The following is a 72,089-nucleotide window of genomic DNA, read 5'->3' on the forward strand; positions in this document are numbered from 1 at the left end:
TTTGCTACAACAGTTCCTGAGCCTTTCCAGGAAGTAAGATCCATTATTAGATAGCTCTAAATGTTATAGAGTCCTTTCTTTTCTTGAGATAAAACCTAGGATAATTCATCTAAGACAAGGTTATGGTCAAGATAACCTCTGAATATTAGGGCCATTATTTTGAACACAAGACAGGAATTATTTTTATCTGCTTCTCCCTGCACAGAGGGAAAATGTCCAGTAATGAGGTTATCAATAGATTGCTGTGAGGCCATTCAGCATAAGGCATATGGAAGGCCTACGAGATATCTTTGTGATGGTCATTCTGTAGTCTATAGCTGGTGTTTCTTTCTTGGCCAGAATGGGAGGGAAGAGAAAACTAAGTATGGTAAGAGTGACTATCTTTCCTTTGGGTACACTAACTTATCACTATGCTTTTACATAGTGTCAGGTTCATCGCGAGGATATCCAAGTCTGTGCACCTAGGATTTAAAAAGATTAATGCACATTTATTAGAATGTGAAATCCCAAGAAAAGAACTATCAGTATTTTGTATTCGTTTTCTAGGCCTGATGTAAGAAAATACCCAAAATTGGGTAACTTAAACAATAGATATTTATTGCCTCATAATTCTGGAGGCTAGAAATCTAAAATTGGCTCCTATTGAGGCAATAGGAAGATTGGTTCCTATTGAGGGCTGTGATGGAGAATCTGTTCCAAGCCTGGCTTCTAGCTTCTGGTGGTTTGCTGGTATTTTTGGCATTCTTTGGGTTATAGATGAGTCACCAAAATCTCTGTGTTCAAATTCATGTAGTGTTTTCCCTTTCTGTCATATTGGATTAAGAATTTATCCTACTCCAGTATGAACTCAGTAACTAATTTACATTTGCATCAAAACTATTTTTAAAAATTTCACATTCTGACATAGTGCAGGGATTAAGACTACCATGTGACTTTTTGGAGGACACAATTCATCTATAACAAGTATGTAAGTAACATGTTGAATATTAAAAAAAAAAAAACTAATCCATGAACCATGGGAATCCCTAAAAACCTAAGTGGATGGTAAAGAATTCCAAATAAAATCACAATTATAAGCAAAATCCCAAATAAATATAGTTGCATAACCATACAGTTAATTGGATGAGTGCTGGGATTAAGCTTTCCTTTATAATGACTTTGCATTCTCAGATGTAAGAGAGCCCTCCTTGCTGCTTTAACTTTAATCTGTGCAGGATCTAAGCAAAAGAACGACTTTTTTTGTTGTTCTTTTGTTTTGTTTTATTTTGTTTTTACAGAGCTCAGCTTCAATGATATAAATAAAGGAAAAAGAGGTGCAGATAATCAGAACAACAAATAATAAAAAAAAACAAAATGTCATTTTTAATAAAATGGCAACAGATTTATCTTCCAGGATATGACTTGCTTAGCTTGTTTTTGTGTTACAGGAATTTTCCATAGACGGTATATGGAGGTGGGAAATGTAGAGTTATGCCTTTTACTCTCTATGTAATTTGGATCTTGCTATTTTACCTTTGAATTTATAATCTACAGATGGAACATTTACATATGGAAAGTGAAAAGAATAAACTCACTCATAATGTAGTGTGGTATCCATAGATTTTGCTCCTGGAATATTAGTATTATTTTTGTTTTCTCTCCTCCAGGTTTTACTCCCACTCTCCTCACTAAGAATATGATTGATCATGGCCCCACCATACATTGGTTTTGGGCAAAGGGTGAAAATTATTTGTAGAGGTACATTTGTTGAAGAAAATGTGCAAATGGGGAAGCCTGGGTGGCTCAGGGGTTTAGCACCTGCCTTTGGCCCAAGGCATGATCCTGGAGTCCCTGGATCAAGCCCCACATTGGGCTCCCTGCAAGGAGCCTGCTTCTCCCTCTGCCTGTTTCTCTGCCTCTCTCTCTCTCTTTCTCTGTGTCTCTCATGAATAAATAAAATCTTAAAAAAAAAAAGTCTTGTCTGCAAATGCAGTTACAAGCACTACATTCAGGGATATGAGAACATTTATTTTCACTTGGTATTCAGACTTAACTACTAAGCATAGCAAGTGTAGGTCCACAGACACATACCTCCAGTTTTTAAATTCCACAGCTGGGAAAACAGAGGTTTTTTGTTTTTTGTTTTTGTTTTTTCCTTGTTTTTTTTTTTTCCCCATAAACTCTGATAGCAAAATCTAACCTCACATGAATCAATCTGGTTGTAAAACCTGAGGTCATTCCCACTCCGTATGAATGTTACCATAGAAATGCTAACATTCTGCTTATTGGCCTCTCGGAGAGGTTTAAGGTAGATGTACTGTATTACTTTTCCAAACTCCAAAATTATGAATTCCTAAGCAAATCTGGCCCCAAAGATTTCCATTTAGGAATCGTGGATGTACGTTTCCTCTCTTATTTTCTAGAGAAAATTCTATAACTTGGTAAATGTCACAGAGGTATTCAGTACTGTGTGATTTTCTTTGTGTATTTTTGTTCTTATTCTGTAGGTATGAAGCCAACATCATCATTCATCCATTTTGTGAGACACATTCTGAAAGACTGGAACTGTATTTCCTATAAGAGGATTTACAGGATGGTAATTAACTGGGAAGTGACTCTCCACCCATATGCTCACATGGTAAGTCAGAAGGTCTACCAGTAATGTTGGTAATGATTTCAGTAGGGTTGCTCCTCATTGTTGTTGGTGATGGCTACGGGTATTGTTATCATGTGGGTTGCTGGAGTAATTCATTCGTGACAGACAAAATAATTTATGAAACACTAGTGTCTTAGAGCTTGGAGACATAATTCATTCTGCCATGGTGATGCATAGGTACGGGAGGCTGGGATGCACAGGGTCAGATGAGATTTTGGCTTTTAAGATTGAAAAGTTCTATATTAGATAAAGCAGGTCTCCCGGGAGACAGTTTCATTATATCTCCAATGTTAGCAACATTTCTCTGATAGACAAAATTTTCATTTTCCTTGTTTCATTCCATTGGTCCCAGCTATATCCCTTTGCACTACTCGAAATAATTCAATATTTTAGCTCTTAGTAAAGGGCTCCTTTCACTTCCATTTCCTACTCCCACATTATCCAATAAAACCTTCGGCTTAAATTTGCTATTCTTTAATATCCTTTAATTTTATTCTCTGGACCTCAGTCTATGATTCATCTACCTTTTACTACCCTGAGTTTCCCTAGCAGTTATGGTCAGAGCTACTTAATGAGAATCATAATACATTTTTACACAATAGCAGAATCAAATGCAGCAATTCATATCTTTTTTGCTAAAAGTTCCATGGTGATACAGGCTTGTTTTTTTCCTCTGCCAAATGCCAGTTGCTTTCCAATTGCCATTAAGACAAATAAAACCTAATAAAAATGATGATTTTATGATAATTAAAAGCCAAAAAGTGGCTGGACTTTTTTCCCATTTAGCAGTTGCAAGCACCAAACTGACTTTCTCTTCTGTAATTAGCTGAGAATTGACATTTTGTTATTTTCTTTGTTTTCCTCGCCTGATTTTTAAATGACTATTTTTATCAACTTACATATCCTCAATACCTTATTTAGAAAATTTCAAACTCAATCTCCTTGGACTGTTGTTATGTTTTTTTCTTCTTCTTCTCCATTTTCATTTGTTTTAATGGTGCTAAAGGAAGTTTATTAAAAACTCCCCTCCCTCCATTATTTTTTGTACCTTGTGCTTAGCAAAATGACTTGCAAGATAGGAGAGTGAATGTTACGTGAATTCTATTCCAAGCAAAATTTGCACTATTGTGAGGAAAACATATATAAAACATTAGAAAGGCTAGCATGCCTTCATGCAGGGGTGAGTGTGTGTGGGTGGGAAGGGACCATGAGGTATCAATAGTGACGAGTGAGCTAGCACAGACATCCAAGTACATATCATGCTGATGTCACTTTAAATTTTCTTACTTGCAACACAATTAAGATTCAAGCCAATTCTGGGATATATCGTAAATGAAAGGTGACCACGAAATGTTTTCCACTTCTCCCCTCCAAACATGGAGACCACTTTTGAGGCACTTGATTTTGAGCTGGCCTAGTACCTTGCTTTGACTAATAGAATGTGGTAAAGTGGAGTTGTAGTTCTGAACCTAACCCTCAGAAAGCCTATGCAACTTCAGTTCTCATCTTCTGGAAACACTGAAGCTACCATGTGAAGAATCCCAGGCTAGGCATCTTGAGGATGAGACCATGTTGCAAAAAGGGTTCTGCAAAAAACCAGCAACATCCATCAAGACTATGACGGCCAACTTGGCCTACAGAGTCCCAGAGAGGCTGTCAGATGCCTGTGGCTACATAAGTGACCCCAGACAAATCCAGCAGAATACCCCAGCTGAACTCACGGGCAAAGGAATTTATTGTTATTTTATACCGGTAGACAAGGCAAGGGGCATTTGGTCGGTTGGAGGAAATAATTTTAACTGTTTTCTATGATGATACAGTGTTTGCGTTTTCTCTGGCGGTACACAGTAGGCCTACTGTAATGTCAGATGCACCACAATCACAATCAAACAGTTGTGCCACAACGAAGCTCTTTGTACAGTCTGCAGGCGATAGTTTGTGTCTCAAATGTTTGACCTTTTAATTTAAAATGATTGCACCTGCTACTTGGAGAACAAAAAACAAAAACAGATGCTGATGATACACATTTTGCATTTCTTTAAATTCAGATTATTTGCATCAGAATAACATATGTACAGAAACATTTCTCACCCCTCCCTGCTACTGATTTCCACTTCTCAGAGCCAATCACTTTGAAGTCTTTTCGCTCTTCCTTGGCTATTTACTTGCACATCTTCACGTCACATGCTTACAAAGAATACATTTGGATTTGCAATTTCGGATATTAAGTCCTGATTTCCTACTGTGGGCGGGGAGGATTCAGCACTTCCAAGTACATCATGACTTTCACCACACCTACTTCCCCTTCCTCTTTTTCCCCAATATATTAACTTTGTGTTTAATTAATATCCAGCGTTAAATTATGATTAAACTTTAAATATTTTTCAAGGTTAAACTATGCAATGTGCACTTTTTAAGCCTGTGATCCTTTTATTTTCTCTCAAGTTAATAATTGCTTCTATTGTTCATTTTCTTAGTCTTCAATGTCTCCAGTGCTAATATATGATCAAACTCGCCTCTGCATGTGTAAAACTTACCACAAAATAAACCACATCTGGGAATCAAGAAACTTAATATTTTTCCTTGCAGGAAAAAAAAAAAAAAAGGAAACTAACTTCTGTTTCCCTGTTCGGTATGGATCTGGGGCTGCAGGGACAACAGATAGCCTAGACTTTGAAGTTACCTTAAGCACAATCCTGAGAATTCCTTTTCCTCTCTGCCACATTGGACTCATTTTGCCTAGATTCCACGTCTTTTTCTATTTCTTGGATAAATGCCCCATTTTGTTGAGCCCATTCTCCAGTAAGTTCATCACCCCAAAGGGTGAATGTAAACCGAATCACCCTGATATAGAAATCCAGAAGTTCCATGCACCCTGAAGTCTGGGTGGATGGGGATTCCTAGGGGATGAGCAACTCTATCAGCAGCTGTGACACTCAAGGAAATCATCTGAGACATTGTCTGGGATTATTTTAAATCTCTGCTCATGGTTGTTGCTTTTTACTGGGATGGTATTATGGAATACAGGTAATTTTTCCTTCAAATTTTGAAAACATTGCTACAAAGTGATTCAACTTCTGCTGTTGATATTTTCTGAGCTGAAAACCTGATTTTTTTTTTTCTGCAAACATTTAGAAACTTTTATCCCCAGTTTCTGAAGATTTCTAGTGCTGGGATCTGACATAGGTTGCCTTTTATTTTACTTTTACTGAGCTTACTGCAGGCCCTTTCTCTTTCCATATCTATGTTCTTCTGAATATGGAAAATTGAATGTATTTGTTTGATGTGTAATTTTTCCTCTTAATTTTCCAAGCCTTTTTTTTTAGTACCATTCTTATTCACATTCTGGGTTTATTCTATAATTTGCATGTCTTTGTCCTTAAATTTATATCTATTTTTATATCTCCTAAATCATTCTTTACAGGGCTTTTTAAACTTATTTTCCCAATGTCTATTGCACTTTTTAAAATTTCTGCTGACCTATTTTTAATTTCTAAGAACTTATTCTTGTTACATTAATATTCTTTTAAAAACATTTTGTTGTTCAGTTCATGAGATATTTTTGCTTCTTTCAGAATATTAATTATAGTATTTTTATATATTTTTCTGCTAGTCATTATCTCCGTTTTTTTTTTTTTAATTCTTATATTTTGTAGGCTTGGACTGTTTTCTTTCTTTTTAGAAACTTTCCATGAGCACCTCATAATCCTTGGCCAGCTTTCCTTTCCAAAGAGGGGTCTCAAAAAAAAGAAAAGATAGATATGTATGAACCTGGTATGTTAATTGGTAGGAAGATAAGAATGCAAATATGTGACTTTTTTTTAATGGAGGCTGTCCATATGTCTATATCTATAGGTCTTTTACAAATCTCCATTAATTTGAGTTTTGGGTGTGGATTGCAAGTTTATCTCTATTTTGTAGAGGCTTGGATTTCAGTTTTGAACTGTATTCTAACCATTTCTTTATCTATTCTTCAATTTGCACATTTTATTGATGTGACCAAATGACCAAATTATCCTCTCATTCATTCTATTTATCTTGTGGGTGTATGCTTTTATTTTAAAAATTCATTTTTAATAGAGGTTCTGGGAAAGATTGGCGGTTCAAAAATATGTTCAATCTACATATTTTATCAAACATGTTTTGATACTTTTATTTTTGCTCAAATGTGTATTTTTAAAAATGCTATCACCAGGCAGTATTTTTAAAAATGCTATCACCAGGCAGTACTTCAAATGGTATAGAATTGAAAAATTACAAATTAGAAAATGTAGCATTTTCACTCCTGAATGTGAGATTCTTCTCCTTTCAATATTCTTCTAGTTCAGAATTTTCCCATCTCTTCCTTCTTATTTACTCATATTTTTGTATAAAAGTTAGAGTAATCTTGCTATTTTATAAAAATAAATTTTGTTGGATATCTCTGTTTGGATTTGTTAAAACAAGATTTAATGGGTAACCTATATGTGAACCATCCTATACACCATGGTTTATCTTAGCATTTGTTTGAGTTTTTCTTTGCTTATTTTAACAGCATTATGAATTTTTCTTCATATACATGCTGCATATTTCTTCCTAAATTTATCACCAGCTATTTTATTATCTCTGATTCTATTATAGGAGCATTTTAATTTCTCTCAGTGATTCTTGCCTAATCATCACATCTAACTGTTTCTATGTACTAACTTTGTTTTAATCCACCTTCTAAATTACATTATCATATATATTGTTTTGTCACCAATTATATGTATTGTATTGTTGTTCTCTGGTTGCTAATTTTCCAAACAATTTCTTAACTCTTTGATCAAACTAAATTAATATTAAGAAAGTTAGGATAGTTGGAGGGCCTGACTTTAAGGACATTACATTTCTTGATGGAATGTTATAAAACAGTTAACATATAAACAGATACATACTGGATATAAATCCACTTCCTCTTATTATTTCACATACCCTTTATTCTTTCAAGTATGTTGATGTGGGGTTTTTTTTCCATTATTTTTTTTTATTTTTCTCAGAATTTTTTCCATTAATGATTTCAAAACACTCCCTCCATGTTTCTTGAGAGAAGAACTTATATTTTCTGATTTTTTTTTATCTTCATGCTTACTTCTCCACATTGAATTCTATGAAAAACTCAGTCATTCATGTGATAAAGAGTATACCTTTTCAGTTAGGTGTTGGATTAGATGAATATTATAATGATTATGATTTGTTATTCTGTATATATATTTTTCTTTTTCTATCCTGGTTCTTATATTGGTCAGCACTTAGTTATGTTAACTTCCTCCTTAAAGAATCATGGGTAAAGGTTATCATTAGAAAGATACTGAAAGTGAACACATGTTGTGCCAGAGAGGAAATAGTGAGAAATCAATTGGAAAATTTCATATTCTGAACATAATTGATCTTAGTTGATAAAGAAGTTCCCTATGAAAATCACAATTATCCTTGATAAGGTACATAAGGAAGGGAATGCTTGTCTTTTGTCATTGATGCATCGTCACCACCTAGAATAAGTCTCTGGGACACAACAGAAACTCAAGAGATATTACTTGTGATTGAGTTCGTTTTCCAAGTATTGGATTGTGATCATGCTGCTCCATGTAATAGTTATTATAATTGATGCCGCTGGGTTGGAAACGTGAAATTACCGTAAAGGCCAGGGCTATGGGTTGGATGAATAGGCTGATAGTTTAGATACTTACAAGTATTGGATGAGGGGGAGAGGTGTTCCTTGGGGCAGCAAATGTGCTAGAGATGCTTTAGTCTTGTATCAGAAACCAGTAATAACAGTTCCTGCTCATAGAGGGGTGGCTATTCCTAGGTTTATAGATAAAGGTGTAGTAGGAATAAATGAATGTGGTAGTAATCTGAGTAGGTTAGTTGTGCCAATGAATAGGATGAGTAAAATTAGTATAAGTGCTCAAGTTCATCCTTTTTGATAATGGATAGCTAATATTTGTTTTGATGTTAGTTGAATTAATCACTGGTGAATGGAGATAAGACAATTGTTGATTAGATGGTTAGGTGAGGGAAATAAGATACTTGAAAGTATAATAATTACGATTACAATAGGGAGTCCTCTTATTGTTGGGGTAGTGAAAGAGGCAAATAAATTTTAGTTCATTTGTTTTCTCAAGGTGTAGACTGTTCTGTTGATTTTATTGATTTTAATCCTGGATTTTCTGGATAATAGTGTTTTGAAATTTTTAGTTGAAATATAATGAATAGGGTTAAAATTATTGAGAGACTTGTGATAAGTCAAGTTGATGTATCTAATTGTGGCATTTCATTGAGGAGAGGCTTAAACTCTCAGTCTTTAACTTAAAGGGTTAATACCTTGTAGCTTCTCAGTGATTTTATAGCATTAAGGCAGTTCAAGTTTCGAAATATGAAAGTGGAACTATTTCAAGAACAATAGGTATAAAACTGTAGTGGGATTCACAGATTTCAGAGCATTGACCATAATATAGTCCTGGTTGTATGGCCATTAAAGTAGTCGTCCTGGTATTGCATCAGTTTTTAATCCTAATGATGGTACAGCTCATGCATGTAATATGTCTTCTGATGAAATCAATATTCAGATTGTTATTTCTATTGGGAGAACAACTCGGTTATTGACTTCTAGTAATTGTAGTTCCCCTGGTGTTAGTTCTTCTGTAGGAATTATGTAGAAGTCAAAATTTAAGTCTTCATAATCAGTATATATTCGTAGCTTCAGTATTGTTGGTATCCTATTGTTTTTTTACAGTTAATGATGGATTGTTGATTTTGTCCATCATATAAAGAATTCCTAGTGAATGCAATGCAATTAAGATTAAAATAATAGCTGGTAGAATAATTCATACTGTTTCCACTTCTTGTGCGTCTATCGTGTTTGTATGGGTTAATTTAGTAGTCAGTATTAATGAAATGATATGAAGAACTAAAGAGCTAATTAGGAATACAATTATTAGTGTATGATCATGAAAATGTAGTAATTCTTCTATAATAGGGGAAATTGTGTCTTGGAGTCCGAGTTGAAAAGGATATGTCCTAGGAATATAAAGGATTTTCACCTATAATTTGACTTTGACAAAGTCATGTAATGTTTTTACTAATACCTCTTTATTGAGAAAGACATAATGGTTATAGAATTGTCTTGAAACCAGTTTTAGAGGGTTCAATTTCTTCCTTTCTTATTTCTGAATTACATATTTAGGTTCCTCAAATGTATGATAAGGGTGGAGGGACATCCATGTATCATTCGATATTAGCTGTGGTGAGTTCTATTATTGCTACTTCTTGTTTAGATGTGAAGGCTTCTCAGATTATAAAGATGATTAATATGACTGATGTAAATGAAATGAATGAGGCTATAGAGTATACTGTATTCATGTTGTATAAGCATCTGGATAGTCAAAATAACGACAAGGCATTCCGGATAACCCAAGAAAATGTTGGGGGAAGGAAGTTATATTAACCTCAACAAATATAATTGTGAAATGAATTTTTGCTCAGGTATAATTAAGAGTATAACCTGAAAATAGTGGAAATCAATGAGTAAGTCTGCCCATAATAACGAATACTGCCCCTATTAAGAGTATGTAATGAAAATGGGCTACCACGTAGTATGTCTCATGCAGTACAAAATCCAGGGACAAACTGGCTAAAATGATACCCGTTAACCCACCTACTGTGAATAGGAAAATAAAACCTAAGGCTCATAGTATAGCAGGGGATCATTTAATGTTTCCATTTAATGTGGAAGGTTGCTAGTCAGCAGAATACTTTGACTCCCATTGGAATAGCAATAATTATAGAGATGGATGTGAAATATGCTCATGTGTCATCTGTTCCTACAGTGAATATGTCATGTGCTCATATGGTAAAGCCTAAGAATCCAATGGACATTATTGCTCAAACTATTCCCATGTATCCAAAAGATTCTTTTTTTTCCCTGAATAATATATAACAATATAATAAATTATTCCAAAACCATGTAGGATTAAGATATAAACTTCGGGGTGCCCAAGGAATCAGAATACATGTCGGTTTAAAATAAGATCTCCTCCTCCAGCAGTATCAAAGAATGTGGTCTTTAGATTTCAGTCTTTTAAAAGTATAGCGATTCCAGCAGCTAATATGGGTAGTGATAATAATAGCCAAACTGCTATAATTAGTACAGATCATAGGAACAGAGGGGTATGATAATGGGATATGGCTGGGGGTTTTATGTTGATGATAGTAGTAATGAAATTAATAGCACCTAGAATGGAGGAGACACCTGCTAGGTGTAGAGAGAAAATTGTTAAGTCTACTGATGCTCCTGCATGGGCTAGATTGCCAGCTAGTGGGGGGTATACTGTTCATCCAGTCCCTCTGCTTGCTTCCACTATAGAGGATGCAAATAGTAAAAGGAAGGATAGGGGAAGAAGTCAAAAGCTTATGTTATTTATTCGAGGGAATACTATGTCTGGAGCACCAATTATTAGTGGCACTCCTCAGTTTCCAAAGCTACCAATCGTGATTGGTATAACTATAAAGAAAATTATTACAAACTCATGGGCAGTTACAATTACATTGTAGATTTAGTCATCTCCTAATAGGGCAACAGGTTGACCTAGATCAGCTTGAATTAGAAGACTAAGGTCAGTGCCTACTATACTCGCTCATGCACCAAATAGTAGATAAAGAGTACCAGTATCTTTGTGGTTAGTGGAAAACAGTCAACGGTTGATGAACATAGGTTAAATGAGTGATAAAAGCATTAGACTCTAAATCTAAAAATAGAGGTTTAAGTCCTCTTTTTGCCAAGCTCTGTGGTGAAATATCATATTGAATTTCAAATTCAAAGAAGCAGTTTAAATTCTACTGGGGCTTCTCCCACCATTTTTCTTTCTTTCTTTTCTTTTCTTTTTCTTTTTTTTTTTTTTTTTCCTACATGGTGGGAGAAGTAGATCGAAGCCAGCCAGTTGTTAGGGTATTTAGATGTTAACTAAAATCTCATGGGGTTGAAGCCCACCAATCTACTAAGGACTTAGCTTAATTAAAGTGTTTGATTTGCATTCAATCGAAATAGGATAGATTCTTGCAGTCCTTAGTATTATTTTCAGGAGTTAAGTAGATAATACTTGCTTAGGACTTTGAAGGCCCTTGGTCTAGTCTTAACCTAAACTCCTAGTCTAAGATAGATAATATAGGGGTGAGTGGCAGTAGTATAGTGAAAATAATGATTAGTGGAGGTAGGACAATTTTTCATTTTAGATTTTTGAATTGCCATTTTATTTGTATATTGTTTATTGAGGGAAATATAGTGAGTGCTATGCTGTATGTAAATCGTATGTAGAAGTATAAATTAAGTAGAGCTGTGATAGCTATTAGTGTGGGTATAATAATTATATTTGTTATTTCTTGAATGATTATTCATTTAGGGGTGAAGCCTGATAGTGGTGGGGGGCCTCCTAATGACAATATTAGGATTAGGATTAGGATTATGGTAATGATAAGGAGTAGTTTATTTCAGTGTGTGTGATAAGGATAGTGTTGTGGATGAGTTGAATATGAATAGTATAAATGTTAAGAGTGTTATTAGGTTATAAATAGTTAGATTTAGGATTATTGTTGGGTTGTAGATTGTGATAGTGGCCATTCATTCTATGTGAGCGATAGATGAGTATGCTAGATTTTTTTCATAGTTGGGTTTGGTTTAGTCCTCTTCATCTTCCTACTAGTATGGATATGAGGGCTATTAATATTAAAAGGTTGGTATTGATGGATGATGAAATCTGATACAAGACAGATAACGGTGTGATTCTTTGTCATGTTAGTAGAATTATACCTGATGTGAGTGAGATTCCTTGTGTTACTTCAGGAATTCAAAAGTGGAATGGAGATAGGCCTAGTTTTATTGTTAAGGCAATAGTTATTATAATTGATGAAGTTTGGAGATGCTTTTACTATTAAATGTGTGCTGTAGGAAAATCAAGACCATGAGTCCAACAGAAAGGGAAATTCAGAAAAACATGTATAAATTAAGTATGTTCATCGTCAGCCTTTAGGTTTATTTGTTATTCGAGAAACACCATCTTACACAGGCAGCTGAAGCAGGCAGTACCTACTTAGGAGAGTCAAAAAGTAGAGTGAGGTGGTAAGGAGAAAAACCTTATCAGAGGCAGGAGATCATAATTTCCAGGTCAAATGTTCTTATAAGTACTGTCCCAGGGATCCCTGGGTGGCGCAGCGGTTTGGGGCCTGCCTTTGGCCCAGGGCGCGATCCTGGAGACCTGGGATCAAATCCCACATCGGGCTCCCAGTGCATGGAGCCTGCTTCTCCCTCTGCTTGTGTCTCTGCCTCTCTCTCTCTCTCTTTGTGACTATCATAAAAAAAAAAAAAAAAAAAGTACTGTCCCAGTCATCATACTGGGCCAGCATATGTGTAGAACATCCCCACAAAATACCTTAAAGTCGCTGAGAAAAATGATTATTATTAATATATTATAAAAGTGGGCAGCCCTAAAAAAAAAAGAAAAAAGTGGGCAGCCCGGGTGGCTAAGCGGTTTAGCACTGCCTTCAACCCAGGGTGTGATCCTGGAGACCCAGGATCGAGTCCTACATCAGGCTGCATGGAGCCTGCTTCTCCCTCTGCCTGTGTCTCTGCCTCTCTCTCTGTGTCTCTCATGAATAAATAAATAAAATCTTTAATATATATATAATGAAAGTAATTATTATTTTTATAATCACCATTGTTGAGCATTTAAAGTATGACAGTGTCCTAATCACCTTACATAACCTTTACAAAACCCCTTGTGAATTGTTATTCCCATTGTAATAGAAGAGAAACTTGAGACAAAGAGTATGTAACTGGCTTGAGGTCACAGAGAAAGTAAATAGCAGAGCCATGACCTAAAGCCCAGGCTTTCTGATCATTATTATACTCATGCTCTTCAGCAGTAAGGAATTCTGCACCATAAAATTAAATCTCTGGTGAACAAACTGATGGTTTCCAGAGGGGATGGGGGTGGGCATATGGATGAAATAGGTGATGGAAACTAAGGAGGGCACTTATATACCGTGATGAACACCTGGTGATGTATGAAATTGTTGAATCCCTATAGCATACTCCTGAACTAATACTGGATGTTAATTTACTGGAATTAAAATAAAAAGTTAAAAAAATAAATTTCTGATAATTTAACTTGTTTCCCTCAGGTTTTCACAACTCAGAATAGTTTAACTTCACCTTGAATTTCAAATTTTTCCCATACATTTAAAATTAAACTTTCCTGTTTCTCAAGTTCTATCCTTCTTACAAAAGAACCCCATGGAGTTTTGGATCAAACTGATGCTGGGTAGATGTTTTCGAAAAGTTTTAGAACTATTGGAATTGATCAGTCATCCCCAGAAGTTTTAACTCTGGGATGCAGAGGAATCTCAAATCAAACAACTTAGATCTCTATAAATAATGGAATGGTGGGTGTTTTGTGGTATGGGGAAAGTTATCAGAACCGTATAGTGATTTCTGAGAAGAGGAGTTACTTAATCTGAGAAAGAGCAGAAGCCTTTAAATGCTCTGTGCTCTAGTCAAGATCCCCGCATTGCCTTCATTATTTATGAATGACTTAATACTTTTGTACTTTAATAAACCATCACTCTTCTGAGTATCTTTGAATTATTTTATTATCTCTGTATAAGTATATATTATTATTGATCAAATTTCCTTCTGTTTCCTGTTAAAGAAACATAAAAATATTCCACATTAGGCCCTTCACCCCCCAAACATCTGCTTATTACTAAGTATCCTGGGTTTTCATGATGAAAGAAAAACCTGCATGCAGGTGACTTCTTTGATAGGCTCCGGACTGTGGTACTGCTTTCTGTTTAAGGGAAAGAAAATACTATAGCCATTGTGATTTTCTAATATTACTGATGCCTAGAAAGTGTTAATTTGCAATTAGTCAAGTAAGCACTATATCTGGAACATTGAACACTCCTGTTTGGTAGTTTGACAATCTGTCTGTTGAAAAGGGAAGACAGTCTTTTGAGAAAACTATTTGTAGTCACTGGTAACATTGATTATCTACGTTTGTCAGTGCCTGGAAAAAGGGAAATCATTGTGAATGACTCAGATTGCATATAAATATGTTGATAAATATGTTTGACAATGTTGAAATATATTATTTCCCTGTACTTGAAAGAAAATTATCTGCCAACCCAAGAAAGAGGATAAATGACATATACAACACAAACTAGTTCTTTATCTTTTTTATTCCCATTCAAAGTTAACATTTCTACTTCTCTGCAAGACAGCCTCCCTGTGCATGTTCATAGCTGTCTTCAGCCTCCCTGACACTCCCAAATGGCTCTGAAAATTGCTGTGAAAAAGAGATTTGCCTGTTTCCTGAGCACCAGAATTACTCAGAAGCTGAGTACATGTGGGAACAGTTGAGTTTCTGGATTCTCTGAGTAGTTTCCCATTTCTGATAAGTTATTCTTTTTATACATGCATGAAATTCTCTACCAGATAACAATCCATGCAGGGAGGAAAAGAAGAAAAGGACAATTTGGACCTATAGTGATACTCTTCTAGCAGTATGCGATGCACCCAGACCTTGGAAAAGGGCTGAAACTGCATTTGTTTGTCGCGAATGTGAATTATTGTCTTTCTATTTCAAGTTGTTCACATCTTTTGATAACAGTGTGGACAATATGTACTCAGAGTATTTATCACTGCACTTAACCCGCTCTGAAAGAAAACTCTAATACCCTTAGGGAGAGCTTCCATTACCAAGCTATCCAATATTCATCTTGCCCTAAGTGCAACCTCTAAAGATAAAGCCCTATTTAAATAATCAATGTTTCTAATCACCCCACCCAGCAATGACTGGAAATGACTCCAAAGAAAAGAGGAGTAGGATAATCAACTTTGAAAGAAAGTCCTTTTTACCTTAAATTTGAAAATATTTTTTCATCCAATCATTTATGTTTGCCAGTACACATTGTAAGCATATATATTCATCAGCACACACTACTCATTCAATTGTAAATCAAATCAAATCCCTCTATGTGGGATTGGTATTTATACAGCAAAAAAGGGAAAAGACAAGTAAATAAAAGAGCACTGAATTATAAAAGGCAATTTATAATGTAGGTTAATATCCATGATTATTTTATTAATCAAGTCAATTTTGCATTCAAAGAAGAGTTTTGAGTGTGTTCTCATTGTTGGACACAGGTCAAAGAGTGAAAATTGACTCATGGTGTTAGAAAGTTTAAGATGAAAAAGAATTTGGGTAATGAACTAGTTATCCTGACATTGAAAAAAAACCAACAAGTCTGATTTCCCAGTGAAATAAACAATGTTGGGGGCCTGGAAGAGCTCCATTTTTTTTGACAAAACGTGAATTACCTTAGTTTGTTATTCTTTATTGATCAAGAAACTTGGCAGTAATGGCATTCTGCTTCATCATGGTACTGTGTAGAGAAAACCAGAGCCAGAGCAACAACAATCAGAGGAATAATTCATGATTATAATAATTCCAATCTTTTCATGACACGTTGCCCTCTATTCTTTGAATTGATACTTATACAAACTGTGTGGTTTGGCAAGAGAAAATAAAGACGTAGCAATGGTCTTTTAGTGCTTCATAAAAAGTCTGTTTTTCCTTAGTTACGTGGATATATGTGATGTTTGCATTGAACTAGTGTCTCTCCAGAACGTATCAGAATCATATGCAGCAAATACTGGTAAATCTGAATCTGTGTCCACTTGGATTCTATTTCACCATATCATACTAGCATGGCTTGTACATCCTGAAATGCTTTGTCAATGTGTAGTCTGGGTTTACATATTAGTATGATGGGCCCCAAGGTGACCTTCAAAATCCTAGTCACCTTTCAAATAAAACTAATGTCTTCTCCTTGCTGGGGTTTTAGTCACTCATGAGGCTTCTTTCAACTCAAGGTCACTTCCTTTTCTAATTTAATTGTGGGAGGATAGATAAAGAACATACTCCCTGAGGCATGTGGGAAGTCTAATTGTATTTCTGTAGCTTAGTTTCTCCTGAAAGGTGCAACTTTTTTTTTCAGAAAATAATGAAGTTAAGTAAAACACAAGATAAGTTTGGGGTAACTAGTCCTGATCATTAAAACTCTTTTATCAAGTGATTTTCAGTATAATTGTATATATATTTTCTTGTTCATCCATGATATGTATGATTATTTATACTCTTTCAAGAAGAAAGGACACATATTCTGAAGGTGTTACATCATAGATTTATCCAGGTGAAATATTTCAGATTGTCAGTTTTTCAGTTGCATTGAATTTCTGTTTAGGGTAATCCAGGTCCCTCAGGAAAGATGTTAGCTAGAGCTGGACATTGGAGAGGGTGATTGGCAGGGCGCCCGCAGAGTGGTAGGTCCTTATTTGCTTTGAATATGACAGGAAGGAAAGAGAGTCATCAAGAGCCATGTAGAGGAAATTATGTTACTTGTATCAATTGAACAGCCCTATCTAGGGTCAATCTATGAGCTGATCATCATAACAGTCCTTTATTTCCATGTTAGACACTTTGGCATAATAAGGGAGACAAGAGAATGTGGGACTATGTGGCCTGTGAACTTCATGTACAATTTTCTCTCATTCTTGGATTGACAAAACGGTTATAGGGATGTATTAGTCTGGGTTCTCCAAAGAAATAGAATCAATTGGACAATTCAATTGGTTCCATGTGGTTATACAAGCTGAGAAGTCTCAAGATGTGCAGAGTTAGCAAAGCTGGAGACCCAGGAGAGGTGATGTTATAGTTCCGGTCTGTGCCTGAGGGCAGATCAATGTCCCAGCTGGAAGACAGTCAACTGGAGAGCGGGTTCTCCCCTACTCTGCCTTTTGTTCTATACAGGTTTTCAACAATGCCTCAGTTTATTTGGGTTGCTATAATAAACTACTGTAGATGGGGTAGCCTATAAGCAACAGAAATTTATTTTTCAGAGTTCTGGACATTGTGAAGTACAAGATCAAAGCTTCTGTAGACTTGATGTTTGATAACAGCCTTATTCATGGTTGGTTCATAATTGGCTGCTTTTAATTGTGTCCTTAAATGGCAGCAGGACAAGGGAGCTCTCAGAGATCTGTATAAAGGTACTCATCCCAAGGGCCCATCTGAAAATATCAAATAGGTTTCAGCATAATAATTGGACTAAGGGAGCACAAACATTCAGTCTATAGCAAATGGATTGATGGTGCCTGCCAACCACTGGGGAGGGCATTCTGCTTTACTCAGTTTTTGGTTTCAAATAATAATTTCATTCATAAGCACACTCACAGATGATGTTTAGCTGGTATGATGTTTAGCCAAATATCTGGACAATCTGTGGGTCAGTCAAGTTGACACATAAAGGCCATCATGAGGGGCGGGGGAGTGTGCAGTGAGTAACTACGGTTAGGGTTAAGATCTTTTATTTATTTTTTTAAAGCTGTTATTTATTTATTCATGAGAGGCACAGAGAGAGATGGAGAAACATAGGCAGAGGGAGACATCCCATCCCCATGGGATGCCTGATGTGGAACTCGATCCTGGAAACCCAGCCTTGAGCCAAAATCAGATGCTCAACTGCTGAGCCACCCAGGCATCCCCGGGTTAAGGTCTTTTGAAATGGTTTGTTTAACTTTGCTTCTTCAAGGTCACTTCTCTATTGAAGATCCATGTGCATTGCTATGGAAAGCGATTTGTCTCAGATGAATTCAATTCACCACACATTTGTTCTGCCCCGGCACTTACAGGATACACTGCTATACTGTGTGAGAAAAGGAAGGTGCACAAGCCTTAAAAGTTTATAATCTGTCATCGAAAGACAGATGTCATTTAATTGCAGTGAGAGGCAAAATATAACGTGACATACGAAAGGTGTAAACTTCTTCCAAAGGAAGACAAAGGAAAGAAGAAATTATGTCTGCCAAATCAAAGAATATATTAAGTTAAGGTCTGAACTGCCTGGATTTGGAGGATAAAAACCAGAGTTTAAAAATGGTTGGTTTTATATTATAATAACTAATCCACTTTGAAATAAATTTGTGCTGAAGCCCAGAAAATTCTCTGGATGAGTAGAAGTGAATTGTGGCCAAAGGCAGGCAAGGATCACTAATCCTATCATGGGATTTGCAGGAAGACATTTTGGGGAACTATTTCGATGGATTCTTGAAGGAATTTCCTGGTGATCCATAGTTCAGGTATTTTTCCTTCTCCCACTTAGCTCCAACCATAAGATGTAGTCATTTGAAAAGTGGGATCTCACTGAATGCCATTGATTAAGAAAAGAATGTAAATCCAAGAGGAGTCTTAAAAGGTAAATATCAACTGTTTCTGGGGGCACCTGGGTGGCTCAGTCCATTAAGCCTCTCAGACTCTTGGTTTTGGCTCATGTCCTGATCTCATAGGTTGTGAGACTGAGTCCCGTGTAGATCTCCAGACTTAGTGAGGAGTCTGCTTGAAGATTCTTTACTTTTGCCCCTCCCTCATTTGCAATAAACACTAAATTTAAAAAATAAATAAATAAAATATACAAATAAATAAATAAATAAATAAATAAATATTTTAAAGAAGGTGTTCTCTGTATTGTGCAGAAATAATGTTATTTTCTGAAGTATTAAACCTGAAATAAGGGTACAATGAGTCTCTTGGTTACAGCATATATCTGTGATAAGTAGTAAAACATCTATTCAGAAAACATAACTTTTATAACTAGCTTTCATATTAAGTGGAAAATTATTGCACATTCTTCCTATTTTGTAGATTCTTATAGCATAAGATTGCCTCAATCAATATTTCTGTAGTAATTAATACTTAATTTATATTGATCCTGCCTCATAATTTTGATCCTTTATGATTAATGGTTATAGTAAATATGTACAGGATGTCAGAAGGATATATAAAAGATTGGATGTTAGCAGGGTAATAAAGAAGGATAAGAAGTAAACAAGATATAGACATTCTTCACTATAAATAAAGTCTAAAAAGGGAAGCAAAAATTTTCTACTAAAACACTTAATGATGTGTATCATTTATTTAGTAGCTATTTTGTACTAGATTTTGTGCTAGGCACTTCAACACTGGAACTACAATATTATTTGCCACCCTTTAAAAGGAAGAATCTGGAGTTGGGGGAAAATTGTTGCCTTTTCCTGTTTATGCAGACAGCGAGTGATGGAGCAGAGATTCACATGCAAGTTCAATCTCACTTCACTTGTTCTAAAACTCATTCTTTTCAATATATATTAGTTCCATACAGGAAAGCCAACAGCATCTTTCATATTTTATCATTGAGATATCTTTGGCTTACATTATCCCCATTGACATGCCTTCTGTGTCTTTGCCTTGGCCTGAACTGATCTTTTCCACTTTCTGAATTGATTTTTCTTACTCTTTTTTTCAAAGAAAAGATTTATTTATTTGTGATAGAAATAGAGAGAGAGAGAGAGAGAGAGAGAGAGAGAGAGGCAGAGACACAGGTAGAGGGAGAAGCAGGCTCCATGCCGGGACCCCAACGTGGGACTTGATCCTGGGTCTCCAGGATCACACCCTGGGCCAAAGGCAGGCACTAAACCACGGAGCCACCCAGGGATCCCAGATTTTTCTTACTCTTATTTTCCATCTGTGCTCATGGTTAATTTGTCACCTTTCCATTTCAAAGTCACCTTTGTTTTCCTATCTTTGTGATATGATAGCTAGACTCTGCAAACATTTCTCCCTTGTCAATAGGCACAATGTTAGGCTTTTTCAATAGAAGCCACCAAAGGGATATACTGCATAGCCATAGCAGAAACAAGGGCTTGTCTAATTCATTCATGTGCTTTTCTTTTTTTCTCCTTCTCTCTTTTCCTTCCTTCCTTCCTTCCTTCCTTCCTTCCTTCCTTCCTTCCTTCCTTCCTTTCTTTCCTTCCTTCCTTCTTTTCCTCCTTTCTATCTGTCCTTCCTTCTTCTCTTTCACTTTTTAATAAATCCCATCAACTAGAACAATGTTTGGCACATAATGAACACTCAAAATAAGTAGAGGGGTTAGAGGTGGTTCATGGGCCTGAAGAACAGAAATACGTGCCTGAGAGCCATGGGGGATAAAGAGTGGCTTAATATAAATAATAATGCTATTACATAAAAATATCTCAACAAGAAATGGGATATTGGTGCATGTAGGTAATTCCTTATAGAAAAACATTGCTCCATAACAGATAAGAATTCTAGAAAATTCTAGAGTAAATCAGAGTGCATGTTAAATGAATAAATGTTGCCAGGGTATTAAAACTCCAGATGAGGAGTTTTGTGGTTGTCCTTATTCCAATCTTTTGAACACTTAGATTTTATCCATTTTTCATATAAAAATAATGCTTTAAAGTATTTACTGTCTTTTTAAATACTCAATTTTCACATATATCCTGTCAATGCTGTTCTGCACTCTTTTTCCTTCTAACAATGTTCTTGAGGCTCTATCAGTTATACAATAGTTAATGGATCTGTACTGAATCAGGATACAAGTTCTTCTAATTTTCTATTTTAATCACCAGAAAAGGTATGGCTACTTGATGGAGAGTACTAGATTTTAATTTGAACATTGAATGTCAATATTTCAAATTTCCCTCATTGTCTCATTTTCCTAACAAATATTACCCATCCTCCAGTGTTTAGTAGACAGTAAATCAGTGTCGTGGCTCATTGAATAGTCATACTGGAAAGAATATATGCTTTCTGAAGTTTCAGAAGTTGGGCTAAACACTCAAGATATATATATATATATATTTATAGATCTATATAGATATATATAGATATATAGATATATATAGATATAGATCTATAAAGATATATATATCCCAAACAAAATCAGCCTTCAAATAAATGTGATATGAAACAAACTAGCAACAGTACAAACCAACTCTCCTCTCCGGGGGCAAAGGGGAGGGGAGAACGTAGTGAGTTAAAATCACTGATAGATAAAGTAAGAACACCCTCTCTAGATCATTAGATTTTCTCTCCTTTGCTCCAGCACATACATTCCTTTCCAACAGCATAAATCTATTTCTTTCAGTCAGTGAGATGATTTAGTTTCCAGAGCCTGTAGGAAATGTTGTTGGCTTTAGAATTTGAAGAGTTCTGTAAATTCCAAACAGGAATTTACACACCAGAACTGGCCAATGGTCCATCCAGTCAGGCATCCTGCTTCCTACTGGGTCTAATGATGGATATTGTAGGAGAAAGTCGTAAACTCACCATGATGCACCTAATTGAGAGATATAGCATTGCCAAGGAAATTTCTTCCTAACTCTGATAGCTGGTTAGTTTACTCCATGGTGCCTGAGGCCTGATAACTATTTATCTCTATTACTACTGTTACAGAGAAACTCTTATTTTTCCTAAGAACACAGTATTAAATTTCTCATAAGCATCTAATCCTTAATTGAATCTTATTAACCTCTTCTGATTAACAACTCACTGTAGAATGAACATGTAATCACATTCTGCATTTTAACTTCACTTAAAAACTTCCAGCCAAATGTACATAAAATAGCTGTATCTCTCTACATTATGGGTTTCTTAATTATATATATATATATATATATATATATATATATATATATATATATATAATTGACTTCCAGGTGTGTGTGTGTGTGTATAGATTTATATACACATACATACACAATATATATTCAATAATATATTCAATAATAATAATATGTATTCCAATATTTATATTGGAAGTCAAAATAAAAATGTACTCTGTAATTAGGTACAGAATGTATTATTGGGTTATTAAGATACAAGGAGAGAAAGTTCAATGCATGACTTCTGAATGTTTCAAGTGCACTCTGTATTATTTGCTTAAACCTTTCAGGAACCCCATATTTCTTTACTGGAAGAAAATTGCCATTGAGCTAGACTACATTAATATGAAATATGTTTAACAATGTCCTTGCTTGGAAACTACTAACAACGTGTTAACAGTTTTCCAGGACACGGTAGACAGTGTATTTTATTTTTTTGACAACAGGGCTGCAAACTACTTTAACTCTGTACGACGTTGTTAAGCTGTTGGTGGAGGGACTGTAAGTAAACAATCTATGTCATCAAAGGACTCAGTGTGTTGTCATCACCTATTAGAATTTGAGCAATGTGAGCAAGGTCAAAATCTTGCATTAGTACTTTGTGCTTCTGTGGGTTAACTGCTTACTCAGGTTGGAGAACTAGCATGTATATTTGCTGGCAGACTAATTAAGGGAAATGATACGCCAAAAGAATTCTCATCATTTTGTTTTCTCATCATTTTTTATGTTTGCATTTATTCGTGGCTTCACTTGGGTTAGTGGAGAGAAGGGCTTGTAGAAATACTCATCCTTTAATGATTCTGATTCTTTTTTTGCAAAGACTAATGAACCTTTTTTGATTGAGAAACCATAAACTTATTTCTGAGAAATAATAAATATTCATTCATATGCTACAGGTTGATTCTCTGGATGGTAACCTGCCAACAATCCAATATATTGTTTATTAATATGGCCTAAATGACTAAACTGGGGTTAATTTACACATTATAGAATGCATATCATAAGCATAGGACTTCAAGTGGATGCCCTGGTTTTGAGTACTTGGCTAGGCAGTCATTGCTATATGGCACCAGGCAAGTTACCTACCTTCTATTAGCCTACGCTCATGGGTACTATTTGAAGGTTAGAAATCTAACAGCACTTTCTACATCATTGTTCCTATTATTACTACTGTTATATATTGTTATATATAACAATATATATTATATTATATTATATTATATATATTAATATATAATATATATTTTTTACAATTTTCTAAATTGCATCTTTAACATGAATCAATAAATTATATAGACATAACTTATTTTACAACTAAGCTAGTTAATTTTGAGAACCAGTACGAACTGTGAGTTGTTTAGAAATTAAAAAAAAAAAAAGAAAGGAAGTCTTGATAATAACACTAGTTTACATTTACTAGGTTTCTTTAGGGAAATAATTTGAACCTTCTTTTGTATTGTTAACAGGGGAGCACTGGGCTTATAAATAGCTTCCCACCATGCCCCCTTCCTCTGCTCATGGACAGAACATTTCTTCTTGAATGGCTTTGGAGCTTAAACATTTCTGTGAATGTTATCATCAAATTATTTCTAAGTGCATATCATTGTCTTTATGCCCAGAATGGTTATGTATAGACCTCCTAGTAGATTTAAGCAAGTTGACTTAGAATTTTTCTTTTATTCAGATATTTAATTGTGAGGCAAATCCACCATACAACCACTGGCCCATGAACCTAAGGAGAAACACAGAAATCCATAAATCTGAAAACTGACAATTAACAGAATTTTAAAGTGAACTCCGCATGCACTAACATAATTAGCATAAGGACCTGTGAATGTATACAGCCACCTAGGTAAACAGAACCTCCAGAGTTGAGTATAAAATCTGGCTCAAAACTAATGCTTCATGATTATTTCCTTGAACACACACACACACACACACACACACACACACCACAACATCCCACATCAGTATCTATCATATTTGCAGAGGATTATTTTTTTACTGTTGTACTTACTAATCTTTTAAATGTTAATAGTGACTTAACATATGCTCAATCATTGGAAATTGGAAAACAGGAAAATAAAAAAAATTATCCACAATTCAGTCAACTCAAAGACTTCAATGCTATTTACACTTCAGAGTATTTTCCCTCGGAGCTATAATTTTTTACATGGGGCAATTTTTCTTGTAATGTTTGTGATATTTCACAAGTAAGTTTCATCTTCGCTTTTTATATTATTATAGCATATACACATTTATAATGATATTTTTGGGAACAATATTATAATATTCTATTTGGTTTGGGTATTACTGGGTGGCTCAGCGGTTGGGTGTCTGCCTTCCAGTTCAGGGCGTGATCCTGGAGACCCGATATCAAGTCACATGTCGGGCTTCCTGCATGGAGCCTGCTTCTCCCTTTGTCTGTGTCTCTGCCTCTCTCTTTCTTCCTCTGTGTGTCTCTCATGAATAAATACATAAAATCTTTAAAATAATAAAAATAATAATCTCTCTGGTGAATGGACCTTGAAATAAATGTGTAGTCTCTGAGATTTTGCTTTAAAAAATAAGGTTGAGGGAACGCCTAGGTGGCTCAGCGGTTGAACATCTACCTTTGGCTCAGGTCCTGATCCTGGAGACCCAGGATCAAGTCCCACGTGGGGCTTCCTGCATGGAGCCTGCTTCTCCCTCTGCCTCTGTCTCTATCTCTCTCTCCCTGTCTCTCATGAATAAATAAATAAAATCATAAATAAATAAATAAATAAATAAATAAATAAATAAACAAACAAACAAACAAATAACAAGGTTGAAATGAACATCCTCAAGAAGAAAAGTTTTTCTTCATTTATTTTATAAGTTTGGGTCTCAGAAATACAAATACTGGTCAAAAGGTAAGAACAGTATAAGTTTCTGATATGTGAACTTTCAAAAGCTCTTCTTTTGCTTGTACCATCATTTCTTAAACTTTGCAGCTCTGGCCCGGGTGAGTGTTTGTTGCTTGGGTAACTCAGTTTGCAATTATTTGAATGTTACAATATTTGAGCAATTTTCAAGTATTGTATTTTTCTTATTTTTCTTCTGTATATTATATATTTTCTTATTATCCTTAGTGCTTTTCTCCTTGCTATTTCTTAGTTTTTCTACATTAAAGATATTAACCCTCAGCTACCTGGCTGCAAATACATTCTTCTGATTTTATTCTTTTTGTATTTATGTTTTGGCATGTAGACAATCTTTTTTTTTTTTCCTAAATATTTTATTTACTTATTCATGAGAGACACCGAGAGAGAGGCAGACACATAGGCAGAGGGAGAAGCAGGCTCCCTCTGGGGAGCCAAATGTGGGACTCGATCCCAGGACCCCGAGATCACGGCCTGAGCCAAGGGCAGAGGCTCAACCGCTGAACCACCCAGGTGTCCCAGCATATAGACAATCTTGATCATTATGGAATGAAATATCTTTCAAATAAAATCTATGAGTTTTGAAAATTACATTTTGTGTGCTTATTAATCATTTTTCTCTTGAGTATACAGTATAGAAATCTAGAAAAAATTCATTTTTCTTCCAATTTCATGATTCCATTAAGTCATATTTAATTCTTTAATACATATAAAACTATGATAGATGATGACCCAAACTGTTTTATTTTTCCTTGTTGTTGCTCGTTTTGCTGTGGTGCTTTTCCAGTCGTCATTTTTAAAAATTTGTTTACTTAAGTAGTTTCTACACCCAACAATGGGGCTGGAACTCACAACCCAAGTCAAGAGTCCCACACTTTTCCGACTAAGCCAGCCAGGTGCCCCTCCAGGGGTCATTTTTTAAACTTAGATATCAATCTTTGTTTATTATGTTTACTTTGAATATGTTATCTTGGATTTTTCCCTTTTAATTTGAGAGATCTTTTTTGAAAATTAGGTTCTGTTTATAAAATGGTCCTCTATGAATTCTTCCAAATCTTCTAAGTTTAGAAATATCTTCACCATATCATGTTTAGGAAATATTTTGCTATACTTAACTTTTTTAAAAAAATGTACGGATTGATATTTTATCAAATGTCTCTTTAGTATCTACTGAGTTTATTTTTATTTGATTTATTTAAACTAAAAACAAACAAAAAACAGTTTATCCATTTTCCCACCTACCACCCCAACTTCTGGCAACTGCCAATCTATCCTGTGTATCTATGATCTTAGTTTATATATTTAGACTCCACACATAAAAGAGATCATATCTCATGTCTAACTTGTTTCAAACAGCATAATGTCCTCAAGATCCATCCATGTTGCAAAAATGGCAAGTAGGGGCAGAGGGAGATGGAGAGAGGATCTCAAGCAGACTCCCCACTGAGCATGAAGCCCAATGTGTGTTCCACCTTACGATCCTGAGGTCATGATCTGAGCCAAAAGCAAAGGTTTGATACTTAACTGACACCAAACAATACACCGATAAAGATATTATTAAATTTTCCCACTATTTTACTCCTTGGCAACAGAAGTTCAGACAGATTTCATATATTTACAAAGGTACAGGAGAGACTTGAGGCAGGTGTGATTTTTAGGTCTGTTGAACAATGCTCCTGGAAAAATCACCTTCATTTCACCCAGTTTTGTAAGTGCACAGGAATTTGTAGGAGTATTTTGCACCAATTACTTAAACCTAGCATGCAAATAAGCATATAGCAGATTCTCTAGATTAATTAGGATTATATAACAGGCCAGAAATTATTATACAACAGGTGCCAGAAATCAAACCCAAGTCTAATTAATATAGTCATATGTTTCCCTTTAATCTACAATGTCTAGCATGGAAAAAATGAGTTGGTGTTGAGATAAAATTCTGTTATCCAATGTTCACAGTATGACTGTGTGTGGTTATATACATGTGTGCATGTGTGTGTATATAAGAGAAAGACAGTATATTTTTGGAATGAATTAGAATATACTTTAAAATTATTTTCTCACAGATAATTCCATATGTCAGAATGTGATTCATCCATACAGTTCAAATTCATATCTTTCATAATATATTTATTATTGTCTATTATGTAAATTTGGTTTCTTGAATATCTTTTCACATACATCACAATGCATCTTCATTTGTTTTTATGACAATATAATGCTTATTTTGAGGCCTAAGAGTTTTGCCCTTCACCCCAGATAGAGCGCATTCTAAGGAATGATGAAGTGTGTCTTGTTTTATATATACTAGAAACATTATCAGGTCTTAATAAATGTTTGCTGAATTAAAGTGCTAGAACATAACAACTAGCATTGATTATAAAATAATAGCTGACAGGACAGCCCCGGTGATGCAGCGGTTTAGCGCCACCTGCAGCCCAGGGCATGATCCTGGAGACCCTGGATCGAGTCCCACGTCAGGCTCCCTGCATGGAGCCTGCTTCTCCCTCTGCCTGTGTCTCTGCCTCTCTCTGTCTCTGTGTGTTTCTATGAATAAATAAATAAAATCTTAAAAAAATAATAGCTGACATTTACCAAAAATATATTATATGCCAGGCACAGTGTGTTTTATAGAAATAACTCTATCTAATCCCACAATAATCCTACCAAATAGGTACTATTATTACCATTCTCATGTTCCCAATGATGAAATTAGGGTAAGATAATATGCCCAAGATTACACAGCTAATAAGAAGGAAAACTAAGACTTAAAATAAGACTCATTCTCATCATTTTTTTAAGCAGAAATTAAGCCTACCTTTTATCCCCAGGTAGAGTAGGCCTCTTAAGTGTGAGAGCAATGATCCATGCTGTGCTGCTCAACTAGTGCGATATCCAAAATAGGGTCTAGGTATCATGATGATCAATCTAATGGTATTTATACTAAATACTGAATTACCATTTATGAAGGAGCTATATCTTTCTTGTTGAAAGATGTAGCCTAGGAATTGGTATATGGTGTCTTATATATGTCATGCTAAATAAACCTTTGTTTTTCGAACTAATAGTTGAAAATAAAATCAAGTTCCTTAGATGTCTATAATAATTTGATTCTCGGATGCCTGGGTGACTCAGCTGGTTAAGCATCCAACTCCTGATTTCAGTCCAAGTTGTGATCTTGGGGTTGTGAGATCAAGCCCCGCATCAGGCTCCGTGCTCAGTGGAGAGTCTGCTTGATATTCCCCTTCTCCCTCTCTCTCTGCCCCTCTCCCTTGAATACACACACACACTCTAAAATAAATGAATAAATCTAAAAAAAAAATTTGATTCTAATGTGGAAAGGTAGCTATTTCATTCATGCAATTGCAGTATTAAGGCCTCAATTTCCAAAGAAGCATATTCTTTATTGCTCTGTAAGCTGATATTCATCAAGAAACTGGATTTATTGGGAACGCTTGGGTGGCTCAGTGGTTGAGCATCTGCCCTTGTCTCAGGGTGTGATCCTGGAGTCCAGGGATCGAGTCCTATATTGGGCTTCCTGCAAGTAGCCTGCTTCTCCCTCTGCCTCGCTCTCTCTCTCTCTCTCTCTCTCTGTGTGTGTGTGTGTGTGTCTCATGAATAAATACATAAATCTTAAAAAAGAAACTAGATTTATTATTTTGGATATTAAGTCTTGGGCTGGTTTATAATGATATTAATTTTTGTATGTATCAAGAGTGATCTCTGAGGACTTAGTAAAAATCTGAATACAGATACCACATGATTCATTCCTTAGGTAGGCATCTCTGGGGCATGTCATGAAGGCTAGTGTTCAGAGATATTTGGAAGTGTCAGTGTAAGCAAGGAAAATGAAATCTGCAATTGAAAACTTGCCCAGAGGTTTCAGTGAGGCTAACTCTTCTGAGATCTGCAAAAGGCAGCATGCCAAATCCCACCACTGTCTAAGCAATCAGATAAACACATATGTTTGCATGTGACAGTGACCACTGACAGATGACCTGTGGGAGGCTGCCAGAAACTATGTCTCGATTAGCACTCGACTGGATGCTCTCCTCTGCTTTGTGTGGTGGGCTGATTTCTCTTCAGTAAGATAAACCTACTTCCTTGTAATATTGGTGTGCAGCCACAATTTGGACTTATTAATTCCACATTCTCAACAATTCTTCTAATGTGCAAAAGTTTTTGAAGGCCTCATTTAGAGCCCTAAGTTAAACGATGGGTATAGTAAACCAGTGAAAATAACAAGACGAGGCTAAATGAACCTCCTTGCAAGGTAAGAAATAATTATCAGGATTGTAATGGGAGGCATTTCCTTTTATTTTTCTTTCTTTTTATTTTATGATCGAAATGGTTAAAAATCTGTTTATTTCTTTTTAAATTTTTTTTTATTATTATTTATTTATGATAGTCACAGAGAGAGAGAGAGAGGCAGAGACATAGGCAGAGGGAGAAGCAGGCTCCATGCGCCAGGAGCCCGGAGCCCGATGTGGGATTCGATCCCGGGTCTCCAGGATTGCGCCCTGGGCCAAAGGCAGGAGCCGAACCGCTGCGCCACCCAGGGATCCCCAAAAATCTGTTTATTTCTAAGGCTATCTTTAGTCCCTGGTCATGGTGTCTGTCAGGAGGGACAGGGTAACCATGAGAAGAGAATAGGACAAAGAGTCCTTCGGCATGACTTGTAGCCAGTGCTTTGAAATTACCCAGCTAGGTGCTCTCTGCTGGTGTATGGGTTTAATCTTCAGTAATATGAGAATTAAATGATTTCTAAAGATTTGTTTTCTTCTCTATAATCCAATATATTTTGTCCTTTGAAATACCACTCTGCATATCTGAAAAGATCACTCTGTATACTCAATATAATACCTTTATGGAAGGAAAATATAATTCCTAGTATTCTAATATTTTTGGTATTGTGTGGATAAATTCTTGTGTTTAAAAATTTTTATGCATTTTAAATACTTGCTATATAATAGATGCTCTTCAAATAAACACCTTTCAAGCATTAGATACTTTATCTGCTTCCTTATTTTTTATTCTCCTTTTCCCATGTAAGTACAGGATAGTGATGTAAAACAGTGAAAAGTATTAACATTTGTTAACATGAATTACACAGTTAGGAACAATTCTTCTGAAACATCTGCATCTGACTATGATGATTAGAATCATAGTCATGAATTATCCAATCACTAAGCCATATATCCTGCTATTACTGGATCATAGGTATGGATTATCCAATCATTAAGCCATTTATATTATTATCATTATCCAATCATGGATAACACTTTTTAAAACTAGGCTGTCTGAAGGCATCAGTGTATGTTCAAGGAGCCAATACTCAAGGGCACAAGATACTAAAGACGTGAGAGATGCACTGTGGGGAGCCTGATATTGCCCAATGTTTTCTGCTAAAAGCCAAGGAAACAGCAAAAATGATTTAAAAGTCTAAGCAAAGATTTGATTGAATCAGTTTCAGGGACAAAAAAAAAAAAAAAAAAGTAAGGCCCATTGAGGAAAAGAAACCCTGGCAAACATCCTTGGATTTTATTTCAGATTACTGAAAGGTTACTTCCTAGAGTGAAGGCACCAGAAGGCACCAGAAATGGACCAGGCCCCACTTAGACTGGAATCATCATATAACAGATTGAATTAAGGTGATCTTCCAGAAGAAAATGATATCCTCTCTGGAGGAAAAAAACAAGACACAATATTTAGAGATTCTACAATATTTATTTTTTAAGATGGTATTTGCTTATTCATGAGACACACAGAGAGAGACAGAGACACAGAGGAAGAAGCAGGCTCTCCTGTGGGGAAGCCAATTCAGGACTCGATCCCAGGACGCCAGGATCACACCCTAAGCCAAAGGCAGATGCTCAACCACTGAGCCACCCAGGCATCCTCCCTACCATATTTCATACACTTAGTTCAGATTTTAAAAATTACAGACATGTTTTCAGATAGAAAAAAAGTGATTAAAAACAACCCAAAGTTCAGATAATAGAGGCAGATAGAACCTCCATTTGTTGGTGTTAGTCATGAACTTCAAAATAACTATAAAAAATGATCAATAAAATAGAACACAGTATGGAAAGTTTTTCCAGAATACTGCAATCTATATTAAAAGCATGACATTAAACTAGAATTAAAAATATATTAACCAAAATTTATTTAATGAACTAAAAAATTAGAAACAATAAAAGAATAATTAGTGAACTGGAATATAGCTAAGTAAAAACATCTGAATTGATGGGGGAAATAAAATAAATAAATACAGAAAAGAGCTTAGAGAATCATATGAAACAGTGAGTTTTATTTATGTGATCATTCATATGATTCAAGTTTTAGCCTCTGTGAGGTTAACGTAGAAGGAAAGGAGAAATAGAATGGGACAAGATCTGAAAATTTTTTCGAAAGTTTTTTCTTTTTCAAAATCTCTGAAAAATGTCCAACCACAGATTCTGAAAGGCTTACTAATGCAAAGTGAAATATTTACAATAAAATCACCCTGAGGTATAGATTACCAAAATTTCTGAAAGCCAAAGATGAAGAGAAGGTTTTAAAAGCAAAACACAGTGCCTTTAAAGGAACAATAATAAAATTGATGGCTAGTCTTTCAATAGAAATAACGAAAGTCAAATTAAGTCTTTAACTCTAATTACTGGACCAGATTAAAACAAAAACAAAGATTATACTTCCTTTAACAACAAAGGTTGGAATTTAAAGAAAGAAAAAGATTTGCCCTGCAAGTATCATCAAAAAGAAACTTGGAATAGCTATAATAATACCAGAAGAAGTAACTCTGAGCTATAATATATGTTACAAAAAAAAATAAATTTCATAAAGATAAAATGGTCACTCTACTGAAATAATTCAATACTTAAAAATTTATAGACATCTAATAACATAGCCTCAAAAATGAAAAATAATAAAAGAAACAAACCAACAGAGATAAAGGGAAAATAGATATATTTACAATCATAATGGATGATCTTAAAAATCTTCCTTAAATACTGATAGGTCAAGCAAATATTCTGCAAAGTATTTATAATAAATCAGGCTGATTTAATTAACACTTATAGAACCCTAAACCCTCAAACTGCAACAAAACATATTTTTTTTGCAGGTGCACATGGAATATTCAAAAAATTGAGAATATGCTGTGTTGTAAAGCAAATATTGAAAAATCTTTAACAATTGCTCATCCAGGTTGACAAAATTCACTGGTCTTGGGTTTGAGTATTAATCAAAATTACCAGACATGATACGCTTTTTCTGCCATGAAGTTTATTTAGCTTTAAAAAAATACAAGATATATACTGTAGCATGAATGGAAAAAGTAGAAGTCTCAGACACAGTACCCTCTATGTCTCTAATATGCTCTTAGGACGTGAAAGGTAATAAGACTGAGCTGTGTATGCGAAACCACTTCAGCCCAGAAAAGCTAGCTTCTTTGGGGCTTCTTTAGCTTTTACAACATGCTGATTACATACTTACCTTTTGGATATGTGTCTCTCCCATTGTTCAGAGTAGCTCAAACTTATCAGTTTTAAGTTATTCAATAAAAAAATCTCAACAATAAAGTACAGGTGCTCAGTGAAAGCATAGCATTTTTATGGATCCAGGTCGCTCCTATAAATTTCTTGACTTATTATTGTAAAAGGATCCTGGCAAGCTTCTCCTCCCAGGTGTTTCTGAGGCTAGAGAAGAGAACACAGATCAGCTGTTAACTAACATCCCAGACAAGAAATCATTAACATAATTATAACACACAAATATTTGGAAATTAAATCAAACATTTCTAAATAAAACAAAGAGGAACCAAAAGAGAACAACAACAAAAGATCAACACTTGTAAGGTTTAGGTAAAATAAGGTAGGACAAGATCAACAAATTAAATCTAATGAGTATAAAAAGAAGGGAAAAATATGATACGTAGCAAATGTACAATAGAAATCATAAAAGAAGCCAAAGTTTCTTTCTTAGTAAATTATAATAAAATTGCTACAATGAGTGATCAATAAAATGACAATACACAAATTAACATTATTCAACATTTTTAAAACATATATTACATCAAATTTTATACATTAAAAATATTGATATGATAATATGAATATCCATATGCTATATGTTGTGATAAAATACAATAACCATGGATGATTTAAGTAAGAAATATCTACCTTAAAATAACATGTATGGATCCAAAAACATGCAAGTAGCTTTATATTAAATAGTAAATATTGAAAACTGTCCCTTTGAGGTTAGAAACAGAATAGTCACCTTCTATGCAACATTGTACTGGAGATCCCTATTATGGTAACAAAGTGAGCCAAGTTTAAATATGTAAAGAGTGGAGAGGAAGTAATAAAACTCTCATTATTTGCATATATATTTTTCTACATGCATGAATATGTATGTATAAAAATTACTATGATTACAAAAAAGTTTGTTAGAAGTAATTTGTGAGGGACGCCTGGGTGGCTCAGCAGTTGAACATCTGCCTTTGGCCCAGGGCGTGATCCTGGGGTCTCAGGATTGAGTCCCACATCAGGCTCCTCTGCCTATGTCTCTGCCTCTCTCTCTTTTTCTGTGTCTCTCATGAATATATAAATAAAATCTTTTATTTAAAAAAAGAAGTAATTTGTGAATTGAACAAAAATGTTGGGATGCCTGGGTGGCTCAGTGGTTGAGTGTCTGCTTTTGGCTCAGGGTGTGATCCCAGAGTTCTGGGATCGAGTTCCACATCAGGCATCCTGTGGAACTCACAGGAGGAACTCCTGAGGAACTCCACAGGCATTCTGTGGAACTCCACATCAGGGAGCCTGCTTCTCCCTCTGCCTATGTTTCTTCCTATTTCTCTGTGTCTCTCATGAATAAATAAATAACATCTTAAAAAGAACAAGACTGTTGAGTTCAAGATCATGATAGAAAACAAATTCTAATTCTACAAACTAGCAGAGAGAGATTAGAAAATGAAATTAAAGGAGTGCCAAGTGACTCAGTCAGTTAAGCACTCGACTCTTGATTTCAGCATAGGTCATAATGACAGGGTCATGAGATTAATTCCTCCCTCCCATGCTTGTTGGACTATAGTGCTGAGCATGGAGCCTACTTAAAAATCCTCTCTCTCCCTCTGCACTTCCCCTGAACTCTCAAAAGAAAGAAAGAAAGAAGAAAGAAAAAGAAAAGAAAGAAAGAAAGAAAGAAAGAAAGAAAGAAAGAAAAAGAAAAGAAAGAAGAAAAGAAAAGAAAAAAAAGAGAAAAGAAAAGAAGAAAAGAAAAGAAAAGAAAAGAAAGAAAAAAGAGAAAAGAAAAGAAAGAAAAGAAAAGAAAAGAAAGAAAAGAAAAGAAAAGAAAAGAAGAAAGAAAAGAAAGAAAATGGAATTGAAAGGCAGGTCATTTACAGCTGAAACAAAGTCAAATACTCAAGAATAAATCTGAAAATCATGTGCAATGTGTACAGACAACTGCAATACATTTTTGAGACTAATTAAAAAGACTCCTATAAATGAAGAGATTTATGAGTCTTGATATGAAATTTTCATATTGTAAATATGTCAATTCCTAAATAATCTATGCAATTCCAATTAACTTTGCAGTAATTTCCCTTGACAAACTGATGCCAATAATTATACAGAAATTTGAAGAGCCAATGTAGCAAAGACAAATGTAGAGAATTTGCAATACCAAGTATCAAGACTTATATAGTAACAGAAACCATCATGATATGGTATTGGCACAAGGATAGAAATAGACTCATGAGTCCAAATACAGAGTTTAGGGAAATGTGAATACATAGTTACTTAGTATATGACAGAGATGTCACTTCATCGAAATAAAGATAGAATGACCTAATAAATGGTCTGGGACAATAGAATCTTCATCATACATTATGAAATGTATTCATAATTTTCAGACTGAACATGAAAAGAACTGGCTATTGGGGCACCTGGGTGGCTCAGTGGTTGAGCATCTGCCTTCAGCTCAGGTTGTGATCCTGGGGTCCTGGGATCAAGTCCAGCATCAGGCTCCCTGCAGGGAACCTGCTTCTCCCTATGCTGTGTCTCTACCTCTCTCTCTGTGTCTCTCATGAATAAATTAAAAAAAAAAAAGGAAAAAAAAGAAAATAACTGGCTATCAAGGAAAAGATCGGAAATTCTGACTAAAAATTTAAAAATTTCTTGTTTATCAAAGAGCAATATTGAAACTATCAGAACACATGCACAGAGTAGAAGAAAATATTTGTAAAATATTTATCTGTCAAAGGATGTGTGTTTATAATGATATCATTAGAGTCATCAAGAAAGAAAATCAAAAAACAATTCAGAGTAAAGGACTAAAAAGTCATTCCACAAATTATTTTCAAATAACCAATAAATATTTGAATGTGTTCAACTGTATTTGTTATTTGGGAAATGCAAATTAAAATCACAATGAAATATTCTCATATATGGCCAATTAAATAGTAGAATAGCAAAACTAGCAAAATAAAATAAAATAGTTAAAACCATCATGCATGTTTGATGTGGCTCAGTTGGTTAAGTGTCGGCCTTCAGCTCTGGTCATGATCTCAGGGTCCTGGGATGGAGCCCTCCCCTGGTCAACAAGGAGTCTACTTCTCCCTCTCTTTCTCCCCCCGCCCCCAACTCATGCTTTCTCTCTCTCTCAAATGGATAAATTAAAAAAACCCTAAAAACAAACAAACAACCCACCACATATTAGTGAACATACATTCCTAACAACAATAACTTCATACAATGTTTGGAAATTCCAGTTGATACAACCATTTTGATGAGTTGGTTTTTGCTCTAAATTTCAATATATGCATATCCAAAGTTTCCATAAGCACACTTCTATGTATATGTTCCATGTAGATACATAAATAAATCACTGATGGATATGCACAGAGAAACATTATTTATAAATATTCCAATGTGGAAATAATGCAAATGCACATCAAGAGTAGAACAGGAGATATAATTTGTGGTATACTCATTCTATATATTAATAATATTATCAAATTAAACTTAAATACAACATAATATGCACAAATCTCACAGACACAGATTTAAGTAAAAAGAAACAAAAGAACACATGTTCTGTGATTTCTGCCATGTAAAAATGAAATTGGCAAAACTAATCAATGGTTATAGAAGTCAAAATGATGTTTATCTTTCAGGAGATAACACCTGGGATGGGCCTGAGGCAGTCTTCTGCAAAGCTGCTGATACTTTATTTCTCAATCTGGTAATAGTTACACAGATGTGTTTACTTTTCAGTAATTATCAAGCTATAGTATGATTTGTGCAACTTTCTCTATATGTGCTATATTTCAAAAATAAAATAAAATGGTAAAGATTCTTCCTGGAGCAAAAAGATTTTGCTATGAAGAATAACCAGCGTTGTTCTGTATGAGCTTGAAGAGCAGTGGGATAGGGTATTTCTAATTCCTAGTAACAAATTACAAAATGGAAAACTATCTGGTTGTGTTCTATTGGGAATTTGTGGATAACCAGAAGATTGAAATAGAGCCAATGTTCTGGAAATTACAACAGTTTGGCTGTAGAGATTCAGCCTAAAGGGAGGTTAATGGCTTAGCCAAATTTTTTAAGTGAGATATTTGGCCATTTTTGGATAGATTTATAATCAGTTGAAGGAGACTGAGGGACATATAGATGGAGAAGGAGCTGGAAGTAAACGTAAGTAAAGGAAATCACATTGTCAGTAGGATTATGCTCTGCAATCAAACTGAAGCTATACCCGTTTTATCTACTGGGTGTAAGTAAAGAACAGGAGGTAATAACTAATAACTATACATTTAAAACAGAAACTCTGCTTCATAATTTATGGCTCTCCCTATTCTTGAACTTAAATCTACTCAAAAAATAGGAAACATAAACAATTTCACTCTTACATGATATTTTCAGATTTCGTTATATAATAGTCATATTTCACATATCCATTCATCAATTATATGACACATTCATATACTGAACCAGAAAATGTATAACAAAAAGTCTTAAACAAGCAGAAGCCATGTCAGCACTAAAGTTAATTAATTTGCTCACAGGAAATTACCTCTGGATCTAACTCATGTCCTATGATTCTTTATTATTTTCAATTATCTGCTTTCCATAAAATTATGACACCAGGACTGAATATTCTAATATTCTAGAATACCAGTATTTTTACTTATGCAATAACTTTATTTTAGACATTGATTAGAAGCCTCCGTCATTCCATTTGACATGAAAGACTTTGGTTTTTTTGCCACTTCTTTCCTTCTTCACTGTCCCTGAGGACACATCCCTCTTTATAACTATCATTCAGCAACAAATTCCTCCCAACCACCTCTCTCATTTTGCTCACTGCCTTGGGAAGAGTTTTACTTGGGTCTTGTAGTAGTACCTCTGCAGTAGGTGGATCATTCCATAGAAGAAAGATGCAAGTAGGGCCATCTCTCCTGGATTGGTGGGGAGGGAAATTAAAAGTTCTGGAAAGAAGAGTTTCCCAGAAGTGGTGGTTCTGAATGATCCAGTCAGAGAAGATGAACCCTGAGAGAGCCACTTGGACAAGGGCCATTGAAGCAGTTAATGCTGAAAGTAGACAGAACTGGTGGGAACTGAAGTAGAACGAAGTAGAGAAAGCCAGTAGTGGCTAATACTTTCTATTAAAATGATTATGCTTATCATTTATTATATAGTAAATTTGTGTTTTTGTTATAGTTTTGAAATGTTTAAACATGTTTATATCAGAAATGCATTATTTTTTATAATTGAATTTGTTTCATGAATAATTTGTTTTATGAGGTGGCACCCGGGTGGCTCTCAATTGGTTAAGTGCTGCCTTCAGCTTAGGTCATGATCCTGGGATCGAGCCTCATATCAGGCTCTCTGCTTGGCAGGGAATCTGTTTCTCCTCCTCCCTCTGTGTTCTCTTTCTGTTAAATGAATAAATAAAATCTTAAAAAAATTGTTTTATGAGCTATGAATATAATACTCTATATGTCATAAACATAAGGATATAAAGATGTTAAAATGCTTTATATAAATATAAAAATAAAGTATCAATATTTTGATGTGATACAAAATAGGTATATATGTGTATCTAGATATACACACAGTTGTATATAAACCTATATACTTGATAGGTTACACTGATGGATAAATGAATGCAGATCATTACAAAATATAGAATATTTAAAGCAAAATTTTGGAAATAGAAGGTAGAGGCAGGTTCACCAGAAGCAGTGAAAAGCGACAGTGAATTTGACAGTGATAGAAGAGAGGAAAAATATATCAAAAGGAAATATAAGAAATAAAATGAAGCCATGTAGGTAAGGTCGACATTCCTAGTGGTGAGCCTGAGGAATATAGAAAATATTTTTTGCAATTTTTCAAAGTAGGCATCAAATACTGCAGCTCTGGGTTTCCAAAGTAGCTGGGTTTTAGATGTCAAGGAAACTTGCCACATTAAAATGTAATTTATAAAGCAATTTTCTACATATTTAAAAAAATACACTCATCTATGTCTCACTTTTAAAACTCTCCCCTGGTGGAAGCTCATTGAGTTTTTCTATTTGAATAGAAGAGGCTTCTTTTTGTTAATGCACTTTTGTTAATTGCACGCTTAATGAATCTCTACAGGAGGCCCACCATGAAAGAGGCAGCATGTTATTCCTCAAGGAAATGTTTCTCAAGTTTCTATTGACATGTGTCCCCAGATGAACCCTCCTGCTTCTGCTTCTACCAAAGCGTTAATAGTGTGGAGACTTGGAGAAATCCATTTTGAGATATGAAAACTGGAGAAATAAGTGATGTTGATGCTTCATATTGATTACCAATTAAAGGAGATTTTGTGAAGTAGCAAAATATTAGTGATTTTTTGTCTTAATTTAAGTATTATAAATAGTTTTGTGTTATTTACTATTATATTTTTATTAGGGTTGGACCCATGAGGACTTCGGATGTCTGGAGAAGTATCAGCAAAGTATATAGTTTTATCCAGCCAATTAAATGATAGGCTTCATATACTTTGTTAGATAAGTCTGTAATCATGAAGATTCTCCATTGTATCTGTAAAGATGAGTAGAAATTGATGAGCACATGTGTTTTTCACTAGTTACTTCAGAAATTAGTGAATGCATAAATACAACATTGTTAATAAAGTCATATGAAATAATGTCTAGTATATTTTATTTTATTTTTAAAAGATTTTTATTTATTTGAGAGAGGGAGAGAAACTGAGAGAGAGCTAGCCCACTCAGGAGCTTGAGCAGGTGCAGAGGAGCAGAGGGAGAGGGAGAAGCAGAGACTCTGCTGAGCAGGGAGCCCAAAGCAAGGCTGGATCCCAGGACCTGAGATCATGACCTGAGCTAAAAGCAGATCCTTAACCAACTGAGCCACTGTTTATTACCTGGGGAAGTAGATGAGTGTGATTTAGTGACATGTATTGATTCTATAATGCATATATTAAAAGCTTTTTTGTTAAAGCATGAGTAGTAACTCAAAATGGCATTATAAAACAATGATTTGGAGAATTACTTCAATGAGTACCTTGTAATTATCGCATCTTTGATTATGAATCCTAGTGTGTTTAACACTGACCTTTTCCTAAACATATTAAGTGTACCAACTGAAAATGTCCTTAAACTGCTAATTTTCTTGCTAGTATTTTTTTCAAAAAAGAAAAAAAAAAAAAGAAAAATTGTGAATTCTAGCCAAGCCAATTTCACAGGCATTAGATTTCAATTAGTGGAACCCTGATGTGTGCATTTTCCTTCAAGAGAATGTACTTAAAAATAGTAAAAATTCAACTTTATAAATATCAAACTTATGCAACAATTCCAAAGAAAGTGATGATGGGGGAATGAGTACAGACTATTAAAGGAGTTAGCCGGCATTTGAGATGGTCCTGGGGTGGAGAATTGCTATAAGGGCCACTCGTGAAATGTCAGTTAAGGAAGGATTGCATACACTTTTGTAGGAATCATCTAGTTATGTAGATCTCATAATCACTGTTATTATCTGTTCACTGATCCCCAACTTGTGCGATGGGTGCAAACTTTAAAACAAAATAAAAATCAAGCAGAGCTAGAAAGTTATATCTATTGATAGATTTCATGTTGGTTCTCTCTTTAGAAGTAATATAAAGTTACTCTACTAAATGGGAGTTCTGTGAGTCAACTTTGCAGGTAGAGTGAGCCAAGATGCAGATGATACCCAGTAGTTATCTAGGGAATACTTATTCCCCTAATTGCACAGCACCAGCTTCTAGCTTCATACTTTTATAACATAAATTCTATTAAAAGTACTTTAGTAAAGTACCACTATGGGCTCTTCCATATTGGCAACTATTTTATTATTCAGAGTTTATTGCTATCACTAGTTAGGCACTTCACAACTAGAAACCTATGGTCCCTATTTTTCTCATTTGAGTCTTCTAATTTTATTTGCATGTATAACATCTGCTTAGCTCAGAGCAGCGAACAAGCTATTAAGACTTTGCTGATAATGGGAGCTTCAGAATTTTTATTTACGTATGTTTCAGTCTAAAGTATGCATTCTTGGGACACACATACACATCAATACAAATGCACACAAGCAAGAATTTTACTTCTAATCCATGTAGATGGTTCATAATTATTCTTAACATTTATTACTACCAACGATTTGCCTTTTTTTGTTGTTGTTGTTCCTCAAATAGGATGTAAATATCATGGGGAGGGTCGTAGAATGGGTTTCTTAGAGATTTTGAGATGGTGACTTGCAGATTTATTTGGCAATATATTTGAAAGATTTACCACAAAAAAAAAGTTGGGAAGGCAAGTTTGAGCATAGGGCAAAACTGACGAAATACAGTTGTAACTGTGATTGAGCTGGTCTTATAAGAAGCTTTGGAGCTGAGATGATCTTGCAGAGTGGCTGCTCCTACTGGGGGACAGACTGGAGGGTGAGGAGAAAGAATGGTAACCTTCTTGGATCAAGAGGTTCCTATGGCCAAGGGCGATTCCCTAGGATGGATGCAGTTGTGAGCCAGGAGCATCTAATGTTGCCAGCAAGTGGGACATGGCATCAGTTTCACTACAGGGGTTTGGGCTTTATTTGCATTCTTTCTCCCCATATCCCCAAAGCTTAGCACAGTGCCTAGCAGATAGCATGTGTTCAGCAGATAACTGCTAAAAGAAAATAAATCATTTATCACAGTCTTGTATAGGTTATTAGATCTACAAAATCCTGACAAACTATAAATTACAGTTTAGCCTGAGAAGGAAGAAAAACCATCTTAGTGTTCTCCCTATAAATGTAAATCATTTATATAACATTATGTTTGATAAAAAAACAGAATAATTGTAGGATTTCCAACATAAAATGGAAAAATACTTTGGTAAATATTAACATCATATCAAAGAAGCTGTCAGTATTAAATGGGAAAAGATCGTATGGGGAGACCATTTGAAATTTTGTAGATCTCAACCAAGGTCTATGAATCTGGTAAGTTTGGAAATACATATGCCAGCTTATTCTAGCATACCTCAAATAAAAGTGTTTTAGGGTATTTCAGTTACATAACAATTACATAGGACTTTTTAAGCTAGTATCTTCATTTATTGTTTAGAAAGTTGTGATGGTTTTTATTTGATTAAGTCTACTCAAAAACTGCATGCTCATTTTTATAGATACATGCTAAAACTGGAATGATATAGAAAAAATATATCTTCATTCCAGGGCATGCACAGAATATATTTTTGTGGAGCATTAAATATGTATCATTATAAAGGAGCAAAAATCTCAAGCTGGTCAGTTTCTCCTGGTAACCTTCAATGCCTTAAGAGAATGCAACATCAATCAGATGTTAAGGGGAAAACTGTATCAGCCATGGAGGAGATAGTGAGTCAAGCTTTTCTATAGCTATCAAGCCTGTAAAGAGTTCTGTACCTGTTAGAAATCAAGGAAAATCTTTCCCACGATCTTTTTGTGAGAGCACTATTTAAGATAAAGTATACATAATAGAGGGATATCTGGAGGAGTTACATATAGGACTTATATTGGACATTTGAAAAATGTGTAAGTATAAAAGCTAATATTTAAACATGTAGAACTAGGTTGCAAAACAATATAAATATAGATGCTAAACATCTATATGTAAATGTAAAAACAACAGAACACAAATTAGGAGGGAAAGGGGTAAAGAAGTTCAGAGAGTAAGCTCAGTATTTGTCTCTTCTCTAATTGCTGATAAGTCAAGTGATAGCTTCATAAACATTTAAAAGTACTTAGAAACATTGGGTCTCCTGGGTTGCTCAGTTGGTTAAGCATCCAACTCTTGGTTTCAGCTCAGGTCGTGATCTCAGGGCCCAAGGATCAGCTCTGCAAAGACCTTCGTTCTTGGCAGAGAGTCTGCTTGTTCCTCTGCTCTTCCTCTCTGCTCCTCCTCTTGCTTGACACTCTTTTTCAAATAAATAAATAAAATCTTTAAAAATGAAAAAATACATTAAAATACTTAGATAAATATTAAGGAAATGGAATGACTGACTTTCTATATAATACATTTTTATATGGTATCATTTTCAAAGTACAGAATAAATATAAACGTTCCTACATACTGTAGTGCCTACACACACATACACGGCAGATAAAAGACATTGCAATGAAAACCATAGCGAGACTTGTTTATTTTTATATAAAGACCAATGTTATAGACTCTAATAATCTAACAGAGCTAATATGAAATATCTGCCATATGACAACTACAAACTAAGTGAGGACACACCTTAAAAGAAAAGATTTGTGCAATGAGACATAAAGTAAACCTCAAATCTAGGTTAAAAATCTAGGATATAGTAAAGAGAACTATATAAGACAGTGACTGAGAAAGTCTGAAAAAAGAGAAGTGAAGGTGCATTAGGCAAATGAAAACAAAAAAGAAATGTTCAGTTTACATGTTATCCCAGGCTTTTGTATAACTATATACTAGATAACATCAACATACATAAATTAAATATTAAAGCTGAACTTTGAATACAGAGAAACTCACTACTAACAGGAAACTTTAATTTGTTCTCTCAGTCCGTGAGGGATTACTTATGTGAAAAAAATAAAATATAAAAATAAAATAATTAGTATTAATGATATAGAATTATTCTGGAAATCATAAAAACAAAATAACTTCTCATATATCAATGGAATTTACACAGATATTAACTATATGTTAGTTTACAATAGAATAATCATACAGTCACATAAAATTTTGTAAATTAATAACAAAACTAGAAACAAAATGATTCCCCTTCTAGGGAACCCTGGGTGGCGCAGCGGTTTAGCGCCTGCCTTTGGCCCAGGGCGCGATCCTGGAGACCCAGGATTGAATCCCACATCGGGCTCCCGGTGCATGGAGCCTGCTTCTCCCTCTGCCTGTGTCTCTGCCCCTCTCTTTCTCTCTCTCTCTCTCTGTGACTATCATAAATAAATAAAAATTTTTTAAAAATGATCCTTCTACAAAAAACTAATATATCAATATTAGTACATTAATATTAATATATTAGTACAGTAATACTAGTATATTAATATTAATATTAGTAAATTAATATATTAATACACACTAGTAAGTGACTATTGAATGAAAGAAAAAATACAACATAAATATCAGAATTTCAAGAAAAAAGAATAGTCAAAATTGCATTACTCAGAACTAATGGGACTCAGCAAAATTAGTGGTCTGAGGAAAATTCATAGTCATGAAAAATTATATTAATCTAAAAATAAAGAAAAATTAAAATTCCCATACAAAAAATGTTAGGCTAAGAATAACTAAAAACATAAAGATAATATGTAGGAAGGAATAAATAAATGAGAAATTAAAGGGAAAAAATCAAGAAAATTATAGACACAAACATTTGCTCTTTGAATAAAAATAAAATAGAAACACTGAAACTCACATATGAAAATAATCAAAATAAAAAATGCAAAATAGTAAAAAAAATGAGGAGAAGAAAAACACCTGAGCTAATTAATTTGCTTTTTGTATTTATGGATCTGACTCTTTTTTTTTGTTTGTTTTGCATTTTAGATTTCATATGTAAGTGAAAACACATCATACTTGTCTTTCTCTGACTTAGTTTACTTAGCACAATACCTTTCTAAGTCCGTCCATGTTGGAAATGACAAGAACTCATCTTTTTTTATGCTGTGTAATATTCCATACTCTTTTATACCACACCTTCTTTTATCTGTTCATTTAGCAATGGACACTTAGGTTGCTTCCACAACCTGGCTCGTGTAAATAACACTACAATAAACATAGGAGTGCATATCTTTTCAAATTACTATTTTCATTATCTTCGGGTAGGTATGCACTACTGATATCACATGGTATTTCTATATTTAATTTTCTGAGACACTTCCATATTGTTTTCCCCAATGGCTGCACCAATTTAAATTTCCACCAACAGTGCACAAGGATTCCTTTTTCTCCACATTCTCATCGACACTTTTTCTTTCATGTCCTTTTGATTCTAGCCATTCTGACAGGTATGAAGTGATATCTTCTAGTTTTGATTTGCATTTCTCTGATGATTAGTGATGTTGAATATCTTTCTCTGTGTCTCTTGGCCATCTAGATATATTCTCTGGAAGAATGTTCATTCAGGTCCTCTGCCCATTTTTTAATCAGATCATTCAGGGGATTTTTTTGGTTTTGAGTTGTATAGATTCTTTTTATATTTTGAATATTAACACTGTACCAGATATATAAATATCTTCTCTCATCTCAGGCAATCAGCAGATTGCCTTTTTGTTTTGTTGATGATTTCCTTCATTGTGTAAAATCTTTCTGTTTTGCTATAGTCCCACTGTTTATTTATTTTTATTTTTTAATATTTTATTTATTTAGTTGAGAGAGAGAGATAAGGAGAGAGAATACTAATGGGGGTGGGAAGAAGCAGGCTGCCTGCTGAGCAGGGAGCCTGATGCAGGCTTGATTTCAGGACAGCAGGATCATGACCTGAGCCAAAGGCAGATGCTTAACTGACTACCCCTCAATTGTTCATTTTTTTTTTTTTACTTTTGTTTACCATGTCTTAATAGAAATATCTAGAAAAATGTTGCTACATCAGATGTCAGAGAATTTACTGCCTATGTTTTCTCCTAGGAATTTTATGATTTCAGGTGTCACATGTAGGTCTTTAATCCATCTTGGGTTTATTTTTGTGTATGGTGTAAGAAAATTGTCCAGTTTCATTCTTTTGTGTGTAGCTGTCCAGTTTTCCCAGCATCGTTTATTGAAGAGAATGTCTTTTCCCCGTTGTGTGGTCTTATCTCCTTTGCCATGGATTAATTGACCATATAAGTGTGGGTTTATTTTTGGCACACTGTTCTGTTCCATTGATCTGCATGTCTATTTTCATGCCAATACCTTACTCTTTTGATGACTATAGCACTTTGTGGTATATATTGAAATCTATATTCACAGTACTTTTAGCTTTGTTCTTTCTCAAAAAACTATTTGTGGTCTGTTCTAGTTCTATACAAATTTTAGTGTTATTTGTTATAATTTTAGGAAAAATATTGTTGGTATTTTGATAGGAATTTCATTTAATCTGTAGATTTCTTTGGGTAGTAGGGATATTTTATCAATATTAATTCTTACAATTATGAACATGGAATTTCTTTTTCATTTGTTTGTGTGGTCTTCAGTTTCTTTCATCAATGTTTTATAGTTTTAAGAGTACAAGTCTTTCATCTCCTTTATTAAATTTATTCCTTTTTTTTTTTGGTGTAGCTGTAACTGGAGTTGTTTTCTTAATTTCCCTTTTTTCTACTCTATTATTAGTATATAGAAGTGGTACTGTTTATAAGGATTAGTTTTAAATCCTGAGGTTTTACTGAATTTATTTATTACTTCTAATAGTTTTTTAGTGGAGTCTTTAGGGTTTTATATATACAGTATAACATCATCTGCAAATAGTGACAGTTTAACTTCTTTCTTACCAATATGGATGCCTTTTATTTCTTTTTCTTGTCTGACTGCTGTGGCTAACACTTCCGTACTATGTTGAATAAAAGTGGTTAGAATGAACATCTGTGTCTTGTTCCTGATCTTAGATGAAAAGCTCTCAGTTTTTTGAGTATGAGGCTAGCTGTGTTTTTCTTATGTTGCTGTTATTGTGTTGAGGTATGCTTCCTCTAGACCCTCATTTTTGAGAGTTTTTAACATCAATGAATGTTGAACTTTGTCAAATGCTTTTTCTGCATCCATTGAGATGATCATATGATTTTTATCCTTCATCTTGTTGATGTAGTATATGGCACTGATTGATTTGTAAATATTGAAACCGATAGCTGCCAGAGAAAAGGGGGATGAGAGCATGGGACAAAAGAGTGAAGGAGATCAGGAGATATAGGCTTCTACTCATGGAATGAAAAAATTATGGCTGGAAGGTACAGCGTAGGGACTATAGTCAATGATATAATAGCATTGTATGCTGACAGATGATAACTACACTTGTGGTGAGCAGAGCATAACATAGATGTTGAATCTCTATGTTGTGCACTTGAAACTAATGTAAATTTGTGTGTAACTCTACACATATGAAAAAAATTTAAGAAACATAAAATTTAATTAAAATAATAAGGTTACATTACACAATGGAAATAAACTTGAAAAATGGTAAAATTGAATAAAGTAAGGGGACTAAGAGTATGGAGTAATGTAATAAGTAACAAAAATGGTTGATTTTAGGGAACTATATATTATCAAAATTGACCTCATAAGAGATTAAGTCTACAAAAGATAAACCTCCAAAGTGGCCATGGAAAGTGTGTTAAAAAATTATTTTTTTACAGATTTATTTATTTATGGTAGACACACAGAGAGAGAGAGAGGCAGAGACACAGGCAGAGGGAGAAGCAGGCTCCATGCAGAAAGCCTGATGTGGGACTCGATCCTGGGACTCCAGGATCACGCCCTGGGCCAAAGGCAGGAGCTAAACCGCTGAGCCACCCAGGGATCCCCTAAGAAAGTGATTAAATAGAAGTAATTTATATAACATAAAATTTATTTAACACTTCATGAAGTGAACAGTCTCATTCTGGAGAACTGTAAAGTGGGATAGCAGCAGGAATCTTACGTAAGATAAACAATAAAGAACAAGGAAGAAAAGCATAGAAAACACCTGATTGGATGAGGTCACACAGTCAACCTGCTTAGGGTGATAAGGCCCAGAGTTAACTTGTCCTTAGGGATTGGCTGACCGAATATACTGTGTTTCTGTGAAGCAGTATGTTTACAGGGATACAGAAGTTACTTAAATTTTGTTTTGCTGATGTGACACCCCATGCAGAGGTGACTCCATCTTGGCCCTAGAAATGTATTTTAACAGGCATTATTAAAGATCTTTGTTTTTTTAAGGTTCTATTTATTTATTCATGAAAGACACACACAGAGAGAGAAAGAGAGAGGCAGAGACACAGGCAGAGGGAGAAGCAGGCTCCATGCAAGGAGCCCAACGTGGGACTTGATCCTGAGTCTCCAGGATCAGGCCCTGGGCTGAAGGCAGCGCTAAACCGCTGAGCCACCCGGGCTGCCCTAAAGATCTACTCTTAAGCAAATACTACCACAGCCAAGGCCTTTACAAGAAAATTTTACCAAATATTTAAACAGAAGATGATTCCCATGCTATTTAAACTATTTCAGAACATAGAAACAGGAAAGAAAACCTCCAAACTCTATGCATGAGGCAAGCATAATACTGATTCCAGCATTCAGCATACAAAAGTCAGAAGAATTTTCACTTATCACTATTAATAAAAAGCATAAACAAAGTACTAGGAAAATCCCATTGTACATGAAAATAAAAACACATGAATAAGTGTCGTCTATTCTGGATATACTAGTGTATATCAGCATCAGGAAATCTGTTAATAAAACAATAAAGTGGTAAGGGGTGAAATGCAATAATTATTATTAATTTAAAAATAATCAGTTTAGGGGCTCCTGGATGGGATAGGGGTTGAGCATCTGCCTTTGGCTCAGGGCGTGATTCGGAGATCTGGGATCCAGTCTGGCGTCGGCCTTCTTGCGGGAAGCCTGCTCCTCCCTCTGCCTGTGTCTCTGCCTCTCTCTCTCTCTCTCTGTTTCTCTCATGAATAAATAAAGAAAATCTTTTAAAAAATAAAAAAAATAAAAATAATCAGTTTAAATAGGAATAGATGGATATTTGCTAATATGACAAAAACGCCCCTATTTCAAACATAAAACCAAGAACGTGTTTAATATAGAGAAACCTGATCAAGTCCTCTGAAAGTCAGGAACAGGAAATGGATGGGCCATGCTGACCACTAGTTTTAAACACTGATGGCACATATATTAGACAGGCAAAAGAAAAAGATGTATTAAAACTGAAAAGAAAGCAGTAAAACTATCTCTATTTGCAAATGATATGATTGTCTGATAAGATAATTTAACTAAGTAGCAGGATATAAAATTATTATATAGAAGCAAATTGAATATATTTTAAATACTTAATAGGATGATATAATAAAGAAATCTAATAGCAAAAAATAATTTTAAAAATCTGGAAATAAACTTAATATGTAAGAATTGCCTTTTACAAAGACCTTACTGAAGAAGAAATAACAAGAAAGAAAAGGAAAGAACTTGAATAATTGGAAACACATATTACATTCTTGTTTTAAAAGACTCAAAATCATAAAAATGTCAATGTACTTTGTAAGTATAATGAGATCCAAGTAAAAACACTATATTTATTATTTGGAAAAACCAGTTCTGAACTTCAAATAGAAAAATTAAAACACTGGAATTCTGGTTTCTACTGCAGTATGTAAAAAACTTGGATCTTGTTCTTGCTGTTCTTATAAAAGGAAAACAAAAGCAAAGCAAACAACAACAAAAAATAACTGTCCAAATGAAAATCAAAGACTTGATACTCAGAAATCTGAATAGCCTGGGGAATCCATAGAATCACTGCTAAAATTTGTTTAACCTGAAGCAGAAGCCTCTGAGGCCACAAACTGGGAAACTCAAATGGCAATATTGGTGAATTTCCAGAGGTTGAATGTGGAGAGTGAGAAATTTCTCCTGGCTACTGTCTTAGCAGGACCTCTGTGCCTTTATGAGCTTTTCTTTCTGAAATCCCACCAGATTCTCATGGGCACAATCTGAAAGACATCCCATCAGATGATCCCCTGTTGCTGGCAGAGAAAATGAGAGTAAAACATTTTAAAAACCTTCTCCATAACAAAGGCCTACACCACAGGAGAAAATAACTTATCAGAGCTCTAAGAGCCATGGGAGAAATACATTCCTCTTCTAACCCCCTTAATCTTCAGTCTCCAGAAGGGGAAGGGGAGACATTATATAAGAAAAACCCTTGTGGAGGTAATAGATCAGAGACCCAGGTCTATTAAAACTGGAATTAAATCATAAGATTATTGAATGATTCTCCTCCACCATGTCTTACCACTATACTGTCTAGGCTCCAGTACAGTAGTGGATTACACTTGACTAGATGGCTGAAATAAAATAAATTTTTCACAGTTCCAGAGGCTGGGTAGGCCAGGATGAAAGTTCTGGCCAATTTGGTTTCTGGTAATTCACTTCTGTCTTTAAATGGCTTCCTTCTTGCTCTGTACTCACAGGGCAGAGAGAAAGAATGTGAGTTCTCCCATTTCTTTCTTATACAGACAGTAGTCTTGTTAGATGGGGGTTCCATCTTTATGACCTCATTTAACCTTAACCCCTTACTTTAAATAAATCACATTCGATCAGACAAGATATGAGTCTGGGCCAAAACAATCCAGTCCATAGTAGTAGAGAAGCCCCAAGTCAAGAGGAGAGAAAACACCAAAGGTAGTAGAGGAATTTAAAGCCTCTGGTATTTATAAGTACAAAGCCCAACTCCTGGCCAGATTTATGTAAATCCTCATGCTAGAGTATTTACTTCAATTTTTATTACCTGATACAATATATACAGCTAAAATATTACAAGACAAGAAAACTACAGAATATTCCTTTTGAATATTGATTCAAAATCCCTCAACAAAATTTTGGTAAATGGAATTTAACAATGTAGAACAAGAATGATAGATGATTGCCAAGTGGGACTTATTCCACATATTCAAGGCTGGTTGAACATTTAAAAATCAATTAATGTAATGCAGCAAGAAAATTCACATCTTCATATCAACATTACCTAAGAACATTTGAAAAAATTCAAATCTTTCCATGATTAAAAACTCTCAGCAAATTAAGAATGAAGAGGACCTTCCTCAACTTAATAATAGACATTTATTGAAATTTGTAGATCACTTCCTACTTAACAGTTACTGACTGGATACTTCTTCCCTAAGATTGGGAACAAGATAAGGATGTCCTATTTCACTACTCTTATTCAACAGTCTACTGAAAGTGTAGATAATGCAAAATGACAGAAAAAAAAAATCTTGATATTGAAAAGAAAAAAAAATCTCTTTTTCAAGATGAAACCATTATCTCTGCAAGAAAAAGAATCAAAGAATCAATAAAAAAATAAACATATATTATATATATGCTATATATATAGAAAACAATAAAACACTGGTGAAAAAAATTAAATGATTTACATAAATAGAGATAATCTGTGTTTATGGGTTGCTATACTTAATAATTGTTAAGATGCCAATTCTTCTCAATACAACTTGTTATACAGATTATGTAAAATCCAAGTGAAAACCCAGGAAGCTATTTTGTGGGACAAATACATTCTAAAGTGTATTTGGACATCAAAAATCAAGAATATCCTAGAGGCGCCTGAGTCGCTCATTCGGTTAAGCATCTGCCTTCAGCTCAGGTCATGATGCTGAAGTCCCAGGATCTATCCCTGCACAGGGCTCCTGACTTGGCAGGGAGCCTGCTTCTCCCTCTCCTCCGGCTCATGCTCTCCCTTACTCCTGCTCACTCTCTCTTTCACAGAAAAAAAGAGAAAAAAGAAAGAAAGAAAGAAAGAAAGAAAGAAAGAAAGAAAGAAAGAAGAAAGAAAGAAAGAAAGAAGAAAGACAGAAGAAAGAAAAAGAAAGAAAGAAGAAAGAAAGAAAGAAAGAAAGAAAGAAAGAAAGAAAGAAAGAAAGAAAGAAAGAAAATCTTTTTTAAAAAATCGAGAACACCCAACCTACTACTTGGTAGTAAGGACTTACAGTAACAGATTTCAAATCTTATTATAAAGCAACAGCAATTGATATATATATATATATATATATATATATATATATATATATATAAAATCTTGGTACTGGTAAAGGAAATATATATATATATATATATATATATATATATATATATATATATATGATCTTGGTACTGGTAAAGGAAAGACATATAGATCAATATGACAGAATGGAGAGCCCAGAAATAGGAACAAACATAATCAGCTGATATTTGACAAAGGTATAATGGCAATTCAATGGATAAAAAATATCAAATACGTTAGAACAACTAGACATACATATGCAAAAATAAATACACAAAATGAATCTACACCCGTCCTTTTATCTTTCATAAAAAATTAACTCACAATGGGCCACAGACCTAAAATACAATGCAAACTATAGAACTTCTAGAAGAAAACATGAGGAGAAATTTTATATGACTGTGTGGTTGATAATGAGATGTTAAATACATCAATAGTATTATCCATGAAAGAAGAAAATGGTAAGTTAAACTTAACTAAAAGTTGAATATTTGCCTTATAGTCACAGTTAAGAGAATGAAAGGACATGCCACAGACTCTAAGTAATGCATATCTCATAAAGAAATTATATCTAAAATATAGAAACAATCCTATAAACTCAAAAAGATGAAAATAAACCACCCAATGAAAAACTGGGCCAAAACATCTGAATGTATACTTTATCAAAGTAGATATACTAGTGGCAAATAAGCATATAAAGATGCTCACTATCAATTGTCATTAAGGATTTGCAAATCAAAACAATGAGATAAAATTGCATACATATTGAAATAGCTAAAAATAAAAAAAAAGGAAAACACTAATTGCTGGAAAGGGGATGCAACAAAGTGAAACTCTCATTTGTTTTGGGTATGAAATCAAAATTGTCACCCCATTTTGGGAGACTGTTTAGCAATGTCTCATAAAACTAAATACAATTTCACTATCTGATTCAGCATTTATGCTTCTTTAATGTACCCAACTAATTTGTAAACATATTTCCACACAAAAATCTATACATGAATTTTCATAGCAGCTTTGCATATTATTACCAAAAACTAGAAGGAACCATAATGTCCTTCAATAGGTGAATAGACAAACTAACTGTGAAACATCCTTATAATGGAATATTATTCAGCAATAAAAAGAAATGGGCTATCAAGCCATAAAAGAATGTAGATGGATTTTAAATGCATATTGCTAAGTGAAAAAGTCAGTCTGAAAAAGCTATAATACTGTACAATCCCAAACGTATGATCTTCTGGAAAAGGCCATAATGTAGAGTTTTGCTGAGGGTTTGGTGGGTTGAAAGGGAAGGTTGAATAAATGAAATAGAGGGGATACTTTATTTTTTTAAAGATTTTATTTATCTATTCATGAGAGACACACAGAGAGAGGTAGAGACATAGGCAGAGGGAAAAGCAGCCTCCATGCAAGGAACCTGATGTGGGACTCGATCCCAGGACCTCAGGATCATGCCCTGAGCCCAATGCCCAGGCGTCCCTAGAGGGGATACTTTAGAAGAGTGAAACTATCCTGTGTGATACTATAATGGTGAATATAAAATATTAAGAATTTGCAAAATCCATAAAATTTACAGAACAGAGTCAATATTAAGATGTACAAATTAAAACAAATGTATTTAGGAGGTAGGGGGATTTTATTGATTGAACATAGAATGTGATAAAGATTCTAAATGTATTGGAAATGAATGAAAGAATTTCACTGAAAGGGCTGAGTAATAACAGACTTAATTGGAAAGTGGAATCTGTGCATCTCATGGGAAAAGGAGCTTACACATAGCAGCATTCTCTAGTCCATTCATTTGTTTCTTACAGAAGAGCATGACTCCCACTCCTTAACTTTGGGTGTGCATAGTGCTTCTTTCCAAAAAATTATAATATAAAAGGGGACTATTATAGTATAAAAATAGAAACTTTACAGGAAAAAAAAAACTAAAAATTACTGCCTCAAGCCAAATGATCCAGTTTAAAATCAACAGTGATTAATTATGCTGATAGTATGTACTCTTGATATAATGTGATGAGAATTGCACTTTATCTCTGTGTTCTTCTTCCACACAATACATCACCCTAGTCTAATCATCAGGAAAACATTAGACTAATCCTAATTGAGGGATGTACCAAAATATCCTTAAACTGTCAAGGTCATCAAAAATAAGAAAATTATAAGAAACACTCACCACCGAGAGGAAATTAAGGAGACATGACTAATAACTAAAATATGATATAATAGATGAGATCCTGGAAAAGAAAAACAGGAGACTAATAAAAACTGAGGAAATCTGAATTAAGTATAGACTTCAGTAATAATAACAATAATGCATAATTAATTGTGACAAATGTTTCACAGTAATGTGAGATGTGAATAACTGGAAATTGGTTATAGGTCATGCAGGAACTTTTTGTACTTTCCAAGAATTTCATAAGTCTAAAACTCTTAAAATTAAAAAATGATCAAATTATAAAGTAAATAAATAAATGAATTGCCTGGCAATTTGATGATGCCCTGTGCCAATGATATTAAAACATATGAAAAAAGTTTTCATTATTAAAACAATTTTTTCTTGTCCATTTTAATAGACAAAGCAGTGAAACAAAGCAAGAAAGCCTAAAATTAGATTATATTGAATGATGTAGAATATTAAAAAAGGAGAATTCTGGAATCATGGATGAAAGGCAGAACTCAGTAATATTTAATGCTATAACTATCTGGTAGCCATGTGAAAAAATAATGAAGTTAGATTTATATCTCACAATGTACAGGTAAGTTCCCAAATGGATCAGATATTTAAATGTATAAATGAAACCACAGTATCAGAAAAAAAGAATATGAAAATTAATTTATAAGCTTTATGGATGGAAAGTCTTTCTAGTTCTCAAAACTTTCATAAAAGATATGATTGAGGGATGCCTGGGTGTCTCTGCAGTTGAGCTTCTGTCTTTGGGTCAGGGTGTGATCTGAGAGTCCTGGGATCAAGTTCCGCATCAGGCTCCTTACATGGAACCTGCTTCTCCTCCCTCTGCCTGTGTCTCTGCCTCTCTCTCTGTGTCTCTCGTGAATAAATGAATGAATGAACGAATGAATGAATGATCTTAAAAAATATTTGATATTTTTTTCCACATAAAATGAAAAATCTTTTACATGGCAAATAAAGCATATGTTAAGTAAAAGACTACTTACCAAACAGAAAAATTGGAAAAAGTATAGAGCTCACAGAATAGTGAATACAATAGACTTTTTAAACCATATTTAAATATCATCAGGTTTTTTCATAGAAAAGAGAGAGAGAGAGAGAGAGAGAGAGAGAGATGTAGGTAAAAAGAACACTGAAAATATTTCCACATCAGATTGGCAAAAGTTCAATATTTAACAATCAATTTTTTAGTGAAATTATGAAGAAATAAAGAAATAAACATTCTCTTGTATTGCTATGAGGGGCATTAATTTATACAGCTACCATTCAGTGCAACTTATCAGTATCCATCATATTTACAAATGCATACACTCTATTGACCCGGCAAATTTCACAAGAATTTGTCATACAGATTCATTCAACCAGATAGAAAATGTTTTCACAGGGGTATTCACCATAATTTTGTTCGTAAGAGAAAAAGATTTTTAAAAATATCCCTCAGTAGCAATTCAACTAAATAAATTCTGATACATCCATGTAATGGAATATTAGGCAGCCTTAAAGAATGAGAAGATCTCTCTATACTAATATGAAATGAGTATGGTTATCTTGACTAGTAAGTGAGAAAAGAAAGTGCAAAATAAGAATTTCACAATGTTGAAGAGTGTAATTTTCATAGGTAAGCACAAATAAACTCTGTAAGATATAAAGAAGGAATGAGTATTCACTAAGGGAGGAATTGATGGGAAGAAATGGGAACTGAAATATATATGTGTGTATATGCATGTGTGTGTGTAATATAAATATATATATATATAATTTTTAATCATGTTAATGTATGTCTATTTTTAAAAGTTACTTGATTTATTTACCAGTTCTTTTTTTTTTAAGATTTTATTTATTTATTCATAGGAGACACAGAGAGAAAGACAGTAGGCAGACGGAGACACAGGCAGACGGAGAAGCAGGGAGCCCAATATGGGACTCGATCCCAGGATCCTGGGATCACGACCTAAACTGAAGACAGAGACACTCAACCACTGAGCCACCCAGACATCCCTAATTACCAGTCTATCAAAAGGACTGAAGTGATTGCATATTTAAGCCCAGTCTACACTTTATCAATGTCAAAAGAAAACATTAGTTAATGTTGAAATCACCAATATTAACAATATAACAAAACAAAACAATCTTTACTATCATATTAAATTTTCCAATGGATCTCACCTTAGAACTAGAGTTAAGGTCAAATTGTTGTTCTTGAAGGAAAACACACTATCATGAGATAGACTTACTAATCTCCTGGTAAATAAATAACATTTTCATTTGCAATAATTTTTTTTATTAATTTAGGATGAGACTTTATTTCCTCTATACCAATGAAAACATTTGCTAGTAGGAAATGCATATTTTATGGTTGAAGAAAAATTTCACAGGATATAGAGATAGTGTGCAACATGAGCTTAGTGTCCTTTGGTAAAAAAAAAAAAATATATATATATATATACATATATACATATACATATACATATACATATACATATATATTAATTGGACTTCAATTCAAATTTCTAAATTTAAGTTTTTATTTAAAACTTGTCATATGTCTTAGTTGTATGACTTTAGCAAGTACTTTTATTTCAACTTTTCTCAATGGGTTGTGGCAAAGATCAGATGACATTATGTGCGTAAGAGCACTTTGTAAATTTTAAGGCACCGGATAACTGCAAATAATTATTCTGACACAGTCATTTGCTAAATTGTATGGTAGGATTCTCAAAACAATGAGTGGACTTTCTTTAAAAAAGTTCACCCTTTGCTTATTAGGACAGGAATTAATAACACCTTTAGCCTTGTTGGTTGCTGTTATCACTAGATGCTGCTGACATGTCTGAGGAAGAATCACATAAAAAGATTTCAAAATGTGTGGGAGGACTAATAAGTGTTGAGGGCAGGACCATGAAAAAAGGAAATAAAAGCTAAAAATGAAGAGAGAAAGGAAGAAGGCATATGGTCACAAGAATCTATACTTTCAGTGTTTCAGGGGGTTACCCCTATAGATTTACAAGTGGGGATTTTACTTTTTAAAGCCATTTAAATATTTGTTGATTGTAGTTATGCAGATCATCATTTTCCAAAATTTGGGAGAAAATGTGAAAATTAATGAACTTAAAGTATGTTCTGAGATATATGTGATGCTATTAGTAATAACAGCAATGAATAGTTATACTTTGTTTGTATCCTAATGAGTTGATTTGGCTACTTTCTCTGGTAGGACTATGTTCCAAGATTGTAAAATGATAGTTCGAGCTAGCATAATATTTATGGCTCGCTATCTTATGGCTTCTTTTCTGCCTAATGTATTGATCCAACTCTATGGATATTATCATTTCTACTCCCTTACTTCTTTATATGCCAAATAGATGATTTTTTTTTCTACATTTAGAATTTGATTTCTTTGACTTTGCTCCATTCTATGATTTGTTGACTGTCTTCTTAGGCGTTAGTTACTTCAGAACATGAATAAGGAGATTGTAACCACAGGAGTTTTTCTCAGGGTAGATAAGGCTTTTACAGATTGTGGAATTGCAATGATAAATTCTTATGTACATACATGATGTTATCACACTACAGACAAAAGAGACAAGAGTGGATAAATCAGCACTTGCCTCAGCTGATTCACAGTGTTTTCATTAGTTTGGATTTAATCCAAATTGATCTTTGCATACTTTTCATCAACTCAACTAGACAAGTTCCTAGTAAACAGAGAGAAACTAGAAATACTGAAGATTAAAGGGTTTCTTCATGCCTGGCCTAACCTTGGGCAATGTCACTCCTAATAACAACAGATGGTGTGACCCCCTCTGAAGTCCTGTTTGTTGATATTATAAATGACTAAAAATTGGGATTTTTAGCAAAAGTGCTGACAAAGACTATACTAGATCATCTCACAAGATAGCATTAACACACATTAACTGGTAACTATAAAGGCAGGGCATTCTTGCTGCATTATAATTGCATGGCATTCCCCATAATCCAGTATCAAAGAACATTTCAAATATACATGAAAAAAATGGGAAGGTAGCATTTAGAAAATTGTAAAAGATTACCATATCAGCAAGAGGTAGACTCACTGATTTTTTTTTTTTCTGCTTGCAGTAAAACATGAAATTTTCTTTAAACTTCAAAAGTAGTATGAAAGTCAAGAAGGAGGAATTTGAAGTAGGATTCAGAAAGAAAAAAGTCCAGTGGCCCAGAAAAACTCTCTAGAAGCCCTTTGCTAAGGCCTATTAGTTTCTGGCTGGGACTTAATTAGCACCAAAAGGGGCAGCTGAAACTGAGTGAGCACAGACAGGTTGTACCTCTTTTTTTTGGGTAGTTGTCATGCTCAGGAAGATGTCTCATTGACTGCTGGCCATTGACAGTTGTTGGATGTCAGTCATAGCAATTGCTTTACTGATAATTGCATGTTAGAATTCAAAAAGAATTTATGGGGTATAATTATGGGCTCTAATGATATAAATATGGTTTTACATATATATAAATACAATAATGAAGAACCTGAGATGGACGGAAGATGAACACAACTCTCCATAGAATGCATTTTATAATAAGTAAATAGCTAAGTATGCCTACTACTCAAATTATTTATTCTTAGGTAAACATTTTTTTTCCAACTTTATTCTTTATACTACAAGAGTCATTCTAGTATTAAGAGTAGTGATTGCTTGCCATCAGGGAAATACAAATCAAAACCACAATGAGATACCACCTCACACCAGTGAGAATGGGGAAAATTAACAAGGCAGGAAACAACAAATGTTGGAGAGGATGCGGAGAAAAGGGAACCCTCTTACACTGTTGGTGGGAATGTGAACTGGTGCAGCCACTCTGGAAAACTGTGTGGAGGTTCCTCAAAGAGTTAAAAATAGAGCTGCCCTACGACCCAGCAATTGCACTGTTGGGGATTTACCCCAAAGATTCAGATGCAATGAAACGTCGGGACACCTGCACCCCGATGTTTCTATCAGCAATGGCCACAATAGCCAAACTGTGGAAGGAGCCTCGGTGTCCATCGAAAGATGAATGGATAAAGAAGATGTGGTTTATGTATACAATGGAATATTACTCAGCCATTAGAAATGACAAATACCCACCATTTGCTTCAACGTGGATGGAAATGGAGGGTATTATGCTGAGTGAAATAAGTCAATCGGAGAAGGACAAACAGTGTATGTTCTCATTCATTTGGGGAATATGAATAATAGTGAAAGGGAATATAAAGGAAGGGAAAAGAAATGTTGGGAAATATCAGGAAGGGAGACGGAACATAAAGACTCCTAACTCGGGGAAACGAACTAGGGGTGGTGGAAGGGGAGGAGGGCGGGTGTTGGAGGGGAATGGGTGAGGGCACTGAGGTGGACACTTGACGGGATGAGCACTGGGTGTTTTTCTGTATGTTGGTAAATTGAACACCAATAAAAGTTAATTAAAAAAAAAAAAAGAGTAGTGATTGTTAGTATTTCCCTTATAATACTAGCACTTGAATTTGGCAAACTCTGCAGTATGAGTTGTTTCATCCACAAACCACTGAGGATTTAATAATTAGTTGCTTTCATTAAAATCCTAGTGATGTGATAAGCAGTGGGTGTTACACACAAACTGATAAATTGTGGAACACTCCATCTGAGACTAATGATGTGATATATATTGACTAATTGAATTTCAATTAAAAAATCAGCACATATTTAACACTGAAAAAATTTAAAAAAATAAAATCCCAATGAATCTGATTCAGAAACTGAGAAAATAAAAAAACAAATATATATGCATATAGATAGATATAGATATATATGTATATATAGATATACATATAATGTGTGTGTACATACCACATGATGTGAGAGACATCATGTACAAAGCTTTATAAAATTCTATCCCATTTTGTAATAGTTCTGAATTTAAATTTTTGTAGTAGTATTTTTATGCATAGAGGAAACAAGGTTCAGAGAAGAAAAATAGCTTATCCAGGTCACATAACATGTAAGTAATGAAGTGAATTTGAATCCATCTTATTGTTAACTTCCCATCTGAGCAAGCAAATAATTTGTCCAAGGTTAAGCAGTAAGCATTAAAATGAAGTTTCAAATACAAGATCTCAGATTCTGTATCACTTGCATTTTCCATAGCATTGCACTTTAGACTTTTTCCAGAAGTTCCTCAGCATTTTTTATGAAGAGAAACTATTTTTCAATTTCTAAAGCCTTGGAGTTCTGAGTGAGGGATAATTCTTGCCAATATGGGGTATTTGTGATGAGTCTCAGAAATGGGAATTTGGCAACATTAATCAGCTTGAAGGTCTACCCAATATAACACTTGGATCTCCTTTTAAGATTTCTATTGTTTGGTTAGGAGTTTTTATTATGTGTACTCTCATGTACATTAAAATGACTTACATACACACACTATATATACATATATAGTATATCTACATATCATCTATGTCATCTATTTTTTTTTTTACCTATCATCAATTTAAATCTATTGGGTTGATATAGGATAAAAATGTGAATACAATCATATTTCTTTTTTTTAAGATTTTATTTATTTATTCATGAGAAACACAGAGAGACAGGCAGAGACATAGGTAGAGGGAGAAGCAAGCTCCATGCAGGGAACCTGATGTGGGACTTGATCCCAGATTCCCGGATCACAACCTGAACTGAAGGCAGATGCTCAACCACTAAGCCATCCAGTCATCCTTTTTTTTTTTTTTTTTTTTTAAGATTTTATTTATTTATTTGAGAGAGAGACAAAGAGAACACAAGCGGGTAGGGTAGGGAGTCACAGAGTGAGAGGGGCAAGCAGACTCCCTGCTGAGTGGGAAACCTGACTTGAGGCTGGACTCCATCCCAGAACACTGAAATCATGACCTGAACTGAAACTGAGTTGAATGTTTAACTGACTGAGCCACCCAGGCACCCAGAGAGGTCTACTTTTTTTTTTTTTTTTTTTAGATTTTATTTATTTATTCATGAAAGACAGAGAGAGAGAGGCAGAGACACAGGCAGAAGGAGAAGCAGGCTCCCTGCAGGGAGCCTGACATGGGACTCGGGTCCCCAGGATCATGCCCTGGGCCGAAGGCAGTGCTAAACTGCTGAGCCACCCAGGCTGCCCAGGTCTACCTTTTTGAAAAGAATGATCAATAAATAGTCCCTAACATAAGGTACAATATATTGTGTGACCCCGAATTAGCATGGCCACATCAGGTACACGGAGGCACAAGCCTCTAGGCAAGAGTGAATTGTGGTCAGGTAAGTTGAAGCTTCCCGTTTCCAGAGATCTCTTTCTGAGTTGATTCATGGATTGATGTATGGTGATAAAGGGTCTTGTCTCAATCCTTCAAGCTTTCTGACATGTAGGAGCAAAACAGAAGAAAATCATAAAATGAAGAAGATTGAGAGGAGTAGCTCATGAAGTAAGAGAAAAACAAGAGCATGGACTTTTGGAAGCCACGTGGAAAAGAAGTATGTATTTTATGAAGTAGAAAGTGGAGCCTGGGTGTTATATGTAAGCGAGGAGTCACTAAATTCAACTCTAGAAACCAATATTACACTATATGTTAATTAACCAGAATTTAAATAAAAATTTGAAACCAAAAAAAAAAAAAAGTGAGAAAATAAAGAAACAAAGGAAGTGGGTACTAATATTTATGTTGATTGATTTTAAAACCTACCTACTGGTGAGGAAGAGATTTCATAATCCACTGCCAGGCTTTGTTGTGATTGGCTCAATGGTTGGACAGAGCTTGCACCAAAAACCTTTGGAGCTGAGAGGGAATGGGACAGGGAAAGGCTAAGAAGCAGAACCATTTCTCCTAAATTCCGAAACTCCTGGTGTAATGTTACTGGCAAAGCAGTCACCTGATAAATATTTGTTGATTGATTACCACATCAATAGAATCAAGGAATTTGCATATGATAATAGGGCTGAATATTTCATAGGACTCATCTGGAAAAATGAAGGGTAAATGATGTGATTAAAGTCTATGAAATTTTGCAGGATCTGAATTGAGTGAATGCAAATGCCCTCATTAAATGCTTGATTATTAGTATGTTGAGGATCTCTTGAAACTTGAAAGAGACAATTGTGAATAAATGAAGGTAATAAGACTAATGATAAAAAGGTTAATACACCTTTGGATTGAAAGTGGCAGGGTAGGCTGGACATATAGGAAGGCCTGAGAAGAATTGAGATCAGTTGATGGATGATACATCTAGAGTGGAATTTAATATAATTTAATTCCATCCACATTTGGAGACAATCCTATACCCGTTTGAGTCTGACATTATGGAACAAAACAACCTCCTCCTATAAATTCCTCCTCATTTTCCCTCTTAAGAACTTAATGATGTTCTGAATTGACAGAGTTTCTGTCATTTCTCACACATTTTCAGTGAAGGACAACTATTTAGATGGAGAGCACGACTATTCAAGGACCTTGTAACAAAGAACATTTCTTCTCTGTTTGGGAAGATTGTTGTTAGATTCAAGGGCACAGCTTTGGAGTGTACTTAGCCCCAGATCAACTGAACCGAACTGGAGATGAATGAAGTAAGAGACATTATAGCCAAATAGCTTTTATCCACAGATGGAAGAATATAGATTTTCCTCCTGGTTGAATGATTTGAATTCCATTGGTAAAAGCATCCTTGATGAAGAGAGGAGGGACATTATTTCTATTGCCCATCTAAATCTGTGTCCAACTCATACCTTCTAAATGCATCCCCTTTCCTTTAAATTTGGTTCATTTTGAAATTATTTTGCATTAAAAAAATACCTAACAACTTGTTGAATATAGTATTTGACTGAGTTGACCATTTTCTTTAGATAGGAAATGATTCAATAACATATTAAATAGTCATTCAGGAAATGACATAAAATAATACTTCATATTTTGCTTAGTATTTTATTAAAAATCATTTCTATATTTTACCTTGTAAATTACTAAAGAACAAGGAACTCAGTTTCCAAATATCATCAATAGAATTTTATGTATACATTTTATATAGGTAACTTAACACAGGACTGTTTTCTGTTATTTAATAGCTGAATAGATATAAAACATATCCATATTGACCCTCACTGTTGCTAAAAAGCAATTTGTGTCAAAGTTGTTTCATCCAAATCCACATTGAGAGCCCAAAAACTTTTATAAAAAATATGATTAAAATACAAAAACTTCAGTTGGCTTGCAGTTTTTTAAAAAAAAGAAAATTAGGACTGTATTTCTGAGCCAATATGTGTGAATAACTTCTATTCTCTAAAACTATCTACAGTAATGGATTCTTGCAACGAAGGTTAATTGCTAGTATTTTATTTGACCCGACAGGACAGCCAATGTTTTTGCTATCCAGTGTCAATGTGCCAGCACCCCCTGGTGGGCACTGTTAAAAATAAAATTTAGTCCTGATAAAAAAGGTTAAAGGTGTTCATTGGTGTTCGGTTTATTGTGTGGGAATGCCTTTGCACAATCCAGATAGCTTTGCCTTTCTGACTGAATACTGTCAAAAGTATATTATGTTACCACAAAAATTGCAGTTAGGATGTCATCAGCTCTCATTCTCCTGAAATATCTTTGTATTTAAAAAAATTCACATGTACTTTTTTTGTATTAATGTATATGTGTTGAGGGGTATACAAAGTAACACGAGCTATATATCATTTGTATTCAACAAATATTTTTTGTTTAAGTTTGTGCTATTATTCTTGCAGTTACAATCAGAGTTTTGACTCTTTCCTGGAGTTATTGTGGTATAGAAAAAAGCATGGATTTCTGCATGAGAGTGATTTTATTTGACCTCTAATTCTCTCAAATATTAGCAGTGCGATTTAGAGAAAATTACCTACCCTTTTGGACCTCATTTTCTTCATCTGTAAAATAAGGATAGAAATACACACCGATTGTTACCAAGTGGAAGTGGTCAAGCCTCGCCCAAATATTTTAGGCAAATTTTTCCTGGAGTCCTCCTGCGGCATATGTTCTTAACAATACAGATCTTTAAAATGCATAAACATGTACACATTTTTATTGCTGAACATCAACAATGATGTAAAACAACTAAGGAATTCTAAGCATCAAAATGCATTATAGATGGTTGCTTTACGCTAAAATAAACACAAAGTAAACAACTGGATATTTATCTTGATAGGAATAAATTATACATTTTGTTCTGTATTATCCTTGGTACCTGACATAAGTTATTATTGGGAATTTTACAATAAATGTTTATCAAGTGACTCATAGGATATGCAGAAGCTCTAAAAATAGCCAAATCAAGAGCTAGAGCTTATTAGTGAAATGACATTAAATTTGGCAGAGTTTATATAAATGCTCTTCTGAGAATTTATTTGTAGATGTGAAAGAAAATCCCTTTAAGATTCACTCCTAAGATATTAGACTAGCTTTATATGTGTGACTAGTTCCACAAATCTTGTCTGAATTAACGGGTGATTTAAAACAATAAGGTAAAATCTAAAGGAAAGCGATAAAAGAAAATGAATGAAAATTTAAGAACACTATGCAAGTTTCCTGACAGCCAGGTTTTGAGAAGGATTGTTGAATGCCCCAAGAAATTGGGATGGAAGGATTGAGACACAAAATACTCAAAGGATGCAAAGTACAGAACGAATATATGAAAAGCAATCTCCATTTTTTTGCAATTATGCTCTGTGATATCTGGAAGCTATCTGGAACTGTTGTTTTGGTGAATGCACATCAGAATTTCTTGGTTTCATGCTTTAGAAACAATCTGGTTTATGGTTCGTTGAACAAAGTAGATCTCCTCTAACCACAATGGTCTGTGGTGAAGGCTTTCACCAATGGATTCCAATGTTCATTTCCATTGGCTATGTTCTTAATTTAGCATATATGACATGGTATATTTACATATATTTTAATGCTTCCATATTCTCCTCAAGGCTAGATGGGAACTTCCTCTGTGCATGGACATTCTTTTTCCTTTTAATGCCACATGTTACAGATAACCAGGTCAGATTTTCCAATAAGTTTGCAATTATTCTAAGGCAGAGTTTCCCAAACATTTGTGGCCATAAAACTGCTTGGAATGGTGTGAAAAAATACAGATTACTTGAATTTACCCCAGAAAACTGAGTCATAATTTTCCTTTGAAGGTGCTTGGAAATATATATCTACAAGAAACAACCAAACTTATTCTTATGGTTATTTTAAACATCAGGCCTATTCAATTGATTCGATTCAGAACAAGCTTACATAAAGAGAATGTAAGCACAGATAACTCAATTTAAACATAAAAAAAATACTAGATAGAGGTTATTTAGCAAACAAATAGTGAAATTATAAAGGCCATTTCTTTCCTATAACCTTAAACATCCTTATTCATTTTTTAGGGTAATAAAATGGACTTTTTCTTTTCAATTTGAGCTAGGTTTTATGTAGGAAATGACAACAGATAGCAATAATTTGCCTTTCTTTCTCTTATCTTATTTTATTTATGACTGAGAGAACACTTCCTGCTAGAGTGAGAAATCACTAAAATATCAGCAGTTTTGAATTTGTTAAATTTAGGTAAATAGATATCCCAATTCCATAAAGATAGATGATAGACAGATGATGATAGATAGATGATAGATAGATAGATAGATAGATAGATAGATAGATAGATACAAAATCTATTAGGAAATGTATGAGTTTTCAACTGCTGTATCACAAATTACCCTACATTTAGTGGCTTCAAAATAAAAAAAATATATGTATATCATCTCACAGATTCCATGGGTCAGAATTCCAGTAAATATTAACTAGGTTCTCTACTGAGCGTCATACAAAGTTGAAAGCGAGATGTCAGCCAACTGAGTACTCATCTGGAGACCTAAATAAGGAAAAATATATTTCTAAACTCCCTCTGGTTGTTGACAGAATTTACTTCCCTGTGGTAGTATACTGTGGTCCCCACTATCCTGCTGGCTATCAACCAGGGACCACTCTGAGCTCCTACAAGCCACTCACAGGTCCCTCGCATGTGGCCTTTTTGATCTTAGCAGCAGAGAATTTCTTTTACGTCATTACTTTTTACTTTTCAAATCTCTCTGGCTTTCTTTCACTACCAGATGGAGAAATCTCTGCTTTTTAAAGGGCTCATGTGATTTCATCTGTCTCATTCATAATCTTCATATCTTAAAGTTGATTGATTTGGGCCTTGAACTATATCTGCAAAATTCCTTCACAGAAATTATGCAGAGTAGGGTTTGATTGAGAATGGACATCTTGGGATGGCATTTTAGAGTTCTGTCTATCAAAGCAGCTAACACTTAAGCATTTTTTTCATATGCAGATGATTTAAAAATATGTCACAGGGGCACCTGGGTGGCTCAGTGGTTGAGCACCTGCCTTAGACTCAGGACATTATCCTGGAGTTCTGGGATCAAGTCCCATATCAGGCTCCTGCATGGAGCCTGCTTCTCCCTCTGCCTATGTCTCTGCCTTTCTGGGTGGGTGTGTCTTTCATGAATAAATAAAATACAAATAAATAAAAATAAATAAAAAAAATAAAAATATGTCAAAAAATCTAGCCCTAGAATTTTACTGGACTTCCACAGTTTGTATTAGAACAAAGCAAACAAACACCCCCCCCCAAAAAAATAAAACACAATAGTTCTAAAGAATAGTCAATGACCACAGTACCATGTTGAAGAAATGACTCCACACAGAGGTATGTAACCTTTTTTGGACAAGAATCCCTTTGAGGTCCTGATGGAAGATTAGAATTTATTTGTCACTTCCCAAAATGTACACATATATTTCAGGGCTTTTTAGATCCCAAATTAAGAGTTTCTCATCTAAGTATAAGAGCACAAAAAGTGAAATTAATCAATGCCTCTATGCATCTGAGAAAGTACTATAAAGAAGTGGAAAGAGAACATAATTGGAAAAGTTTAGAGAACTAGAAGATGAATTTGATGAAAATGTAGAGAAAATATACAAGATGAGTAGGTCTTTAGGTGATTTCGGGCAACGATTCATGATCCAGTTCCAGAAATTACATGTTACTACTTCAGTACGTGATGGATTTAAAGATGAGTCATTTAAAAATGTGCAGTAGTTTGAAAGATTTTATTAACAATTTAAGTTGACTTTCTCTGTGTTTCACTTTCCATATACAAAACATAAGATCTACTTTCTGAAACTTCTGTGATAATCTAATGATTAAATGTCTATGCTGTCTGGCTCATTGGAAGTACTTTACAAAAGTTTATTTACTTTTGTTTTCCCAAGAGGCTAAGTGGTAGCTAGTACTAGTCCTGGAATTTTATGATTGGTACATCTTTGCTTTGAGTTTAATGTCTATCTCCAGGGGTTGCCGATTTAATACCTCCAAGATACATCCCACTAATTATCAATAAGATTTACATCTTATTTTGAAGTAGTGTCATTTATTGTTTAAAAGCTATGAGAGAGCAGCCCGGGTGGCTCAGCGGTTTAGTGCCGCCTTCAGGCAGGGCGTGATCCTGGAGACCCAGGATCGAGTCTCACGGGCTCCCTGCATGGAGCCTGCTTCTCCCTCTGCCTGTGTCTCTGCCTCTCTCTCTCATGAATAAATTAATAAGTAAATCTTATAAAATAAAATAAAATAATAAAATAAAATAAAATAAAATAAATTAAATTAAAGCTATGAAAAGGCAGAAAATGTCATATGTAGGGCTAAATACAAGAGAAGGCAAAAACCATATGGAGGGTTTAGGGTGCAGTAACTTATGGGGATTCTAGCAGTAGGGTACCTGGATGGCTTAGAATGAAGAGTTCTGAGGGCACATTACCTACTTTAAAATTGAGCTCAAGGCCTCCTCATCTGCTTTTGTCTATGTGCAATCATGTGCAAGATTTAGTTAGTCTTTTTTTCTCCACTATAATTTGTATACTTCTTTTAGTAATTCCACATGCATTTATTTTACCTATTTCCTTCATTAAGAAAAGAAGCAGGCAAAGAGACATGAAGTTATATCTTTGGGAATTGGGGTTTAGAAAATGTTGATCAACTAATGTTAACATAAGCTGGATTCACTAGAGACACTGGTTCCAGTGAAACATATATTTTAATCTAGTTCTCTTAGAAACCTTTTTTTTTTTTTTCTAGCAACAACAACAAAAAATCCCTTAAATAAAACAAAACAAAACATTGGCTTGCAAAGACTGTGAGATTTAGTTTGCCAATTCCTAATGACTATGCCTCCCTTTGGGATAGATGTTGTACCCAGCTAAATTTGTACTAAAAAAAGGAATTTTTTTTTTTTTTTGAAAGGAGAAAACAGAAGACCGAATGTAGCCTAACAAGGGACTAGTTATGGAGTGAGAAAAATGGATTAAATCTCCCTTTGTTTTCAAATGAGTTTAAGTGTCCATTTGGATAATCTCATTCTTTTCTGTTCCCACCTTACAGTTAATGTGTAGCTGTAATTTATCACACCCTTCATGACCCAAAGGAATTATGACACCTTGGAAAGCACCTGAACCAGACGTAAAAGACAGTTTATTCATCTGAGAGAATCACAGGATCTGGTTCTCTGTTTGTAAAACACTTAGGTTCTAAGTGCTGAATTTTCTCATTATGACCAAGTAAAATAAAACAAAATAATCACGTGGAATGAAAACAGGGGAAGTGTGCTGGAGAAATAGATTGAATATCCTCAGTGGATAACTAGTGGCTGCCACCTCCAAGGTCTACGGAGGAAGATTTTCTTTCTTTCTCCCAAGATATAAAATGGCAGGCCCAGGATGTGTGTTAATGTGTAGCAGTGATTATCTTACTTCATTGCTCTGTGGCAAATGAATGCCTGGTTTGTGGAAAGTTGAAAATTAAATACAGACATCAGAAGGATGGGGGTGAAAGGGATTTGTTAGGTGTTTGCACTGAGATGCTAAAGAACTCCCATTAAGTTACATGTTGTAATAATTAAAACATTGCTTTGAATTGGTTTCAAAACTTAAGCAGATCCAGAGAAACTAGAGGGGGAATTAGGAACTAATTACATTAAAGTACTGAAGATCAATTTCTCATGGGTTGGTAGCTTCATGTTAATGTTTCTTTAAAACAGGAAGGCAAATATTATAAGGAATTATCAAAGGATGCTTTTCCAGGGCTCTGCATTATTCATCAGTATTAAGTATTTTTGTAATACAGTTTAATTGAGTTAGCTTATCTTGATTTTATTACTACATACTGTACCTACCATGAAGTTTGCTGCTCTTCTTCACAACAACAAAATGCCAAAACAAAAAACTGCCATCTATTTATTTAAAACATCAAGTTGGAAGGGTAAAGGCTGGATTTCAAAACAGTACTTTCCAATTCCGAATGGAAGATAATATTCATATAGGATGAGTAAAATTTAATCAGGAAGCCTTTAGTTTTATCCTTTTATTTTCTTCTTCTTCCTGAAGAATAACACTGATATTTGATTAGATCAACCACGTTGGTGACCTTGTACTTCAAAATGAAGTGAACTTTCAGTTAGTTTCCTTGTGCTTCTTGGTAATTTGAGAGTTCCCCTCTGTTCTTCCACACTGGAAAGGAAAGGGTGAGTAAGATGAGGCTGACTCCTGTGCTCAGCACCACATTTTCCCATATCTTGTGGTTTCTTTCTTTCTTCCTTTTTTTTTTTTTCCTCTCTCTTTTTTTTTTTTTCATGTGCTCTACCAGACTGTGGGATTTCTTCCATCCTGTGGATATTTACTTTTCTCCTAAAAAGTTGATCTGACTTTATCACATAAGAGAGCAAAGCTCACAGATATTTCCTAGAACAATCTGAACTTGTAGCAACTATGACAATTTGCCTCCAAGCTTTCAACTGAAGGTAATATGATGGAGAAAGGCTCCAAATGCTTGTTGCATTGAACAGAAATTCATTGGCATGTTGAACGGAACCTGTGTTGCCATCAGATGCAAGCTAGTGATTGAGTACATTGGGAATATTACAGCAAGTTTGCTCGTTGCAGACTTCATACACCCCAGGTGGCTGAGTAGGTCAAGAACTCCCTGACGGCCTTCCCACACCTTCCAGAGACTAGAATATTTGCAACATCTCTCCTTCCCTCTCTTCTTCACTCAGGGTTAGACCTACACTGTGTGAGTTGTCCCAGTGGTCCATGGCTCTTCTTTTATTTTCTTTCTTGAAGGTTTCCCCAAACAAAACCATTGCATGTTTAATGTGACCTTAAAGTCTTTCTCAAATAAATTGGACTATCATGATCTTTTATTTAACATTAGATAATAATATGATTTGTAAGCAGAAAGAAAGAGAACAGGAATATTTTCAGCATATTTTTTTAACAGAACCACAGAATATTTACAGAATTGTATATCTGTACAAAGAAAAATGGATATAATTATGGGAATAAGATTGAGAAAGTTTAGTTGTATCTTAGACTGCCAGATCCTTATTGGGATAGCTTATTTAGAATTTTAAAAGTGTTTCTCCTACTACTTTGTGGACTTTATTAAGCCTGATCTTTTAGGCTATCTAAACATGAGTTTTGATGTTCTTAAAGAAGTATTGAACAGGCATGAGTGAGTTGAGCCTCATTATATATCTAGTTTCTTCTAACTATATTCTTTGATATGACTTTTCTTTCACTTATCTCTAGCTTAGCAGCCAACCATCACCAAACTAAAGGCGACAAAACCCACTAACATAAGAGATAAAAGCATCTTCATCTAATAGGCTCTATTAACATCACTCTCTTCTTCATCTAATAGGCTCTATTAACATCACTCTCTTCTTCATACAGAAAGAAAAAAAAGAGATTTTCAGGGATTTGTGGGAAATATGTTTTTTCTGCTGAATACTATGCAAAATGGTGAGCAAAAGGAAAAAAATTGTCAAACTTATTATAAAGATAGAATGCCATTTATAAATAAAATTGTATAATTGTAAATCCCAAGAGTTACTTAAATAAATTGACAAGTATCAGGCAACTCAAACTGAGTGTAAAGAGATTCTCTTTTTTTTAATGGAGAGTTTTGTAGCTCAAGTTAAATATTCGGTGCATATTTGCACACAGACACATGTAATTTTGATATATATTACTTTGTGTAGGATTTTTAATTATTCTACCTGTAAACGACCCACAATTTAAATATATTTAATAATAAATTTTAATCAAATTTTAGTGAAACTGGGAAGTTACACCTTGGAACTAGGAGCTCATAGTTTGAAAAATCACTGAACTATCCATATGTATGAATATATATATATATTTATATATATATGAACATATATTTGAGATACATATAAACAAACCTATATATATATAACAAACATTTATGATATTTTTGATAACATATTTTCTGTTAGAGAAACGTAATCTAAGAGTATGCTCCTAAAGAGAAAAAAAATTGCCTAAAATTTAATTAAGGTGAGAAATAGAAAGAGGCACGGTAATTCAAATATGTGTTTTGTTTATATTTTGCCAAATACTTTTTTCTTTAGATTAAATTGACATGGAATATTTATTATATACATGTTACCAACTCAAAGTTTGGTAGATCTTTCTTTATGTCACTGAATTAGCTTGATTTCATGTTACTGTGGAAACAATTTGACTCACTTTTAGTGCTTTATGAAGCAGTATTCTCTTTTTCAGGCTAGGTCACTACACATAGAAAAAACAGACCTCAGAAAGTAACCTGACCTTCCCAAGTGTATATTTCTTTAATTAGGACACTTTTCCCATACTTAATAATTACTTCAATATTGAGTTTTATACCTAGCATACACATATACATACACATACTGCTACTGACACTGGTTTTGATCAATGTGTGGATGTGGTTGGGAAAATGTTTGCATCATTAGCAATGCTTCCGACTCTGAACATATTACATTTGTGGTTGCAGGAACTGTTTGAAGAACCTGTTGTAATTTGCTCTTGTCTTTCTCTGTTTGGTGTGAAATCTTTACCCAGAAAGAACTAATCTATATTGAGGTCAAGGCTTCCTCTAACAGGGAATTCTGTTCTGTTACAAGGTAGGGCATGCCAGCTACAGGAGATAGAGAGAAAGGGGTGGTAAGTTTGTTCCATTATTGTTGATCTTAATCCATCATTTCAACTGCAGTAGGATGTATTGGGAGATTTGATAAAATCATACAAAACAATTTTGCTAAAGTATAGCATGGGAAGATAGAAATGGACATATTTGGGAAGGGCAAAAATAACACGACACCGTCACGTTTTGAGAGATAAAATGTGGTTAAAACTCATAACTCTTTATTTGTTAAATTATGCATCCATTGAATGCACAATAAAAGTTAGATGCACTATGGATGTTGTGTTACAGTTATATTTCTGAGTCCTCTGAACATCTTAGTTAATAGGTGGACATTGAAAGTGCTGCTATTTATTGATGCTTTTTGGCAATGACTCTATGCAGCTTCCCCCTTGTAAGCCCTCACAAATGCACTGTGAAGATTTACACTCATAACAAGTATGGAACCCTGGAGGGAGAGTTGTAGCTATGAAATTTACCTCTCAAACCCATAACATATCTTTGGCAAGGAAATAAGTTACA

The sequence above is a fragment of the Vulpes vulpes genome, chromosome 6, assembly GCF_048418805.1.
Source record: "Vulpes vulpes isolate BD-2025 chromosome 6, VulVul3, whole genome shotgun sequence".
Classification (NCBI taxonomy): Eukaryota; Metazoa; Chordata; class Mammalia; order Carnivora; family Canidae; genus Vulpes; species Vulpes vulpes.